This window comes from Helianthus annuus, chromosome 5 (genome assembly GCF_002127325.2).
Source record: "Helianthus annuus cultivar XRQ/B chromosome 5, HanXRQr2.0-SUNRISE, whole genome shotgun sequence".
NCBI classification, from domain to species: Eukaryota; Viridiplantae; Streptophyta; class Magnoliopsida; order Asterales; family Asteraceae; genus Helianthus; species Helianthus annuus.
Window position 1 is genome coordinate 20,401,676 of NC_035437.2, and position 72,089 is coordinate 20,473,764.

At 35.1% G+C, this 72,089-nt stretch overlaps 3 protein-coding genes and 2 long non-coding RNA genes across 24 annotated transcripts in view; 1 reads left to right on the top strand and 4 right to left on the bottom strand.

Moving 5' to 3' along the window:
• Positions 1–12,233: 12,233 nt before the first annotated feature.
• On the bottom strand, positions 12,234–18,053 carry LOC110940129 (E3 ubiquitin ligase PARAQUAT TOLERANCE 3). Of its 2 annotated transcripts, XM_022181687.2 has the most exons (14): positions 17,693–18,053; positions 17,438–17,522; positions 16,403–16,455; positions 16,237–16,318; positions 16,002–16,132; positions 15,706–15,876; positions 14,794–14,967; positions 14,650–14,694; positions 14,308–14,352; positions 14,176–14,216; positions 13,991–14,081; positions 13,725–13,926; positions 13,524–13,637; positions 12,234–13,012 (listed from the first exon to the last, which is right to left on the bottom strand). In XM_022181687.2, exons 1-14 carry the CDS (start codon positions 17,868–17,870, stop codon positions 12,544–12,546), a joined length of 1,881 nt encoding a protein of 626 aa, XP_022037379.1. In that variant the 5' UTR covers positions 17,871–18,053; the 3' UTR covers positions 12,234–12,543. The 2 variants fall into 2 exon arrangements, with proteins under 2 accessions (XP_022037379.1, XP_022037378.1); XM_022181686.2 differs by having other exon boundaries at positions 12,278–13,012; positions 14,650–14,967; positions 17,693–18,049.
• A 2,644-nt stretch (positions 18,054–20,697) lies between these two features.
• LOC110940128 lies at positions 20,698–24,640 on the bottom strand. 2 transcript variants are annotated; one of them, XR_002592857.2, is made up of 6 exons: positions 24,325–24,639; positions 23,649–23,727; positions 23,432–23,573; positions 23,193–23,267; positions 21,056–21,813; positions 20,698–20,881 (listed from the first exon to the last, which is right to left on the bottom strand). It is a non-coding gene; the product is annotated as an uncharacterized LOC110940128 (long non-coding RNA). The 2 variants fall into 2 exon arrangements; XR_002592854.2 differs by lacking the exon at positions 23,432–23,573 and having other exon boundaries at positions 24,325–24,640.
• Positions 24,641–34,273: 9,633 nt separating this feature from the next.
• On the bottom strand, positions 34,274–37,355 carry LOC110940126. Of its 14 annotated transcripts, none has more exons than XM_035990686.1 (6): positions 36,973–37,355; positions 36,710–36,786; positions 35,389–35,463; positions 35,078–35,108; positions 34,861–34,951; positions 34,274–34,554 (listed from the first exon to the last, which is right to left on the bottom strand). In XM_035990686.1, the coding sequence occupies exons 2-6, from the start codon at positions 36,782–36,784 to the stop codon at positions 34,428–34,430; spliced, it is 399 nt and encodes a 132-aa protein (XP_035846579.1). In that variant the 5' UTR covers positions 36,785–36,786; positions 36,973–37,355; the 3' UTR covers positions 34,274–34,427. The 14 variants fall into 14 exon arrangements, 5 of the variants coding, with proteins under 5 accessions (XP_035846579.1, XP_035846578.1, XP_035846582.1 ...); XM_035990685.1 differs by having other exon boundaries at positions 36,905–37,346; XR_004894241.1 differs by having other exon boundaries at positions 34,861–34,998; positions 36,710–37,346.
• A 22,034-nt stretch (positions 37,356–59,389) lies between these two features.
• On the top strand, positions 59,390–63,051 carry LOC110940125. 5 transcript variants are annotated; one of them, XR_002592837.2, is made up of 10 exons: positions 59,390–59,592; positions 60,099–60,253; positions 60,324–60,439; positions 60,715–60,807; positions 60,965–61,154; positions 61,226–61,403; positions 61,994–62,046; positions 62,143–62,194; positions 62,287–62,414; positions 62,758–63,051. XR_002592837.2 is itself a non-coding variant. In XM_022181683.2 (8 exons), the coding sequence occupies exons 5-8, from the start codon at positions 61,125–61,127 to the stop codon at positions 62,885–62,887; spliced, it is 390 nt and encodes a 129-aa protein (XP_022037375.1). In that variant the 5' UTR covers positions 59,390–59,592; positions 60,099–60,253; positions 60,324–60,439; positions 60,715–60,807; positions 60,965–61,124; the 3' UTR covers positions 62,888–63,051. The 5 variants fall into 5 exon arrangements, 2 of the variants coding, with proteins under 2 accessions (XP_022037375.1, XP_035846583.1); XR_002592840.2 differs by having other exon boundaries at positions 61,238–61,403; XR_002592838.2 differs by lacking the exon at positions 62,287–62,414.
• Positions 63,052–64,313: 1,262 nt separating this feature from the next.
• Positions 64,314–72,089, bottom strand: part of LOC110938619 — an 8,384-nt gene continuing 608 nt past the window's right edge. The window contains exon 2 of the long non-coding RNA XR_002591534.1: positions 64,314–64,738. This is a non-coding gene — a long non-coding RNA (uncharacterized LOC110938619). The remainder of the gene's footprint in view (positions 64,739–72,089) is intronic.

Genomic DNA, 72,089 nt, shown 5'->3' on the forward strand with positions numbered 1-72,089 from the left:
AGGATTTCAACAAGCTATGGACATTTTTCATAGATTTTTGCACAACTTCAGGATCATACTGGTGTGTGAGCATTCTAGAGGGTTTTTTTCATTCTTCAGGATCATACCGGAAAATCGGCGGTGCCGGAATAACTCGCGTTCAAGATTTAAAGTCGCCGGAAATTAATTTCGCCGGAAAAGTTCGCCGGAAAGTGTGGTGGTGGGGGTTTTTCTCTAAAAATGTAGAAGATGCCCGGATAGTCCCTGTGGTTTGGCCTTTTAAAGGAAAGGGTATTTTTGTCATTTCACACCCACTTAACAGAGAAAACAAACTGAAGTTAGACCCAGGGACTATCCGGGAACAAAAAATGAAAAGTTGGGGACTATTCAGGTAGTTTTAGAAAGTTGGGGACTATAGGTGAAAAAATGCGAAACCACAGGGACTATCCGGGCATTTTTCTCCATTATTAAACATTTTAAGTACTTTTATATTATGCATCGGTTGAAGAAATTATGAAACGGTGCGATTGTTTGTTGTTCGGTTGACTTGATATAAAGTATAATTTGGCATTTCGTGTTCCACCGATTCAATAAATATCCATCAGTTCATTAAAAGGTTTATGTAATACGTACATTTTAAGTACTTTTGTATTGTTTGGAGGACATCCTCAAACGGGCGGGGATCTTGGTGAAGAAAGAAGCCTCCGAAAAACTTTTTGACAGATCCGAGGGAAGGAAGATCCACATTGCGCCCCGCAGACGTTTTAGTTTTCGGGTGGGATGCAGGTAAACACGCGTGTGTCGATCTTACCGGGGTTTCCCCCCTTGTAGGCTTACGGGATACAGGTTTTGTCCCTGGTCAGGCAATTGCAAAGGCGACAGCGAAGAAAATGGACAAACATGCAAAAGCCTGCGAGGATAATCAACATTCCTTTATCCCTTTTGCCTTTGATACCTTTGGCTCGTTAGCCCCAGAAGCCATCAGATTTCTTGAACGGGTCCAACGGGTTGTTCACAGCAACATTTCGTCTCCTAGAGATCGGGGTTTCGTTTTTACTAGGTTAGGTTTCGCTATTCAAAAGGAGGTAGCGGCGCAGCTTGTTACCCGCTTACCGGCTATCTTAGTGTAATTGTCCTTAAAGTTTTTATATGAAATGGGGACTGATAAAAAAAAATTAAATTATTAAATACCTATTATATATAAATACATGCATATTATTTGATGGTTTAGATAAAGACACATTGATTTAGACAAAGAGACAATGGTTTAGATAAAGACATATTGGTGCGATTGTTATACTCCTTGCGAAAGTCACCTCCTTTCAATTTATTTTGATCCTGTAACCGACAAGCGATCCATCATATCGGTTCATGGAGCATGTTGATTTAGTTAAGCATAATCAGAAATAAGGGAATGTCGGTTCGCATAAAAAGCCATGTCGGTTCATATTTTAGAAGGCATACATGCTTCATTATTATTTAACCTTTATACTTAAACGTTTTCCTTTTCCTTTTTCATGATTCATAAAAAAAACCATATATGTTACCAAATTAAAACATTATACTCAAACTCAGATAAAAATGTGTGTGTGTGGGTGGGTGTTAGCCTTATAGTTATGGGTATAAGTTTGAATAAGAAATGTTTGGAGTCTATTATGTATTTGTATTAGTCTAGGGGTCATTGTTGTAAACATATAAACTTGGTAACTTCCAAGAGACGTAGTTTAGTATGCAAGGCTGTGTCAATTTGATGAATCGACGTGTTGTCGGCTATATATTCCGATCACATAAGGGTTAACACCCCAATTGCAATTCAAGATTGTTATTGATCATATTATTATTCAATCTATCTTTACGTATTATCAATTATAGGAAATATTATTATTCAAATAATAAGACTTTGTAATTTGAGAAAATAGACACATTTTTAATCAGATTTAAGGAAATAAATTTTAAATGTCACATCCCGAAGCCCGTACCAGTTGTTAAAAATGGGTTTCTCTTCATTAAACTTTTTTTTTAAGAAGTAACTCTATTAGTTCCAAAAACCGGGTTTTAACAGCTTAAACAATAACTCGAATATACTGATTAATGGTCAAAGACAATGTCTTCTATAAGGTGAATACAAAACGAATTAAAACAAGAATCACTTTCACCGACGACATCATGGACTTACCTATCATATAACGTGAGAGGTTAATCAACCCCATAGTCTTTTACTTTATTTAATGTATATAACGATTCTCTTCTTTGACCGGGAGATCTTTTGGCAAACAATCCATCGGTGAAGGTGCGGGTACTGAAAGTAATCCGTCATTGATATGACGTAAAGAAAAAAGCGTAATCCAGTTTCAGACGAATATCACCAAATCTCCAAGGAATTATCGAATGATAGGTTAGCGACAACTATTCCAACATTAAACTAATTGGAGCTACGTGACCATCTGTCGGTGGTACGGTGGGTGCGAAATTGCTTTTAAGTATAGAGATTACTCACTTCAAAGACATTCTTAATCAACATTCCGCCGCAACGCGCGGGTTAACACGAACTCGTTTAAATACAAAAACAAACAATTAAACCTTTCTGCTTGATACGACTCCACATTCAGAGGGAGAACATTCCCCCGAATATAACCTTTGGATGGAGAACATTCGGGTTCAGATGGATACAAGCTCAAGAGCTCGTCGGCATTGGTGACCTTCGCGCAGTAGTTGATGATGGCAACATTTAGATCTAGTACGATTTTGAGGATGTTACAGACTCACATGGTTCTTCAAGCAATAAAGTACAGCGATTGGGTAGAAAATGTTCAGTTCCAGATTTGAATATGTTCATATCTGAATATATGGGTTGGGGTCGGGGATAGCGATGATAGAGGGGCGATGGTGGCAGTGGTGGGGGTTGTGCACCGGGTCGGCCGACGGTGGTGGGGTTGTGCAGCGTGGTTGGAGGTGTTTACGGTGGTGTCAGTCTGCCAGAGGTGCAGTAGTGATGGTGGTGCGGTGGTGATGGTGGTGGTGGTGGTGTGGTGGAAAGAAAGAGATAACAAGTAGAGAGCAATTCGAAGGAGAGAGAGAGAAATTAATCAGGTTTTATGTGTATATATATAATTTTTAAAATTTATTTAAAATACTTAAAATAAATGGGTAACAAGACTAGTTTACTCTCAGATGGGTTAAAACTAACTAAGTTAAAGTTAAAAAACAAAACTTGTAAGAGTTTGCAAACATTGAGTACGTTTTTTGTACTTTTTGAAGATAAAGAGCATGGTTTGCAATCTGTATCAACGTAAAGGACGAAATTTGTAATTTACTCTTAAATATATAGTCGTCATTTGTGAAGTTCGAAATACGTATAATATGTTAACAGATATAGTCGTCATGATATGTCTTTAAATAATGAACTTTGACGAGATAACTATGACTTATGCTAGGTTAATTTTTTAAAACATTTTTTTCAACTGGATATTAATTTTTTTATTTAGCTGACAAATGTTAACTCAACAAGATTGTATTTAGTTTGTTAATTATAAATTTAGCATACTTAACTTAAATTCCAATTATAAATGTGTATATATACTAGATTGTGCTCATGCGATGGAGCATAAAAACAGTCATGTAGTATCTCATTTTTTTATTTAAGAAAAAACTATAACAATATTGTACTTAAATTAAAAAATATATATATAATATTGTTTGTATGTTGCAATCACTCATAAAAACAATTATTTGGAGACTGAAACAGAAGCTTTTAGATAAAAACAATGATTATCGTACGAATGGCATGAAAAAGTAAAAAAAGGAGGGGGTGACATTTTCGTGATTATTCTATTAGTAGAGTAATTATTTTGATAAACTAGTAGAATAATTATGATACACTTGTAGAGTAATTTTGAATTTTATGTTTTTTGATACACTTATAAAGTAATTTTGAATTTTATGTTGTTTGATGAACTTTTGAGTAAATGTATGTGTTATATTTTTTTGATGAACTGATAGAGTAATTATGATGCACTTATAGAGTAATTTTGAATTGTATCTTGTTTGATGAACTTGTAAAGTAATTGTGCATGTTATGTTATTTTGATTAACTAGTAGAGTAATTATGATATACTTGTAAAGTAATTTTGAATGACTAGTTGTTTGATACACTTTTACAGTAATTTTAAATAATATCTTGTAGTATTGTATTAATGATAAACTAGTAGAGCAATTATTATGCACTTTTAGAGTAATTTTGAGTGACTAGTTGTTTGATATACTTGTAGAGTAATTTTAAATAATATCTTGTAGTATTGTATTAATAATCAGCTTATAGAGCAATTATGATGCATTTGTAGAGTAATTTTGAATTGTATGTTATTTTATGAACTTGTATAGTAATTGTGTCTGTTATGTTATCTTCATGAATTAGTAAAGTAATTTTGAATTTTATGTTGTTTAATCTATATCTATATCTATCTATACTTTCTATAAAAGGAGAAATGTCAATGACATAAGAACAGCTGATGTGTCAGCTAGAGAGGCTGTCCAACAATGTTTTTCTTATGTCATTACTGCATCATAAAGCCTAATATATAAAATCATTTAAAATTCTATTGAAACCTCTGCCCTTCACCTTACAATCAAACCTCTGTTCCCAAAGTAAACCTCTATCCAAATTCAAAATTCGGGCTCCAGATTCAAAATTTAAAATTCAAACCATATATTCGAATCCTATAAATAAGAAATATGAATCTGGCTCCACATTCAAATTTCAACTCTATCTCTCTAGCTCATATCTGCGAGCGTATCTCTCTTTCTCTCTCTCTCAAATGCATATTTCTCGTGATTCAGCCGGCTAATCTCCGATTATACTTCTTTGTTCGAATGTTTGTTGATTCTGTTTACATATCATTGTTCAAATATCATGTGTTTGAACTTCTGTTTACATGTTATCGTTCCAGTATCATTGTTCCAACATCGTCGTTTCAATGAAGCTTCCCTTCACACATCAACCTTTCAACATCGATGTTGCAGTATCATTGTTACAACATCGTGAAAAGTTGCATGTGCTACCTTCTTTGATGGGAGAGAGGCATTGTTCGATTTTCGTTAAATCGAAAGTCAGCTTTTCGCATGTCAGCGAGATTTTCTTCTTTTATACAGAGTATAGATTGGAAGAAATTAGAGCTGAAGATTCAAATATTCTTCAAAACCCAGTCTATCCTACAACTGCTGCTCTGTCTCTAAAAATCGATACTCCGAAAAACCTTCTCTCATCATCTGATTTGTCTGAACCAATTGCAAATTTAGTTAGCAGACCACAATCACCAAACTCATCTTCAATGATTCTTTGCCCAAGAAAACCAAGTGATCCAAAAATAGTAAAGTGGAAGTCATGCTTAAAAACCCAAGTATTGACTTTGATCAGATCAGATGGTAGTGTTGAAGAGATTAAAATGGATAGTGCATATAATCTGAATGCATACGATCTCCAAGATTTGTTGGACCTTCAACTTGAAAGGGATGATGAAGAAGACATGTTCTCCCTGGACTTTGAACTACAATTCAAAGTACAAATCAGGGAGATATTGATGAGAAATAAAAATTAGTAATAAAGAAGGGTTTTCGTATCATCTGTTGTATAAGGAGATTGTTGGAGCAGCAGCTGTTACATTGGCTCCAGTAGCATACTTAACCAGAACACAACATATAGCAAAGGACATGTTGCTGCGTAATAAATTCTTGAGTGAGGTTTGATGTGTGTTGTTTAGGCAGGTGATCGTATGTTCTTAGTTAATGTTTGTTAAAACTTAAGTTATATTCGAATTTTATTAAGTTTGTTAGACATCTTTTATATGTACTTATGTTTATAACAGTTTACATTGTCAATGGGTGGATACTCTCTTTTTTTAATAAGAGAATGAAATAATCATATATAACTGATGAATTTTATTAAGTTTGTTAGACATCTTTTATTAAGTTTGTTAGACATCTTTTATATGTACTTATAGTTGTCTTTTAGCTATAATAGATAACACATTTTGGTACAATATCTATACATGTATCTATATGTTTTATTAATATGTGTTATGCATGGTTTTCTAAGAAACCACCCGTGTTTGCACACGAGTCTTACTGCTAGTACTATATAATAAAAGAAACCAATGGGAGGACACATGTCAATCATTGAAGCCATCTATTTTTTATAGATAATTAATATCAATTAAAAGATAATTATAAAATTAAATTTAATATAAATTTAAACAATTCGTATAGGAGATAATATAATATTTTAAAAAATTTATCAGATTAAATATAAATGATTTATTTATTTTATTAAACTAAAGTAGTTAAGGGTAAAACCTATTTGAAAAATGCTTATAAAGGGTAAACAAAAATATTAATCAAGGTTTATTGGTTCTATACTTTTATTTTCGTATGCAACTCTCAACTCAAATACGGTAATTACTATGTTTATGTGACATTTATAAGAACCATCACCCCATCCATCGTATATCGAGTATATCCGTTAGTTTTTTTTTTAAAGATATAAATTTTTATTAGATTCATTCAACCCGTGTAATAAAGGAGGTTTTTTAAAGATATAACATTTTTATTTTTTACTATACAAAATTACATTTATGTAACTCGTGTAATAAACGGGGTTTTTAAAAATATGATTTTTTATTATGTACTATATAAAATTAGATTTATTCAATCCATATAATACATAGGGTTTATAAAGATATAACTTTTTCATTGCTTGGTATATAAAATTACATGTGCTCAACCCGTGTAACACATGAGGTTCTTAAAAATGTAACTTTTTCAGTATTTAATATATAAAATTAAATTTACTCAAGCCGTACAATACACGGTGTTCTTAAAAATATAACTTTTTAATTATTTAATATATAAAATTATATTTATTCAACCCATGTAATAAACGAGATTTTTAAATATATATTATTATATTATTTGGTATATAAAATTACATTTATTCAACCCGTCTAATAAAGGAGATTTTTAAAGATATATCTTTTTATTATTTGGCATATGAAATTACATTTATTTAACTCGTGTAATACACATGGTTCTAACCTAGTGCATTTGTAGAGTAATTTGATAATTACTCTACTAATAAAATAATTACGAAAATGCCACTACCCTTTATGGCTTTTCCAAGCCATTCGTATGTTTTGTACGTTAAGTATATTTGTATGGAATCCTTACTCTATTATTATATAATATCTAAACGTTAGATTGTGTTGATTAAAAAATATTAGTATACTAGTATTAATTTGAAATGTTAAACTATTTAACTGTTACGCTAATGTGTCAAATTAAACTTTTAAATAATAAATATTAGGGTTATTGGATTTTGTCACCCAAAACTATTGGCTATTGACCGCTGCCACCCTCAACTATCACTTTGACGCCCGTCACCCCCAACTTAACACTTAGTATGTTCTGTCACCATGTCGTTAACTAATCACTAACTTTTGATCATGTTACTATACTTTTGGGGGTATCCTAAGATCCCTATAACACCCCCAAAAGTATAATAAAAGGATCAAAAGTTAGTGATCAGTTAACATCGTGGTGACAGAACATACTAAGTGTTAAGTTAGGGGTGACGGACGTCAAAGTGATAGTTGGGGGTGGCAGCGACCAATAGCCAATAGTTGAGAGTGATAAAATCCAATAACCCTAAATATTACGCCATTAACTCATTAAGGCTATTAGGCGCGCATCACTTTTCACGTGTGGACTTCAACACCACGTCAAGTATCACACTGAATCACATAGTGACGGTAATGGTTTCACACTCGAGAAGAAGGGTTAACCCCTCTATCTCACACATATCACATGGGGCGTGAGAAAAGGGAGCGATGGTAATGGTGTATGAGTATGACACGTGACCAGCTCAAGCTCCACGCGTGAGAAAGCATGGTGGGCCGAATAGTCTAAAAAAATTCCATCTCACATGCAAGTTATGTTTAGCACATAGAGAGTACGTTTAAACACACAAGTCATAAATTTTGAATCGCATAGAAGTTTTTAAAAAGGCGGTTTATATAAACCCTTGAATCAAGCCATTCAAACCGAAATAAATCAGTCAATTCTCCTTTGGAGAACCATGCGACTTAAAGATCCGTGCAAGGGTTTCACATTGAAATTCTTATCTTTATCCATATAATTTAACAAAAAGCACATTTGTCCTTAATTTATTTATCTTTTAAAAACCCCAACATATGATTCTTCGTATCTATATAGGGACCGGTACCGAAAATCGCCAAAAGTGGGTACCGGTACCGAATATACCCGGTACGGTACGGTTCGGTACCAGTACGGTACCAGTATTTTAGTGTAAAAACTGGTAAATACCGGTACCGTATCAGACCGGTACCGAAAATGTCAAAAGTCGGTACCAAATCTGTACCGAAAATGTCAAAAGTCGATACCGAATCGGTACCGAAAATATACCCCGTTCGGTAAATTCGGTACTGGTACCAGTACCTGGTACCATTTACTCATCTCTATATCTATATATATTCAATTAAATAATATTGCTTTATACTTTTTCTATAATATTTTCTGTCTTCGAACTCAAAAAAAATATTATATGGAATGGATATAAGGTGTGAATAGTAATTCCCTACATATATATATACAGAATCACTATTTAATCCAGATTTTAGGAAAATCGGATGGAGTTAAAAAAATTGATGAAAACTTTGAACTGTTTCTTAAATTATAGGGTTTGAGATTGTATAGGTATTCCAATGAACCAGAAAAAGAAAGAAATAAAACATTGATTATTTGTTTGTTTAACTTTTTTTAAATAGACAATTAACAATCTATAATAGATAATGGCTGGTCCCTATGGTTAAATTCTCATAATATTGATGGTCCTAACCACGAATGGCCGTTAAATTTCTCTGTTAAGTGATTATTATAAAATTTCTAATTTACCCCTACTCGAAGGCAACAATTAAAAAACAAATCTAAGTTATTTATATTAACTAGGTGAGCCCCTCTAATCTTTACCAACAACTACCACCTTTGTTGACTACACCCGCCCCCACCATCATTGCGTCCTGCGATCATCAAAGACCGCCTATAGTGGTATCAAGCGACACTAGCCGGCTAGTATGCAAAACGTCGAAAGTGGAGACGCGATGAAACTATAGTTATAATTTTAGCAACCCGTTCAATATCTTGAGCATTCGAGCTCCTAAATAACTCACAAGTCACAAGCCAACTCCGCGGACGTTTTTGCATGGTTAAAGCTTTCAAGGTAAATTTAGGAACAAATTAACAACCAAGTCGGTCAACAACAGCAAAATTCATATCCGAGACTACTCATGCGAAACCAACATCAATCGTATCCAAAAACCCGACTTTATGGACTTTGCCCTAAACTCACTTCCAACATAACGCCCTCATCTATGCATATAATATCGGGTTCAGGAGTGACTAGCAACTTTATAGGTTGTTCAAGAACTGGTCAGATGATGGTTACAATCGAACCACCAACTATGGACATCAAAGTTTACCCAATCACAAGTCAACACGTCTTCAGCTTCACCATCAATTGAGCACGAGTCATCGAGCTTGGATGCACAAAATCATGGTTTATTTATCAATGATGGCGTGAGGATGGTGATGGAGCGATGCTGGTTCGTGACGGTGGTGGTGGCGATGCCCAAAGGTGGGGTCAAGTGGTGACGGTGTGGATTCCCATCTCCACAAACTTTCCAAGCTGAGGTTTTGATTTGAAAGGAATCCACGGTGGTGGTAACATGGTGGAAAATGAAGATAGGGTTGGGTTGGGTGAAGAAGATGAGTAGATTGGTGGGGCCATCTATTGTAAATTATAATAGTTATTTAATATATAATACTTTATTTTATTTACTATTATTTTTTAAACAAGGGCAAATTATACATTTTACATAGACTCCACTTAAAAAATATTAACATCAATTGAAAGCACGAGCAAGTTTCTTGCAATATTTGCAAACCAAAGGGACCATATGTGTCACCAACTCTATATGATAGTAATAAACCATCTTTTCATCTTGAAAGTTTTAATGCAAACTAATGACTCAATGAAATGTTTCCATCAACGTTGCATATCTTCATTCTATTTAATAAAAACTGTCATTTTTTCCCCACGACAGCGTCGACAGGAGTTTGATTGTTATTAGTTTGTTTTGTTGAAAAACATATAAGCGAACACCGATAACGTACTAACAACGATGTTGCTCGCTCATAAGCATTGGGTTCGTCACGGTACCGCAACGGTAATGTCACTAGCTATAGCCTACGATACCAAATAAAATACCCGATTTTGAAGTGGTAACTTTTGTAGAATAGTAACCAAGTTTTAAAAGTGTTCAAATTAGGTCGCTCAAGTTTCAAAAGTGTTCCAATCAGGTCAGACCGTGGGGTATGGTGGGGCGTGGGTTGAGGGCATGGTGCGACACGTGGACTCTGGGGCACCCAATACCAAAAGCCAATTTCAAAGGGGTATGGTGGGGCGTGGGGCACCCAAGACCAAAAGCCAATTTCAAAGGGGTATGGTGAGGCGTGGAAAAAAACCAATTTCAAAGGGGTAGTGTTCTTGGCCAATGAGGTTCCGCCATGTCATGTGGGTAGCCCCGCCCAACGCCGGGCTGAAACCCCCACCCAAGGGGCCACACCCAAACCCAAGCCCACCCGGGGTGGTGACGTGGGCGTTTGTACCCAACCCCCGCCCCATACCCCATAGTCTCACTCAACATTCATTTTTCATTAATGAGGAGTTTTCATCCATTTCATAGGTAACCATGGTTTATGTGGATTTTTGATTATTTTGTCCCTTTTATTTGATGCTAACGTCTAGTGATGACATGGATTTTAACTTGTTTTTTTTTATTTTTAATGTAATTAAAGTGTTTTTAATTTTAATAAATATAATTTCATATATAAAAATAATCCGACCCAAGCATCTTATGCTCCATTTTTTTCTTGACACATGGAAAAAAGGACATGACTCGATTTGAATGTTAAGTTATTTAATTGGGACAAAAACGATACGAATGACCTAATTAGAACACTTTTAAAACATGGTTACGATACGGCTATGTTCTAAAAAAATTCTACACCAAAACGTTCAAAAAAAAAAACGATTGCGCATTCCATTTTTTAAATTAAAGAGTGAAAAAAAGAAAAAAAAACTTGAACCAACTCATTGCAATCAAAAGGCAACTTTTTTTTTGTGATGAAAGTGTGAAAACCAAAAAGGTGGGAGAAAGTGTAAAAACTAAAAACTTTCGTGTAGCACTTGAGTTGTATTTTAATACTAATAAAAAAAATAAAATTATAATTAATTAATAATTAATAAAATAATAATAATTTGACCATTTAGAAACGAAAACAAAAGGTGAGTCTGCAGCTTCACAAAAAGATATGGTTTTCATTTGACATCCACAAAAAGGACCATGCATTGTTTAGAAAATAAAGAAGAAAAAATCAGGATTTTGTAGCTTACTAGTAGGGGCGTGAAAGTCAAACACGAGGCATAATGCACAATTCACGGGTTTGGGTTTAGTTTAAATAAGTCCGACAAACATGTGAGCAAGCTTTGCTAAACAAATCTGTTCAGATCAACCTAGCAAGTTTGCGTTTTATTACTTAAAAAACGTGTCTTACATCATATCTTAAACACGTTGGCTATTATATACCAAATTTAAAAGTTAACAGAAAATGAGTGTCATGTTTTAGTTTAAACTTAATTTCTTTACACACATGTGTATATTTGGTTGTAAATTCATAATATTAGAGAATGCAAAACAAAAATGAAAAAATCAAGTTAAACGAATCATGTTCGTCAACCCGTGAATACATGTAATGTTCGGATCATGTGTTTGACACGGTTTTGTGTCGGATTCGACTTGACCCCTACTTGCCACAAGTAGCCAGTTTAACTGTTCACAATGGTTAAAGACTACAATCTGATGCCCTTTTCTGTTCTTGATATAAAAGCTAATTCAAAATTTGAGGATTAAAAAACTGGTTGACTCATGTTTGAAACAAGGATTATGACGATAGGAAAGAAAGTATTAAGACGTTTAAGTTAAAACATACCTCATTCGGGATTTCAATAAGTCTTCAGAATGTTTGACCAGCAAGTATAAGTATCCCATATGAAAGAATTTGCTCATCCGCACTTCATAGTCAAGAATACGAAGATTACTTGGATCAACTTCAATCTGTCATTAAAGTTTTTTTTTTTTTTTTTTTTTGGTGAAGACATCAAGAGCATTAGTTAACAAAAAGTTAAAAAAAGCCAGTGATGACTTTAATATCCAACAGCTGACATCACTATCTGTACCAACAAAGAAAAGCAAACCAAAACAAAACAAGATTAAAGCTAAATGTGCCTCCTCTGTCTAGATAGTTATATTGGTCGACACAACTAACCGTTTATATAGTTGTATAAACTATAATATAAGATTATAGACTATAATAACTACTTACCAAAACCAAGTTGATACAAAACATATTTACCAGTTTGTTGTTCTACCGCCTTCTTTACCTCCTTTTGTGATGATCATACAACTCATCATCAACGGGCTTCTTTTTGTCCCTATCATCCATCCGTCTCCTTTTAGCAAGTTTCCCTTCTTTTGTTTGATGACGGCTACAACTAGAATCACTGTCTGACTGTTCCCTGCTGCTGGTATGACGCCTTCTAGAACTTTCATGATACTTTTTATGCCTCCCTTCGTCATACCTATAGTCGCCGCTATGCACGTCCTCTACTCCCGAAGTGGATCTATCTGTATGACTATGATACGATCCGTGAGACCGTTTTTCGTATCTTGTGTGACCAGATCTCAAACTTTGATGGTTCTTTTGCAGCCGCCGCTCATGGCTATCCTCTGATGTACTCAGAGCCTTTCCCCTATCTCTATGAGATTTATGTTTAGACGATCTTTCTGGCTCATAGTAGTCATGGCGGTTATGGAGGCCGTTATCTTCATAATCAGAAGACCGTTGTCTAGCAGAAAAGAACCCTTATTAGTCTAAAAAAATCTCTTATTTGACCCGAATAACACTATTACATCATTATAAAAGAGTAAAATGCCATTTTTGTCCCTGAGGTTTGGCCAGTTTTGCGACTTTCGTCCAAAGGTTTGTTTTTCCGCATCTAAAAGGTTTGAAATCTTGCTATTTTCATCTGGCTCGTTAACTCCATCCATTTTTCTCTGTTAAGTCAGGGGTTTTTTCGTCTTTTTTGCTAACTTACAGGGCAATTCGGGCTTCTTCCCTTTATGTGAAACAACCGAATACCCCTGGAAAAGACCGAATTGCCCTTTAAGTTGACAAAAAAGGCGGAAATACCCCAGCCAGGCTTAACAGAGAAAATGGATGGAGTTAACATGCCGGATGAAAATAGCAAGATTTCAAACCTTTTGGATCAAGATGTGGAAAAACAAACCTTTAGACAAAACTTGCAAAACTGGCCAAACCTCAGGGACGAAAATGGCATTTCTCTTAAAAGAATATACCTCTTTTCATGGGAATATTTTACACGGTTATCACTGTTTTCATGCTCAAAATTCTCCCAATGTCTAAGGGGTTGTTCCGCTCTCGGTGCCAGGCCTCCCATCCTTGTAATTCCACTGCAAGATTGTTCATAGTGCAGATTTAGATACTTCAATATTGAAAATAATAATACAAGAAACAGAAATTGCATATAATAACGTCACCTAGGAACAGGTAAGCTGCCATAAGTAGATGGGGCATAAGGTGGAACCCCGTAAGGTGTGGAGGGGACCATAGTGGCTGCATTAAACGGCACCATCCCCGGGTTTCCATACATATTCATGTAAGGATTGACGTGATGGAAGGCAGCGGGGTTCCAGTAAGGCATTGCATAACCAGGCATGCCTCCTTGAAACATATGATCTCCTGAAATTCACACAAATTGATCACAAAATGATCTAAAGAATTTATCAGAAAGCATAACTTTTACCTGTGTTAAACATTGGGCATTGAGCAGAAGCCATAGGGCAGTCTCTTATAAAATGGCCTGGAGAGTCACACATGAAACAAGTACGGACCGCCTGATCTCAACAAAATAAGGTGTTCACATCAGATAAACGAGTAGTTTTTAGGAATGTGGATTTCTCCACCTGTTAAATATATGAAAGAATATACCTTCTTGTTTCGATTATCCACTGCATAACTTCGATCTCCACCTGAAAATTTAAAAAAAAAAATTAAAAACAGGTTTGAGATTAAAAAACAGTACACAGTGTGAGGTAGTGATATCCTTGAGCGGATTTTTACCTCCGGAATTAACCCACGGTCCCTTTTTCCTGCTGGTGGAGTCAGCTGGATGGGAAAAGCAACCAAAGATATATCAAATTTGATAATAGATAGCAAATGAATTTAAAACAATATAATTCTCTATGTGGAAAGATAAGATTACACGTCTGACTCCTGAGTCATGTAGGTTACTTTTGGAAACTTAAAAAAAGAATTAAAATTGTGTTGGTTGTAAATTGAAAAGACGGTCACCGGATCAAACTGTAACATATTATATTTATACGATATTTTGATACCAAAAGTATGCTAATAAGTCATTGTTTTGAAATTGCAGGCATACAAGGATTGAGGAACGAAAAGTACCTTCATCAGGCATGCAAACTTGAGGCATAACAGGCTGGTTTTCACCTTGAGAATCCACAGAACGTGTCAAATCGTTATCTCTACCTCCATTACTATCTTTAAGTAAACGACTAGAGTTCAGGAGGTCAATTGCACATGATTTACCAGTATCAAATCTTGTACCCTCCAAGAAAACGTTTTTCCTATTTAGCGATTCATAAACAGAATCTGCCATATTCTGATTCGATCCTTTATCCATTGCGGATGTAGAATAAATCATGTCCAGTTTCCTTTTAGTGACAGTGGAAACCTCTTTCCCCTGAATACCAGATTCTCCATCTGAAACAACGGATCAAATAATAAGGAAACTAAATCAATCTGTGATCTACTTTGGCTAGAATATATCAAAAGTAGAGGTGAGCAGAAAACCAAAAAAAAAAAACCGATTTAACCGAACCAAAAAAAACCGAACTGCACAAAAAACCGAAAAAAAACAAACAAACCAAAATTTACGGTTTGGTTACGCTTTTACATTTTTTGAAAACCGAAAAAAATCCGAACTGAACCGAATCATCTAAAAAATCATTTTTTAATGTTTGTTATATATTGATTTAGGAATTATTAGTTTTATTCTTGAATGTTAAGTATTTATAATAAAAACATTAACACATTTATCTATCTTTGAAATGATTTATCCATTGCCTACAAGAAATAACAAAATTTAACATATGAATTAAATGAATTTCAAAGTATTATAAAGAAACATGTATTAATAAAAACTTTGGAGAAACATAAAAGTAGAGTAGAAGGTTAGATTTATGTGAACAATATTAATTAAAAAGGTTAAATATAATACCTTAAATGTAAACGTCTAAGAAAGATTCTTGGATCATGGATTATACTTTCTATTTTTGAATCCTATGTAATTTTGTTACAAAAACGGAAAAACCGAACCCAACCGTTGCTAAAACCGAAACCGAACAGATTTCAATAGCCGAAAACCAAACATTTCGGTTACGGTTTTACCATAAAACCAAACAAAACCAAACCGTGCACACCCTAATCAAAAGGTCTCACCTGGGACATATTTCTGCAGATTGGTTTCGGGAGCAGCGTCAAGAATCTGAGATTCAAGAAAATGCTCAATGGCATGCCTAAGGGATAAGTTCGGTAGCAAGTGCTCAACCCTGTACTTGGTAGAAGAACATTTAGGGCACCTAGCCGTCTGTGGAAGTACTTCACAGATGCCTGCGCACACACAAAAATAAATGTCAAATATGTATGCACATACATGTCAGTGTGAATATATATACAGAGAGAGAAAGAGAGTGGACTTCGCTTATTAGTTATTAACATCAAACTTAAGGGCTTACATTTTTTACAAAAGCTGTGCTGACAACAGGGTATCATAACAGCCTCCTTGAAATATGTGATGCAAATCGGACATCTTAGTTCCGATGGTAAGTCAACTTTTTGCAAATCAATGCCCTTCGCACTAGCCACTCTATATGTCAGGTCAAAATATGGAAAAGAAACAACCAAAAGGTTTAGATAGCATGGAAAAATCAACTATGAGAAGCTAAAAAGATCATCAGACACAAAATTTACTTTTCCAATTTTATGTGTTCACGGTCTTCGGTTGTGAGATTCTTCTCTATAACTATTTCTTCTGGTTTATTGTGATCCATAGCTGCAATTCGAAATAGTTAGAACTGTAGAACCACCCATCAGAAAAATAATGATTAGTGGGGTAGTAGCTTTAAATGTTATTCACCTTTTGGAACATCCTCACTAAGCTCACTCGCTTCAAGCTTATGATGTATTAACCTGGACAAAACAAAATATCAAATGCCCAGTTCAAGGCCAGAACCAAAGATAGATGAACTATAAGTTATTCAACATTGCTGGAAAATAAAAGCTGTTGGCCCCTCTGAAATAAAAGCCCTATAAAAGTAAACAATTCGACTAAAAGATGGAAAATTGCTAAAATCTTAAGAGTTTAAAAGAGCACCTTAATGTTATTATACTAACTGATAGGTGTGTCTGGTCTATTAACCTATTACTCTCTTATTCTACGTTTAAAAGATATTCTAACAGAATAATATATGGAGTATACGTATATCAATAGGAAATGAGGATGGACAGGGGTAAGAACACAACCTACATTAACTGAACGGGCAACCTAGAGATCATCCATCTATTTCTTCCTTAAATAACCTATTCCACACATCTTGATACCATAAACTACTTGTAACGTTCCATTTATAGAAAAGAAAACTCTGTAAAATACTGTTAATTGCAATGCAGTGCTTGAAAAAAACATTTATTACCTCCGTCTACAGTGCAAAATGTGTATATAATTAATAAAAAACACTATATGACCACAGAATTCATTAGTGTTATTTACGTTCTTCAGGGTGATTGGAGCGTAATGTGTACATGAGAACTGACATGAAATCCTTCAGTCATACATATATTACAATAGCATGCATGTGCGTGTAACTAAAAGACTGCGCAGTGTACATAATAGTAGTTGCCATCCTTCTATCAAATGTATCCACCATCCTTCTACACTGCAAGACGGGAAGCTATCTATGTTGTCCGCTAAGACTAGTTAAATACGGTGACAATCCCACAGCTTTCCATAATTAACTAAAAGCATCACAAAAACCACTCCTAACACACCAAATATTTTAAAAAAAATCCTTATGCAATAACTCATCAATATATCATATTTCATAAACCTAACAGATACATTAAAATAACTCATAAAACATATCCTATTCAATTAAAATCAAATAACACTTACATAGCTGAAGGCACAGGCTCTGCTGGAACCCGCTTTATGATCACACTGGAGCCGCTAGGTATCCTGAACTCTTCATCATCATACTCTAATAACACACAACAACAATAACAATCAAAAAACAAATCAGATTCATTGACACATAAACACAAACACCTTGTAAGCATGAAAAGATTACAAAATACAACTTAAAGTTCATTCAATTGTAAACACAAAGCATATAATAACCGAATACAATTAGAAATTATTGAAATTAACCTTGACCGGTGAGATTATCGAAGAATACGAGATCGAAATCTTTGTGACATACGCCTTTTAGCTTATTTTGGCTTAGAATTTTAGATCTGAGTTCTCGCACCGATATGTAGGGTTTACCACCGTCGATTTCGATTGTATCGAAGTTGACGGAGCTTCTGAATTTGAATCTGATAGACATGATTCGATTTTATGGTTCCGATTGTATCGATTTCGATTGGATTTGGTGAAATTTTTGTGTAGGTTTTGAGCTGAGATTGTAGAAAAGGGGAACGAGAGAGATGAATTTACACAGTCGAAACTTCAAACCATGCGTGAGGAGAGAGGAGATGAGAGAGTGTGCAAGTCACGTGACATGTGCAACATTTGGCACGCCAAACACATAGGGCCTTAAATGTTTTTTTTTTTTGGGTGCATGTTAGGGTAAGAATTGAAAAAATCCTAAGGAATTATACTTTAAGTGTTTGGTTTAGTTCGGTTCGATTTTACTTGGTTTGGCTTGGTTTGATTCGGTTTAAGTGGAAAGTAGAAATTGAGTATATATATATAGGGAGCCGCTAGAATGAGAACCACCTCGAGTTGTAAGAACCGCGAGAACTACACCCCACGGAGCGCCGTTCGCCATGATTTTTTTTTACAAGTAGATGTGTATATTATAAACACAGCCGTAAAAAATCATGGCAAACGGCGCTCCGTGGGGTGTAGTTTTTTACACCACAAGTTTGGTGAAAAAAAAAAGAAAAAAGAAAAAAATTAAAAAACACCAAACTTGTGGTGTAAAAAACTACACCCCACGGAGCGCCGTTCGCCATGATTTTTTACGACTGTGTTTATAATACACACATCTACTTGTAAAAAAAAAAATCATGGCGAACGGCGCTCCGTGGGGTGTAGTTCTCGCGGTTCTTACAACTCGGGGTGGTTCTCATTCTAGCAGCCCCCTATATATATATATATATATATATATATATATATATATATATATATATATATATATATATATATATATATATATATATATATATATATAGAGAGAGAGAGAGAGAGAGAGAGAGAAAGTATAATGTACTTCAGGGCTTAACCTACATTAACATACATGACAAAAAATATAACGTGCGTTATTATCATAGAACGTGCGTGATTATAGTCCCATGCGTGATTATGTGGTCCCATGCGTGATTATGTGGTCCCATGTGGTCCCATGCGTGATTATACCCCTGATCCAACGGTTACCATTGTCTCCTACGTGATGTATGATAAGATTTTTTGTATGTTAACCTTACTATATATATATATGTCAATTTTTGTAATAATATAACAATGATATGATATGATACTTTTCACTCGAGTGAAAAGTGAAACTATATCTTATGGTTTGATCATCATGTAATGGCAAGATAAGGAAGGAGTAAATAGAAAAAAAAAAAAAAGTTGTGGTAAACAAGAAGGTGTTACCAAAATAAAACTGAAGTCATTCTACGAATGAAACAATGTACTAGCGGTATGCAAAAAAAATCTGAATCCGAACCTGAATTTCCCGAAACAGCCGAAAATCGGATGTTTGAATTTTTCGAATTCAGATTTGTAATGTTATAAACCAGACATTTTAGGCCCAACCCAATACTTATGGGTTTTAGGGTTTACACTTGTGTTTATCTATATATTGTAATGTTGAATAGAATGAATGATAATAATTCAGTTTTATCTTTATTTCTCTTGGGTTTTTTCTCACGTTATTAGGACATTGCTCTAACCATTTCCATTACTTCTTCTCTAAACATATCGAATCAAACATTTTTCACGTCTTCATCTATCTATTCGTACAAGATGATAAAAATACATTAAAAAATTAACATGTAGATCCTTGAACAGCCTGTTGTGTTTTCTCCACCAATGACGAAAACCGTCACCACTGCAAAGCACGCGTTCAAGAATCCTAGGGTGCCAGAAATCATGGAATGAATTCATATATCCCATTGGATTATATTCATGAATAAATGGATTCATGTAGGAGTTTATCTTAGACCATGTGTAGTGGGGCGTGATTTTTAAAAAAAATTGAAAAATAACGCCCTAAAACGCCCCCACTACCATTACATGGGGCGTTATTTTGCAAAAATTTTGAAAAAAAAGGGTTCCGGCGTTTTGAAGAAAACGCCCAAACTTTTGCATGGGCTGACACTCCAACTTTGATGGACCAATAGAAAGGGACCAAGTGGGCTGACACTCCAACTTTTGCATATGATTGTGTACGCCACTTTTGATTTCCTTTTTTTTTTTTTTAATGATTGAATGGGGGTTATGGCATAATGCCCCACTACACCACTTTTGCTATAATGCCCCCTTGCTGACTAGGACGCCACGTGTCGTATAATGCCCCATGATGTAGGCATTATAAGGTTCTACCACTACACATGGTCTTAGAAGGGCATAAAGATAGATTTTCCGAGAAAACCCACTACACGTGATTGAGGGTGTACTTTTAATTAATCTTTTCATCATTATGCTATTATGATGATTTATTTCGTCATTTCATATGGTGAAACTGTATTGGACTAGTAACTTCTGGTTACTCACCATATCTGACTTCATGTGATTTATTTTGTGTAATATATTAGTTTGAAAAACCATTGAATTTTGAATACGGTCTTCAAGCCATATTGTCATATGCAATTTCGAGAAATTCAATATCCTCTTTCTTTGTCATCATTCCAATGTGATGAGTGTTTATCCAAATAGACTTGAGCCTTAGTAACTCTCCTGAGGATATACTAAAATATGAGGCCTTATTGGTTATAAAGTTTGATATCAACGGGTATGATGCCGATGCTCTTCCAAAACATTTAGTATGTTAACCAAACTAGTGGGAATGTCCGCGCGTTGCCACGGGAAGTTATGTTGTTTGACGCATAATGGTGGATTTCATGTAATTTATTTACAAGACCAATTTGCTAAGGCAATTGATACATCAATTCACAAACAATTGAGTATAAACCAAAGAAGTAAGATAAGAAAAACAACAATATAAGAGATAGGAGACTAACTACATTATGGATACGTAAATCATTAGAAGACTACATATCATGTTCTAAAAACGAACACCCCAAAATGTAAAATGATGATCTTTACCAGCATCGGATACAAGTTATAAAATAGAGAGAACTGCGATCCTTATCAAATTGCTAAGATGATCTGTATTTTGATTAGAAAGAAAAAGGTATTATTTATTCCAAGATTGTACATGTAGATATTACTGGTGATCAATATCACATTATCAAAGAGAAGATTCCAAACAGTTATCTCTATAGATTTAAAATGAAGACAATAAATAAATGATAACTTAAAGATGAGTTAGTTAATGTTCACCCGAATTGCTATAATCATTTTGTTTGTATGATGTCATTCATCATCAAAGTGCTGTCCACCACATAAGCAGTTTCATACTGCAACAAAATAAAAGATAAATCATGAAGTGGGAGTTTGAGAGAATAAAAAAAAAAGCATGGTAGGAAATAGAGATAGTATCCTATCACAATATGTGGGTACAAGGTTTGGCCTTTACGGTTACGGATAGGAGGATCCGGAGTAACAACAACCAATGTATGAGGTTGGTTAGACTGCATAAACAAAGAGAGATTAAAACTTAGAGATATTTTTTCAGAATATATATTATTACCGGAAGAAACGTGGTACAGGGAGATCCATGATATAACCGTAGGTAAGACAAAAACATGGCCTTTTTTACCAGTAACAGTTATTTTAGGGATAATATATGTGGAGGCTAAACAAGTACTCAACTTTTTTCATTCAGGCAATCCATATATTGAAGCTCCTCGATAGATCACCAACCTAAGGAAGAACATGAACCTTAGTTGAAGGTCGATCCTGCACATAACCAGAACGTGTAAATGATCATAAAAAACATAAAATAAAGTCATATTTTAAGTATCTAAAAATGATAAATCACAGCGTGAAGTTGCCAATGTTCTGTCATCAGCTCGGAAATAGGTGTTAGCCTGGGTACCATGGATCCCAGCAGTAACCTGTCTTCAACCTTGGTCACCCGCTAGGTGAGGGTCTAGTGTGTCAGATGCTTTGCCCATCTTTTTTGTTAAGGTGCCATCCTTTTTGTTTCGACAAATGAAAAAATGTATGTTGTTAGTGGGAGTAAAGGGTGGATATACAAAAGTATGCTGCTACTATTTGAAATGATCCATAGTTACATAGCAGTTGCCAGCACTGAGTCAACAAGATGATTAAAAGACACCCAACGTATAAGATGATTAGAACCGCTAGATTGTTTTCGTTAAAAAAACGCTTGACTATTGTTCTTGAAATGGTTTCTATAATCTTATTAAACAGTAGTTAGATGGTACAGTTAAAAAACGGCACAGAAGAGTGTTGACACTATAATCTTATTTTGTACATGTTTGTGTTATTTGGGTATCCGGGGATTAAGGGTTGGGGCAGGTGGTTTTGGTGGTATTTTCATCTCAAACAGCATCTTGGAATAGAAGTCATCAAACGATCAATTGAGGAATACACCGTGATGTTGCTGGTTCTTAATTGTGCTAAGAGAGTTGAGACCTGGTTACATCACTTGGTTAATTTGATATGGTCCAGGCTGAATATTATGATCATGATTCATAAGGGGAAGGATCGAAAGACTGCTGCAGTTATATTTCAAACAATGAGGCTGCTGCTGTTCAAGACCCCCGTTCGGAATGTTCGGGGCTGCCTACCAGCCGTTAAAGATTGGTATGTATCCGCTTTATATGGGACGTGGCTTTCAAATGAGCAGGTTGCCGGGTCAAAATTGTTGCAGTATCTGTTGATGACCCACAGCCTGCGTTTGGCTGATGTTGATGAAGCCCAAACCTGGCTGATGTTTGTAAATCCCGGGCCCAGTCTCGTCTATTTGGGCTATGGAGTTCAAGTTGATCTCGGTATCAAGGCCTAGTGCTGGGGTTTATACAAGGAAGCATGGCAAAGTGAAGACTAAAGCCCATTACTTCGTTATGGGTCTGACAAACAAATGCTCGTGGACGGCCCATCTAGGGGTTAACTTGATCTCAGGTGCCATTATGTTTTTTTGGCGTTTAGTTGCTGGTATGATGATAAAGAAAGTGGTTTTCGACAGATTTTTCGCTGAGAAAAAAACATGTAAGGAAATATAAATACCAATTAGCTTATGTAGACAACAGTCAAAACAGAAACAAGTTTCATCAATTTTATATCATTTTCATCCCTAAGGTTTGGCCACTTTTGCGATTTTTCGCATATGGGTCCTCGTGGTTTCAAAATCTTGTCATTTTCATCCCTGAGGGCCAAACCTCGAGGGTCGAAAGTCGCAATAAATTGCCAAACCTCATAGATGAAAATGGTATGATTTTGAAACGACGAGGACCCAGATGCAAAAAACAAACCTTTGGATGAAAGTCGCAAAGTGGCCAAACTTCAGGGATGGAAATGATAATTTACTCATTTGAAAAAGAAAAATTACCTTCCTGAAGCAATAACCACCCGATCTACAGAAAGTAGGAATTCACGAGCAAGAGCTTTACCAAGCCCTCTAGTACTGCAAAAAACAATTATGAAGTTGCGATAAACACTTTGCTATGATCAAATAATCAGATTTGAACATTTCCAATCAATTAACATGACACTTGATCTCAAACCAACTATCATTCTTGTATTATAAACTAAAATTTTATGGTTTAGAACATAATGAAAGACGGGTACTTTCCGGGAATTACAACATTTCGAGGATCGGCTCGGCTAACTTCGTCTAAAACCATGTTTGAACCAATCATGATTCCAATGATAATACCACCAACCCAACTATACCAAATCATTCATTTGACCATCTCCACCTTCAGTCAACCTTTTGGGGGCTAATTAGTTAATATTGGTTAAAAATAGAATCTTTAGCAACTAAAAGTTTTGATCATTTGCTTACCTGACAGACTGAATCCAATCAACAAGATCACTCCAGTGCTCATCATGGTCACAATATATCTCCCAACATGAAGAACAATCTACACATTATCAAATAGAAACATAACTAAAAGGGTACTCCATAACAACATCAGATCATATAAAAAATATAAATACAACAGTATTATAAAGAATATTTGCAAAACACCTAATTATAACACATTCTATGCAACTATTTCATCAAAGATTTTTGTATTTTACCAAGAAACCAAATTCTAAATTTGGGTTTTAAGCACAACTTCAGGATATATAATAAATGAAAATAAAGATTCAAACTTTGGCCATTAATGAAGTTTACAAAATCCCTAATTACATATTACACATAAATGAACAACATTTTAAAAAATATTTGCAAAATCCCTGATCATAAACACAATCTATCCTACTAACTCAACAAAAAAAATATATATATATATACTTTAACACGAAACCTAATTCTAAAAATTGGGTTTTAAACACAAACTTTAACCATTAATAAAGTTTTGCAAAATCCCTGATTATGATAGAATATTAGCAAAATCCCTAATTATAACACATTTTATTGTGGAGTATATTGTGAGAAATGATTCTAATCTATCCACATACTTGATCAGCAAACCACAAAAAATTTGATACGATCTAACAATAATCAAATTCACCTGACCAAATCGCCTGCTAGGGCATCTGATGCAGTGATTCTCTGCCGCAATATCCGAACCCTGTGACAGTTGGCGCGACAACTATGATGCCGGAGTGAATAAATTCCTCCTTCCATCAAGAAAAGGATCGACTCGATGAAGGTTGTGATTTAGAAACGGCACTGCTCTCTCTGTCTTCTCTGGTTCTTTCTGTCTTCTCTGAATATGCAAATGGATGGCAAGAGGACGAACTTTGGAATTCCTAACTCCTCTTCCGTTTGATTGTGAGGGACGACTATTAAGTTTCTTTGAGGGCAAAGAAGTAATGGATTTGGGGTTGTGAGTATGGGGTGTAGCTAGAATTTACTATTATACCCCGTCTTAAACTTTTATATTCTTTATAATTATAATTTTATCCTTACAAAACAAGCATTCAGTTATTGTACATATTGCATAAAATGATGGACGCCATGTAAAATTACATGTATGTACATCACTTTTCCTTTTTATAATAGTATAGATATAGATATAGATAGACTTGATATTTATCGTTCTCTAAGAACTACTAAATTATAATACTAAATATGACTCTAGGTTTCATTCGTACTTTATTATTTGTATAAACAAAATTTAATTAATTTGTTAAGCCTATATCAAAATGTTACAGCAACATGCAATAGTAATAGGGCAATCAGAATTAATTATAGCCTCAACATAGATTAAAACTTAAAAAAATTAATTAATGAAGCAATCAAAATTAATTATTAATTTCCCAATAAATTAAAATCTATCATGTAAGACTAGGTCAAAATTAAATCCACATATGCAAGAATTCTTAACGGTTCCTCTGGCGGTTTCATCAAAGCCTCTTATTCCAAAATCAAGAAACTTCTTTTATTTTTATTTTTTTTAATTAAAAGATCAGTATAGTTTTATTATTGGGATGCATATCTTATTCAAGATTTATTTCACATGGTAATTCTGGATGTATTAGATTTGTATTCATCTTCTTCACTTTTTGTTTCTAGTTTCTAATTTACATAATCTTTATGGCCGGAAACCCAAAGTTAAATCCCAGTCTTAGGGGGAGACAAGATAATGAAAGACTGGTAACACAAGAAATTATGGAATGCATCATCATTATTGAATATAGACCCTTGAAGTGGTCAATATAGAAGTCCAAAAGAGCGTGAATTTGTAAATAACAGCAAATGAAATACGATATGCATTCACAAACACAGACAGAGTGACAAATTCACATATACCAGCACTTAACTCTGCTGCTTGAATTCAAGTAATCAAAGTGCCATATTAGAAAAAGTGGGAAGTAAACTCGGTTCCAATATATAAAACCCACAAATACGAAGAGAGCAGAGTAACGATGTTGGTGTAATCCTAGAAGAGGTTGCATATAAAAACCTCAAGAGAGGTTGCTGATAAAATCCTCGAATAGATTAACAAAATCCTGGAAGATATTAATGAAGCCCCAGAAGAGGATAATAGAGTTCTAGAATGAAACAAATATGAGATCTCCATGAATTATGTACAAAATGAGTACAATATGGAACCATAATGAAACACATGTAAAATAATATATTTCGATATGCTATAGCAACAAATGTAATCAATGAAAAAGATTACGTACAGAAAACTGTGTAAGAGCGTATGCACAGAAATAGCCAAAATGGCTAGATGACTTAATGGTTAAATAAATTTCGCTCGACAAACTAAATGTTTTCGAACCTGCACTTCGAACACCCATAGACGTCAAACCAGTAGGTTATAAATGGGTGTCTTAAAATAAAAAGAAACGTAAAGAATGAGATTTTGTGATAAAAGGCATGACTTTTAACGTGAAAGATTTTTTCCTAAATCCCTGCAGTTGATTATGAGGAAACGTATATCCCTGTAGTGGATGCGATAATCTTTAAACGTTTAAGTGGCCTCACAATCTCAGAATAACTTCAGATAAAACTTTGTTTTCATTACCGCATACTTATATGTGACAATTGAAATGACATATATGAAAATCCCTGAAGGAATAGAATAAAAAATGCTCGAAGCATTATAATACAACTATCCCATGTGTGTGTTATAAATCTCAGAGAGTTTTATACAGTTTCGAGAAAATTGGTCGTATGTGGTACTATTGACTCAGTTAATACTATGAAACCAAGGGATATAGGTTTGATAAAGTGAGCCACATTTATTTATTAAAATGTCTCTCTTAAAGTTTATATAATCGCAGTTTACAGTAATAATGTAAACATCATCGAGTGGAGCTGTAGAACTAGAGATAAAATTTTGAAAGACCTTAACGCAACGTAGTTATTCTCAATCTATAGTTCGAGTATATGATTAATATTTGCTCATAAATCAAACTACATCAAAAAGATGTTGATGAAACTAAACGTGGATAGAGCTTGTCAATTAAGTGCACTAATGATTGGCCCATCGATTAACATAGAAAACTATTCTTGCAATCCCCAAGAAGAGGATGAAGAAGTATTTGGTCTAGAAGTACCATACTTAATTGTGATCGGACATTGATGTTTCTTGCAAACATGAGAACGTCTAATATTACATTCTAGTTAAATGTATTAGCAAGATAAAGTTTTAATCTAATATGTTGCACTCTTTTTCCCTTCACTAAGTTTTTCCCATTGGGTTTTCTTAGTAAGGTTTTTAACGAGGCAACATAACTGATCAAGTAGTATCAGCTTATCATATAAGTCCCCGAAGTACCAATTAGCATCATCCTGAAGCATGTTGTTAATTATGTAAAATGCGCGATTCACTCTTTTTCCCTTAGCTATGGTTTTGTCCCACTGGGTTTTTCCTAGCAAGGTTTTTAATGAGCCATAATCACAAAGCGCATCATAGATATGGGATTCAAGATATGATATTATTCTATGAAATATATGGAGTCCCAACTATAAGGTTATGATGATGAAGGATATCTATAAGACCCCCACAAAGCTCTCTAAATACGATTTTACTTTAGGTAAATTAACAGCTTCAACATGTTCAAGATGGATGCAGACTGAAGTCAGTTCAAAAGAAGACCAATTATATGATTTGAAGACAATGCAACCTGAATCAGTCAAAGCAAAGAAGACTACACCAAAAATCAACTAAAGAAGCTTTCAATAAAGATTGGATCCTACAGACTAAAAGATACATGTTAAATTGAGGAGGAGTACTATACACCTTGTACACTTTTTCCTTAACTAAGTTTTGTCCCACTGGGTTTTCTTAGTTTGGTTTTAACAAGACAACATAACATAACTGATCATGCAGTATCAGTTAATATTGATCCTGAAGAATCAATAGAACATTATCCAGTAGTATAATGTTGATAGTGTATAATTTTAAATGTCTGAGGGGGAGTGTTATAAACCAGACATTTTAGGCCCAACCCAATACTTATGGGTTTTAGGGTTTACACTTGTGTTTATCTATATATTGTAATATTGAATAGAATGAATGATAATAATTCAGTTTTATCTTTATTTCTCTTTGGTTTTTCTTAGTATAGTGATTTTAGATAGTGTTTTTACAAGACTTATTAAATGATAAATATTAGTTAAACATTTCAGGTTTTTCGAATATGTCAGATATTTTGAAAAAAAAAATCAAATATTTTGAATATCTAAATTATTTTTTAATGAAAATATTAACTACAGTATTGAAACTTATAGAAAGAATATCGGACCAAAAATTCGGATTCGGATATTAAAATCCACTATATAAAAATTTTAGATATTTAATTTTGGACACCCTTACGTCGTAAAAAAAACTTTTGAATATAATTCACAAATATAATAAATACAGTGAGTAGATATAAAATATGGTGATAAATCTTTTACAAATAATAACATAACATATTTAGTAAAATATGGTTAGGCAAGCGATTATTGAATGGAGGAAAAAGGTCAAAATTGAAGACGCGGAGGAGGAGTTAAACTTGAAACAAGATATCATTGAGTTGGACGCCTTGGTTGAAGATAGAGACTTGACGGAAGCCGAGCAATGGTTACATGTAGAATCGAATAAGAAATTGAAAGAGTTGGCAGTGTGTAAAGCCAAAGACCTTCGACAAAAAGCGCGGGTGAAATGGGCTAAGGATGGTGACGAGAATACGAGTTTTTTCCATGGCATGGTGAATAAAAGGAAGGTGTCTAACAATATTCCGGGGTTGATGGTTAACGACACTTGGGTTTTTAAACCTTCGGAGGTGAAAAAAGAAGTTTTTCGTTTTTTCAAAGATCGATTTTTAGAAGACCTTCAACAGCGGCCGAAGTTAATGGGATATGGGCTTCAAAAGCTGTCCGAGGATGAGGCAAAGGAACTTATAAAGTCGTTTCAATAAAAAGAGATTAAAGAGGCAGTTTTCGAGTGCGGAGGCGATAAAGCACCGGGGCCGGATGGATTTAATTTCCGGTTCATCAAGCATTTTTGGTCTTTGTTTGCAGCTGATTTTGTCGATATAATGCATTCTTTTGCTGAAAATGGTGTTATTAATAGAGGCACGGGTTCATCTTTCATCACATTGATACCTAAAGTCAACGACCCGGTTCATCTTGGTGAATATCGGCCGATTAATCTCGTTGGTGTCGTTAGTAAGGTTGTTTCAAAGATTCTTGCTAACCAACTTAAATTAGTAATGGGTAAAATAACACATGAAACACAGTCCGCTTTTCTATCTAGAAGGTATATTCTAGACGACCCTTTGATTATTAGTGAGATTCTTTCATGGGCGAATAGGGTGGGTAAGGAGTTGTTCTTGTTCAAAATTGATTTCGAGAAAGCTTATGACAATGTCAATTGGGAGTTCTTGATATCGATTATGCGTCAAATGAATTTTCCTGAAGTGTGGTGTAAATGGATCTTTGGTATTTTATCGTCGGCCCGGTCGTCTATACTTGTTAATAGGTCGCCAACTTTCAAATTCAGTTGTGGGAAAGGTATAAGGCAAGGGGATCCGATTTCACCTTTTTTTATTTATTATTGTGATGGAGGCATTGTCAAGTATGATCCCCAAGGCGTGTGACAGTGGGGCTTTTGAGGGGGTTCGTCTTCCTAATGGAGGGCCGTTGGTATCTCATCTCCTTTATGCAGACGACGCGATGGTCATGGGGGAATGGTCTCAATTTAATTTCAAGGCGCTGAAGAGAATTTTGCGTATATTCCATCTATGTTCCGGTCTTCGAATAAACCTCCAAAAATCAAGTTTATTTGGTGTGGGCAAAAGTACAGAAGAGGTTGCTTTAAGGCGAGTGGTTTGGGATGTAGACCGGGTGCGGTTCCGTTTAAATATTTGGGAATCCTAGTGGGTGCTAATATGAACCGGATCAAGAATTGGGAAACCATCATCGACGTTTTTAATAGAAGATTATCACGGTGGAAGGCTAGTATCTTGTCTATGGCCGGAAGGATTACTCTCATTTCTTTGGTTCTAGAAAGTCTTCCATCTTATTATTTTTCTTTATATAAAGCCCCGGTTACGGTGATTAACAAACTCGAAGCGATAATAAGAAGATTTCTTTGGGGAGGAAGTGAAGAAAAAAGTAAGGTTCATTGGGTAGCGTGGGACATTGTCACGAAGCCTAAAAAAGATGGAGGGTTGGGTCTTAATAAGCTTCTTGATCTAAACAATGCGTTAATCTTAAAATGGTTATGGCGATATCGGATAGAACAAGAAGCGTTATGGAAAAAGGTGATTGATGCTATTCATGGTTCGATAAGGTATTGGGAAGCTTTTCCTAGTAGCAAAAGATACTCGGGAACGTGGACAAAAATTGTGAAGTTTGGCTCGCATTTGAAGATTCAAGGATTTTCTTTCATTGAGATGATCCGAGGCATAGTGGGCAATGGCAAGATGGTCCGGTTTTGGTCGACCCTTGGTTAGAAGCCGCGCCGCTAAAATCTTTGTATCCAACTCTTTTTAGGCTCGAGAAAGACAAGTTATGTACGGTAGACGAAAGAATTGAAACAGACGATCAAAGGAGCATAGTTAGATGGAATTGAAGGTCATACCCGGCCTCACACGAGGAGGTTACTGAATTGATTGATTCGCATAGAAAGATTTCCAATGTCAAGTTGAACCGAAACAATGATGGTTGGTCGTGGAACAATGGTGCAAACAAAGATTTTTCGGTACGAGCGATTCGAGAATGGCTTAAGGGAGATGCTACGACGAATGATAATTTTATTTATAAGTGGTGTAAATGGATTCCGAACAAATGTAACGTATTTATGTGGTGGATGTCAATGGATAGAATTCCGACAATGAATGCCTTACGTAAGAGAAACGTTTGCGTGGGGGATGGCTTGTGTGTTTTCTGTAGTGATGTGGACGAAACATCGGATCATTTGTTTACAGCATGCAGATTGGCGACAGGAGTTTGGATTGGTATATCATCATGGTGCAAAATATCACCTTTTTTCGCATTCTCTGTCACTGATGCTTTAAGTATACCCGATTATACGATGGCCGCGGATTCAAAAAAAGAGGTAGTGTATGGCATTATTGTTTTGACATGTTGGCGAACATGGAAGGCAAGGAACGAGAAGGTTTTCTCTAATGTAGAAACGGACGTGGTTACTATAGTGTCAGATATCAAATCATTGGGATATCTTTGGTACAAGAGTCGATTTAAGAAGGATACGGTAGATTGGAAACGTTGGTGTAATTTTTGTTTTCCTTTGATGTAACTTGTTTCCTGGTGGTTTTTCTCTAGCTTGGAGATGCCGCCTTTTCTTTGGTGTTAATGAAATTTGCCTTCCAAAAAAAAAAACTTGTTAACCCAAATAGAATGATTATGTCATGCATATCAGTTGTTAATGCTCCGGTTGAGATTTTGTTAGGTCAAGTTTGTAATATAGTTTTGATTTATAGGGTTTTGAAATTTTTTCCATGCTCATCGATTTTCTCTGTTTGATGCTTTACATTATAATTATAACTATTAAATAGCACCCGCACGTTGTGGCGGGACCATTAAACTTAAAATAAAGTTGGCGAAAGAATGTTGAATCACAAAATTTAGACTAAAACCTAAAACGTTATCGTAAAAGGTAATTACTAAGTTGAATATTTAAAAATTACCTAACATAAGCGCATTGCGGCGGGGATCCAACATATTCAAAACGCGTGTGGATAACGACAGTTCAAGGAGTTTAATTTAAATTAATTAGAGTTTAGAGGTAGCACACTAAATTAGTAGTGGATAATCTTTGATGAAATATGTTGCTTTCCCAGTTTCGGAGTTCAGTTTGTCTATGATACAGGTTTTTTAGATTCAAACTATTATGGATTTTTGTAAACTTGGTTTTGGGTTATATGATGTAGAGAATTTATCTTACTAGTTGGTTCTAAAAGAAAAAATATACGAAAAGTAACGTGGACCTGTAGGAAATTGACACATAGATTTTAACCAATTAAAACCAACAAAAAATGAGTAGTAACATGTGAGGAGGATAGAAATTTGGTAATTTATAGTGAGGAAATTAGAGTGTTCATGTTGTTCTCGTCATGCTAAGGTTCGACCTCCTTTTGGGTTATATGATGTAGAGAGTTTATCTTACTAGTTGGTTCTAAAAGAAAAAATATACGAAAGTGATGTGGACCTCTAGGAAATTGACACATAGATCTTAACCAATCAAAACCAACAAAAAATGAATAGTAACATATGAGGAGGATAGGAATTTAGTAATTTATAGTGAGGAAATTAGAGTGTTCATGTTGTTCTTGTCATGCTAAGGTTCGACCTCCTCTTGACACACAAACACATGGCATCTTCAATAACATAGCCACTCTTAGTTAGAAAGAAGTCATGTCTATAGTTAGTAACTTGTTATTTATCGATTAAATTGCTATTAAGGACGCTTAATGAAAATCATTATTTTATTAATGAGGTTAAATGATTTGATTGTTTTGTTTTTTTGTTAATAAGACGATGATGTGATAGTTTCGACGAGGTTAAATGATTTGGAGTAAACTGTCAAAATGGTCCTTGAGGTTTGGTCATTTTTGCCACTTTAGTCCAAAACTCAAACCTTTGGAATATGAGTCCATGTGGTTTCAATTTTGTTGCCATTTTCATCCAAAAGCAAAACCTGCTCAGATTTTTCAATTAACATCTAGCTTTTTTGTTTTTTTCCTCTCTTTTAATAAAGGGAAAAATGGTCAGATTTTTTTTAATTTGTTATAATAAAACGTTAAAAGACCATTTTGCCCTTTGTTAAAAGGGAGAAAAAAGACAGAAAAAACTGGTTGTTAACTGAAAAATCTGATCAGATTTAGATTTTGGATGAAAATGGCAACAAAATTAAAACCACAGGGACCCAGATTTAAAAGGTTTAAGTTTTGGACTAAAGTGACAAAAATGACTAAACCTCATGAACCATTTTGGCAACCACTATAAATGGCAAGACATGGAAGGGGTAAATATAACAAAATTGTGGAAAGCATAAAGGTGTTACCAAAATTTAAATGAAGTCATTGTATGAGTGAAAATTGGATATTTGATTTTTTCAAGTTCGGATTCAGATAGTGATTTTCAAATTTTTGAGATATTTCGGATATCTTAAATACTTTTCCAAAAATTATTAAATAAAAAATATTAGTTAAAACTTTGGGGTTTTTCGATTATGTTGAATATTTTTATATATTAGGATATTTGGAATATCTATATCTAGATTAATTTTTATACAAACTAGAATTACTACCTGTCGCAATGCGACGGGGGATTAGTTACATATAGCGTAAGCCGGATGTTTGTTATATAAAGATGGTTTGTTTCAATTGCGGTGGGGGATTAGTTACATATAGCGTAAGCCGGATGTTTGTTACATAAAGCTGGTTTGTTTCAATTACTCACCTAATCTACCTAGATAACTTGTACAAAAGACAAGCAAAAATACAAAGAAAAAAAGCCCTTCCGCATATCTCTTATCGCACTTCCTGAGTCCAGCTTCTCGCAGTCATGTACTTGTTCTTGTCATTTTGTACATATGGGTCATTTGGGTTTGGATCCGTCAACAGGGAGCATATTGACAACAACATCTAGTTAATTATGTACCCAAAAACAAATAATCACTACATGTAAACCAAATAAGGTACATAAAGCTTTCCTCCGTTTGTAATGCAAAATTTTATAACCTTAACTTTATAAATGTTAAAGAGGATGACACCTTTATATATAAAAACGAAGAGGTTTTTTTCTGACATTAATAGCGTCTTCAATGAAGATGATTTGTCGCAGAAATCGTCTTCATTGAAGACGCTATTAATGTGGCAAAATCTACATAATGAAACAAACTTTAATAAACATAACTGAAAGTAATTTTACCTACACCTTGGACATATGTGGTAGTTGTAGAACTCACGCCTTCGCTTCTACCGACACCTTACACAAATCATCTTCATTGAAGACACTGATAATGTGACGACATGTAAAAAAGAGTTAAGTCTAAATTGTAACCTAAACTACTATTACTTAAAAGTGCACAAATAAATCAATCTCCACTAAAAGCGTGTTATGCAAATGAACTAATAATTGGGAGGATTTTAGCACTTTTCATTTAACAATGCATGCTTTAACTCATAAATAGTTGGACTTTGTCTTATACAAATTATTTTTATTAAGCCACCACACGTTTATATATATTTTGCAAACTGAGCGAGTTGCTAGGATGCATATGAGTTGTACACCTTTAAGGAAGTGAAAAGGGTCATGAACATGTTAGCATTGGTAAGCAACTTGATCAAACTACTGGATAGTTTCTAGGTAACACGTGTTGCTAATTGAATAACCAAATGCAACTGCTATCTTTCATCACGCCTTACAACATAACATGTGGCGGTGGCCTTTGCCTAACCCACACACAAGCGCTAAACATCGACGAGCGCATAAGAAGATCTTTGAGATTTCAATGGTTCATGGTTCATATTGGTTTGACATATATAAAAGATAATAAAAACACATACAATTAATATACACTTTTGTACATAATGACTAATTGCAAGAGCTACAACAGAAAAGAGCAACATAGTTATCACTACTTGGAGAATCAGACTCAGATCATCAAGTGGTTCTAACTGAGATTAAAATGTTCGAGACTCATCGGTTGGAATAGAAGAAGCTGACTAAGACCTCCACAGCATCACACGAAACGTCGGGGTTCAGAATCGCCTCCTCAAACTCCACATACATGTTCACAACACCACTCTCTTGAATCAATGGAGTTCTAAAAAAATGAAAGAATTTTTCAGTACCCAAATCATCCACATAATCTAACTGTTGTGCCTCTACTGACAGCACAACGGGAACTATCTCAGACGCATTTCGTTGAACACCTTGACTGCATACCCTAACACAACTCCTGGTGCGAGTCAAACCAAACAACAAATGGGAATTTCTACTATTTGGTAAAGGTTTAGGCAACAAAAGTTTACAATTATTTGAACCCTAAAATCAAATATTAAATTGTTTACACCTAAACTAATAAACTTTAAATAGTTTTAAGACTATTAAAAAATAAAAAAGCACATACTTGTATGTGAAGTTTACTGGTGAGAGATTGATCGCCAACAGTTGAACGGAGGGACAACCACCGTTAACAACCACCTCCAATGCACACCCACCTTCATGACACCATCACGTGAGATCTTAACAGCAGTCACTAAAACATCTATAATCGAAACCACTGTCATAACCCTACAAACCAAAAATTACAACCCAAAATCCAAGAAAATCAAATTAAAACTTACCACTGTCACAAATCGCATACACCAACCAGAACTGTGTAAGAACCGTTCGCGTAATTAAATAAAATAAAACAAATTTTATTCAATGATTACAATACAAAGAAAAAAAGAAAGCTGGAAAAATTAAAGGACTTTTACAACTGAAATAAACAAATACAAGAAATGAAGAAGAAGCAGAATGACTGAGTCACGTGTTCAACATGCTTCTCTTAAAACAAATTCCGAGTCTCCCAGGAGCACTCGTTTTGTTTCCCATGGTACAACAGCCGAAGCAGTGTGTACTATCGGAGCTGGCACAGGAACTCAAAGTCTACCTTGAAGCAAGTAAGAAGATGATGAAAATTGGGAAGAGAGTTGTATGCATAAGCTGTTGTGTTGCTGGTGTCCTTCTGCAATGGAAACAAATGTTGTATTTATACAGCCTCTGATTCGAAACAGCCAAAACGAATTAAAGGAGAGAATTAAATTGCATTAAACGTAGTCAATGCAAGTTAATTCGTCATTTAATTCTCAGTCAAAACCGTTGACTCGTCAGTTTCAAATGCTGAACTCTAACTGCACCGTCATTAAATGCTGAAAGCTTCTGTGCGCGCGCAAGACACACTGATGCGCGCACGCCCTTTTGGCTCAAGCTCATGCGCGCGCGCAGGTTTGCACGCTAATGCGTGCGTGCGCCATTTTGGCTCACTTCTGTGCGCCAGCTGATTGCACAACTCATGTGTGCGTGCGCAGGTCTGTACCAGCCTTCGCGCGCGTGCGCCAGCCACCAGTTAACCTCTACGAGCACGCCACACAGTCGCGCCGTATTGGCTCACTTTGGTGCGCCCGCGCGCCACTGATGTGCCCAATGCGCCAGTGCGCGCCAACCTGCTAAGTGTACTCGCGCGCCGCTGCCACGTCACATTCCAAGGTCTACCCGTCCATGTGCTTCACCACGCTTGCGTGGTCAAAAATACGAAGTGCGTGCGAAGTGCAAAGTGCGCCATCAAAGAGCCACACATCACTCACGCCACGCATGCGTGCGCGCGCTTGCGTGCGAGTGCGAGTTAGGGTGCTGCTCCACAGGAGCACCCTTCGCGAGTACACTTAGTGTGTGCTTCCATGAAACATTAAGGATGGAGAGTTCCCACTAAATACCCATTTAAGTTTCATCTCTCCTCCTATGTGGGACAAGGTGCCACTTTCCCATTATTTCAGCATTCAATGTTTCAAACACCAAACTTTGAGCGTCGATATCTCATTCATCTTAGCTCCGTTTTGGACGTGATTTACTTCGTTGCGAAGCTCTTCAAACATAGAACACAAACCCACAAATAAATATATAAAGAAACCTCAGTTTCTTATATTTATTTCTAGTCCAAAATAGGAAAAAAAACATTTTCCTATATTTGTGAGAAATGGTATTTTCACAAAATTTCCAACAAACTGCACCCTACAAAGAAACAAAGTAGCAAAGGGAAACAAACAAAACGGATAAACACTCCAAAATTAAGGATGAAAATAGTTTGGAAACAAACTGAACGAAGTAAATGGTAGATGAAACTTACCGAACACACTAAGTGGGGTTCAAGGGTTCACAACAACAAAGGGAAATCAATGAATCAGCATTTAGAAACTGGATTTCTATAGACTTACAGTGTTTTGGTCTTTTTTCCCATCCTCTGGCCACATACACCTCCCACCGGCTATATATATCTTCCATAATATCATAACTAAAAAACAAAGAATTAGCAACTAAAACAACAATACTACAATAAAATATAGCCATGATAAATATGAAGAAGCCTAATATCCTCTTTTGTGACTTAAGCAAAAACACAAAACAAATACATTAATCGTCGGGAATCGAACTTGCACTTGAAAAGAAATGGAGCCCAAAAACGTCAGATGTAACCTACTCGTCAAAATGATCAGATTTGGCCAAATGTGAGCTTTCTTCGCTGGAAACCACCAACTTTCAAGCAGAGTTGGGGTTCTCTCCCATCATGATCGGCACTAAATCTAGGAATTCCAGACAATCGAAGCAATAGAGCAGCAGAAAACTGCGAAATTCACATACTTACAAAGCAGCAATTCAAGATTGAGAAGAATGAAAACAAGCGCGAACGCAGTCATGAATCTAGAAGGCTATCTTTCTTCATGGGCGATCAATATAGGACTGGAGTTATGGCTTTGGTGTACAGATCATTGACAGATTTGAAGGTAAAAGCTTTTAGAGAGAGAAATAAAAGGATGACAAACCTGGATTTTGTTTTTGCGTGGTGTACCTGGTTATGACACCTAGCAAAAAAGAAAACGTATAGGTGACTAAATGGGTGGACGTGTGAAACTTTCATATCAATGTACAATCACTTAAATCAACCATACAAACAACTAAAGCATTAAACACCATTTAAGCTACATGTACAACAACTAATGCACGTATGTGTTACAAATTAATAATATACAAATGCCAAGTATATTCTAGAAACATATTTAAAAAAATGCCTATTTTTTTATAATTCGGATGCCTGTTTGGATATCGGACCGAAAATTCAGATTCGAATATTAAAATCCACTATCTGAAATTTTCAAATATTTGAATTTAGGCACCCTTACGTCGTAAAAAAAAAAAAACCTTTCGAAAACAATCCACAAATAATAAATACAATGAATAGATTTGAAATATGATTGATAAATCTTTTACAAATAATAACATATAACATATTATAAGTCTCTAACCTGTTTTCATGAATATTTTAAACAATCGGGTATTTTAGACATGGATTTTTTTTTCATATAATTAAAAACATAGAACTTATACGTCTGACAACCCAAACAAACAGACATAACGGATTATAATACTTAATTTACAGTTTATAAATAATAGAGATTTTATCTCTAAAACTTTGTCCCGCATGATCATGCTTCATCCTTTCCATAAATGTTTCAAAAAAGATAGCGAATTAGTCGTGTTCAGTTCTTCGCGCTCTTGGTCATTCGTCCATCCGTTCTCGCCATTGCAAAAGCCTATCATACACACTAAAAATAATTAGCGTTTAAATCAAATGGTCAAATGTATACAAAACAATAAATAAAACCATCTCGTTAAAACAAGGTACCCTCGCGCGTCGTGGAGGGGCGGCCCAGCCCCCTCGCATGGTGCGGGGAGCAATTTTTGACCTGACGTTTGACCAGGCTCCCCCACGCATCGCGGAGTGGCCTGGTATCTCTCCCGTGTGGTGCGGGCGGGACAGTTTTCCCGAAAGTTTACATAGCTGGTGTAACACCCCGACCGCGTAAAACAACAAACCGCGGCGGAAACGTCGGGGAGTCACGTTACAGGAAATTGTTTCACAACACATGGTACATAAAGTTTTGTAGCGCCTCAGGCCCTCTGAAGCGCACATACAATATAAACTCCCTGAGGCGGGCCTTAGAATCGTTTTTTGGGCGTTTCGCCTCGAGGCGCATGCCTCAACCGTTTTTAAAACTATGTATATTCAAACTCAAATGGAGCATTATTTTAGCCTCCCAGTTCTGTCTTTGTTGACTAATGCTATTGGGGATTCTTTTCGTGTGGTGATGTATAAGTGACTGAATTTTAAGGAGGTGTTTAGTTTACATTTCTTAAAGGATTGGAATCTGTAGAAAGGCATATGAGTCAAAGTTAGTCAACCTGAGTCAAAGCTGGTTAAAGCTTGGTCAAACTCAGTTACCAACCTATTTGGATCAAATATGGTTAATAATAGAAGTGGAGTATTCAGTAAGGTATGCATGCACACCCAAGTAATCTAATTAGTTATGTATATTATTACAGTTTATGAATGTATGAATTAAAAGATAACTTGCTTAATGTTTCGATACATATTCATTCTCAATTTTAACCAACACTTTTCTTTGCTTAGATTGTGCTCTACCTATGTGTGTTCATGGACATAATCGTGCTCAACATTTGCGTGTTCTTGGACATAATCGTGCTCATCTGATTCAAGTGTGTACCATGGTGCATGTTCATACACTTGGATTTTTGTCAAAAAGATGGACAGTGCCAGCTTGTCGGCTTGGGTGGTTTGTCACCATTGATCCTGAAGCTATTTTTAAAACTGCAAAGGTAAATCAATGTTACAATTATGGTCATATTTTAAGCTATATCTAAATCAATACTGAGTCATAATATCTCTATTTATGTGCTTTCGGACGGTCGAGCGCCTTAAGAAGTATTTTGACATACGTGGTGGTCCATGTCACACCCCAACCGATGGCGGAAACGTCGGAGTGAGACGAAAACGAGATTGCAAGAGACTTCATAACACTATTTGTGACAATATTTAAATAAATCGTTTTCATTTCATAAATCGAATTGTCAAACATTATAAGGAAATTCAAATAACAACAAGTTCAATGAAAATACATAGCAACTTAAACAAAATTGATACAACATGTTAAATCTAAAGCGTCTATACGTGTATCTAAGCATCAACGCTACTTCATTTCATAGCATCGTCATCCTCAACCTGTAACATGTTTAAAATAAAGTTCAATGCAAAAGCAAAGGCGAGTTGTCACACCCCTAATTTCCACGTGTCACCGGTGGGCCCGGTGAGGGATTATCGTGACGTAGTTGATATCATCATTGTCAAACAACACAAATTATCACAAATAGATTTACTTCAACCATCAAATGTAATATCTAAGTATCACAAATAGTCGAAATAGATCCACAGGCGGATCGAAATAAAAAGGAGAAAATTGTTCAACAGATAATTGCATCCCAAAGTTTGCGAGACTCTATGATGCTAAGGAGAAACCAGCCTATTCCGTGTAGATCCTACACTTAATCTTTTTGGGGAAAATACGTCAGTTTGCACTGGTAAATACAATTTAACCGACTCATTTTGAAAAGGGTTAAAAAATTGATTTGAATGCACAAGGCACAAAACATTTTATAACTTGGGAATAATTAATCAAAGTTAAACTTGTAAAAGAATTACATTTTCGTTATGCGTTTAGTCGCCCGGGTCGTGCCGGGTTTAAGGTTAATTGACACACCACTCAGTATAAGTCCGCGGCGGGAAGCCAACGTTTATACCTTAATAAATGGACACATTACCGGGTGTACGCCTACACCCGGGTGTCAAGGTCGTGGCCATTTCTTAAAATGATGCCAAGGATATCCGGGACATGGTCATTAAGCTCCCAAAGGCGTAAAACAAACAAAACTAGTTTTCAAACGGGTCACATTGATAATACCCAACTACTAATGAGTTAGGGTCAATTGCCCGACCAAGCGGTATTTTATATACCGTACCCCCAAGCCCGTATAACGGAAAATAAGTTAAAAGTATTTACCTGAGCAAGTATAAACCACAAAAGCAAAATGCAAGTGTCTTTTACTGGGCTCCTATTCTGGAACGAAGGTTTATAATAACCTATTAGAATCCTAACGGGTCTTTTAACATAGCCTAAGCTTAGATCGGTTAGTTTCGAAGGATAAACATGGTTTAATCGCGAGGAAAGCGAAAACCGAAAAGGAATGTGACTTATACCCGACAAGTTTGGAGACTTGTATATTATGGGTAAACTAAATACATTCTGAATTTAGAGACTAAGATGATACGGTTGGCCCGTTTCGGCTAATGTGCGTAAACTAGTTACATAAGCCGATCCGAACGCGAAAGTGCGTAACGGGTAACCATATAAATCATATACAAGTTTCCTGAGATTATATGCACCAAATATGTTGTAATATCAGTAAGTTATGTCCTATTATGCCCCAAATGATTTTCAACTCACTTTACGCCTCATAAGGGCATTTTGGTAATTTCACATAAACTTAAAAGGTCAAAAATGGAAACCTGAGTTCTCAACCTTAATTTACTGTTATGATATAAAATTTTACTAATTATATCAGTAGGTATTAAACCTTATGTATATAAACTAGTTTTAACATATACTATGTCGTAAAAATGCCTAAAAAGGCGATTCGGAGCCATTTCCGGGTTTTAAAAGAAAAGCTGATATTTTATAACTCCAGAAGGCTCAAAATAATATATTTAAAATAACAAATCAGTAGAGAAAGGTTTGTGGTCAAAAGGTTTTGTAAAACTCATTTTATGGTCTAAAAGGGCAAAACCGACATAAGCCGAATTAAGCTTAAAACCTTATGTTATGCTCAACCTAAAAATAAATAAAAATCTCTAAAATTCCCAAAATATTATTATATAACAGTGAGTATAAGGTTTTGATATAAAATTTGGGTTTAGGTAGGTTACATGCTAATTACGCTAACTATTTACTAAGAAAGCTTCTTATTACGCTAATGAGCATAACTCTTAATCTAGACCTCAAACTGATGTCAAATTTTGGGGACAAGTCTATAATTCAGTAACTAAGACGTCTACCCTTTTTATTCTCAAAAATCATGATTTATGGACATTTGGGCATAATGGTCAACATATGGGCATTTAACGGAAACATGCATACGATCAAGATATCTAATGAACCAAGTTGTATAATCACAGGAGGATATACTAACATGTTATTAGGTCCAAAAGAAGCTCTAAGGCAATCTTAATCTAGACTAAAACGGGTCAGAACTGAAAGTCAAAGCGAAAGTCAAACTATGCGACTTTCGGTTCCAAACCGGGTCTAAGCAGAAAATTGTCGAGTGGAACATGTTCTTACATTACTTACCAAGTGACATTAATGTTAAAACAGGTTGCATGCATCCTACATTGCTAATTATAAGTTAATTCGGATTTAAGCATTCTGTTGACTTTTTATAGTTAGCTTTGACTCGACAATTAACATGCTTAAAGTGGGAATCTGGAAATACCCTTTTAAGGGTTTGTTACCCACATAATTACCTACTTAAAGGTATCTTTAATTCGTGATTTGACAGAGCACATATTAATTAATCACGAAGTCAAACCTTAACTACGACGGTTTGACTTTTACTTAATTAACTAAGCTAAAATGGATTAAGGGAGGTTAAGGTCACTTACAAGGATCCTAATTAGGATTAGAGACTTAATGAGCACTTGTTGCTGTCCAAGGAAGTTCCAGAGAAAAGCTCCAAGTGAGTGACACAATGAATGATCAAAGTTCACCACTTCACTTCCTTATATAGGGACCAAGATGCTCTAGGATCAAGACATGGAAGTCTAGGATAGTTACAAGATTACCCCAGGTGTCCCTAATAGGCTAAATACTGCCTAGAGAGTCCCTTGTTTCGAAAACCACTTCAATAAGGCGGTGCAACAGGCTGAACAGGCAGCTGTCCATTTTCTGCTGCTAGCGACAGTCTTACGGACCGTAAGCTTAAGGCCTTGCGGTCCGTAAGCACCTCTTGCGGACCGTATGCTGAAATGGCTACGGTCCGTAACCGACCCTTGCTGAAAACGCCCAGGTACCCTCCTTACGGACCGTAAGCCTAGGGCCTTGCGATCCGTAACCGTTGGTCAGAGGACAAAAATTTGTAAACTTTTAAGTCTTGACCATGCAATCAAACCATTTCCGAATTCAGTCCATCTTTTTCAGTAGTGGGGCCATTGGCTCAGCCATTGCATGCTTAGATAGGTCTTACATGTTTCCTCCTTTATGTGACCTTTTATGGAACTTGTAAAGTGACGGAAACACCAAGAACAAGTCTTGGATTCCCATTATAGTTAACAAGCTTCATAATTATTCTTGATTCTTTCTTACAAGAATTTTATTCAGCATTATTAGTAGTAACAATCCTGCCAAATCCCGAGTTCACATAAAAGATGGAACTTTATTTATTTGAAACAACCGGTTATCATATAGGATGATTTTCAAAAGATTTAAGGATCTTGGGATTTATAAAAATTCGGGTCGCTCAGAGGTGTTTTAATAACATGCCGCCCTTGGGTCGTTCAGAGGTATTTTAAATAACATGACGCCCTTAAAATCCTACCAAACATCTTTTATTTAATCCGGCTTTTCTGACACGTCTGTCTCTCGTGACACGTGTCTTTATTTTTATGGATAGGAATTTTCGAGGTGTTACACGAGTATACATGTTTGATACATACATAGCATAAGAAGATAAGTTTAAACGATTCCTCATGGCAAGCTAATGATACAAGATAAACATTAAAATTGGTATGTGTCTAACATATCAAACCAATAATGAAACGCAATAAGCTCATGACATAACCTCAAGTCTACGGGTGGTATGTTAATCCTATAGCGCTATATATGTCAAGGATAGGCTCGATCGAAGCTAATAATAAGTTTAACACAAAACGAATAACCCCAAGTTCAATGTATCAAGTAATCAAGTAAGCAAGCATGTAATAGGAACGTTTGTGCATTTACGAATAAAGTTCATGTGTAAGTTTAATAAGTAACACGTTACACCCCAAAAGTGGTAAACGTAAAGAGGGGATTCGAGTATACTCACGGTTTTGCAAGCTTTCCTACTTGATAATCCCGCGAGTGTTGTTTGGTTGATTAGTTTGGAGCACCTTGTCCTTCTACACGAAGAAACGTAGGAGTGTGAGTTTTGGGAGTTAACGGAAGATTATAGATTCGGAATTTAAATAACATGAAAATAACATATGAAATTAATCATCTATTACATATGACACTTGTTCTTGACACTAGGAAACTCTAAGGAGTTTAAATGTTTTCATGGAACAAGGTTCCATTAGAATCGTGACAAGTTATCAAAGTCTAAGATGATATAATCTAGTACCTTGACATATGAACACTAATTCATCATTAAAGATTCGATTATTTGGATAATATAATAGTATCATATAATGTTCATATAGTCATATAGATCAAGCATGAGGTAGGAGGATGAATCCCCCATTTAGGAACCTCTTTGTTTATCATGGAAGTCATGTAGGAGGTAGGAAGAACAAGTCTTCCATTTAGGTACCTCTTGGTGTTCACCACTACACTTGATGTTATAAACATTCAAGGAGGGTTATGAACTTACAAGTATGAAATGAATAAGAACAACTAATCTATGGAAAAACATAAAAAATGTGTGGATTTTCATGTAACAACCCTCAAAAACACCCTAGAACGAACCCTAACCGGAACCCTAAACGCGTACGACGAAAACCGAAATGAGAAATCAAAAATTTTGATTTTTGGTGTTCTCGCGGGCCGCGACAAATGAAGAGAGATCTCTCGCGGGGCGTGAGAGACTCATCTTAATCCAGACACGTGTTACGCCACGTGTCCCTACACGTGTCGACCTGACGCTATGACTCAGCAACCCTAAACCGCCCTATGCTTCCTCGCGGGCCACGAAGCCCTGTCTTATCTCTCTCGCGGGGCGCGATTGCCCCATTTCCAGCCATATAAATGAGGTGTTCGAGCTTTAGTTGAAATCGTTTAATTCTTTTCTTTCTCTTAGCTTCTATTATAGCAAAATAGTAGCTCGGTGTTATACCCTAAACCCTGATACTCTGCTCGTCATTAGGGTAATAACTCTAATCACTGGTACGATACTTTATCCGATCGATTGAAGCCGATCCAATGGATGTTTAAGTGCTGCCGATGCCTGGCTATACTTTGTCATTCGTTGTGGGTTTTGATCTCGTGATTATCGTTAAAGTTGAATTGAGTTAATACACTAATACGAGTTCCATTGTAGTTAGAAATTAGAACTCATAACCAGGGGCTGCTAAACCAGAATACTTAGCGATTAAGTAAACTTAGTGATTAAGATTACTTAACAGTTAAGAAAACTTAGTGGCTAAGAAAGCTTAATGATTAAGTAAACTTAGTAATTAAGTAAACTTAATGGTTAAGTAAACTTAGCAATTAAGTAAACTTAATGGTTATGTAAAACTTAGCAATTAAGAAAATTTAGCAGTTAAGAAAACTTAATAGCTAAGGAAACTTAACAGGAAAGGAAACTTAGCAGTTAAGCAAGCTGCGTAAGTTAATTAATCTGCTAAATTAAGTTAATTAATTAATCGGCTAAGTAAATTACTTAACTAAACAGTTAAGGTAGATTAATCAGATAAACAACTACGTAAAATAATCAGTTAAAAGCTAAGTAAACTGGACAGCTTAAACAATTAAGTAAACTTAATAGGTAAGAAAACTTAATCTGTAAGAAAAACCTAATAAATAAAGGAAACTTAATAAGTAAGAAAAATTCATAGCTAAGAAAGGAATCTGCCTTACCTATAAATAGGAAGCTTATGATTCATTTTTTTTTGCTCATTCCTTCTATTCTTCTCTCTATACGTTGGTGTTGTAACCAATAATCGCCGATACGATATGCTGTCTGATCGATTCGGGAACCATCTAACGAATGCCAAAGTGCTGTCTAAATAAGACTATACTTTGTGAATTTCGTTAAGGTTCTGATCTTATGACCATCGTTAGGTTTGATATGGTTTTACACTAATACGTATTCCACTCTGTTAAACTAAATGTTTAACTATCAGAAAACTCTAAACTATACACTTATAATCAAACAAGATGTCAATCATCAGAATACATAGAATCAAGAGGCTTGTTAAATCAAGACTGCATGCTAACAAGGTGAGTCATTCTCTTTTTATCAAAAGTGTTTTACAATACCTAAATGTTTTCCAGTTATATGTTACATGGATTAAGTCTTTGTTATCTTAAATTACTGGCAGTAAGTGGGGTATTGTGCACAATTACTATTGTTTTATCACTTTTAGGTGAAAGGACCTAAATAGTGATACACGTCACTTTTGGGTGAAAGGACCCAATAGTGATATGACCACAGTCATAGATCCGGTCGAGTGATAACTGAACCAGCTAATTATAAGATAGGGGCAATTGTAATCGCTCTTAATACTGTAACTTATAACACTGTTTTCCAGTTATACTTTGCAGTGATTAAGTCTTTGCAATCCTATTATAAGATAGGGGCAAATGTAAAAACTCTTAATGCTGTGAATTACAACAAATGTGTTTTTGTACAAAACGAATGAGCTCACCAGTATTTCCTGCTAACTAAATCTTTTTAAAACGCGTTTCAGGTGATTACAGTAGATTGGAATAAGATTGATGATACGGCACCGAAAGGATTAAAGAAGTGGCTTATTTTATCATTAAATTGAATTAAGAAGAGTTGTTTATGTATTCGGATTATCCAATATAAAAGCTACCTTTGTAAAACCTGGGTTTATTCCCATCTGTTTAATAAATAAAATCCGGTGTTTCTAAACTCTGATATTTTTCCTAACTCACGGTCCTGATGAAATTTTCCGCTGCAATATTTTCAAAATAACCACCGGTACCACTTGACTGCTCACGGCTCCCGTCCAGGGTGTGGTCGGGGGTCATGACATTTCAATTGGAATAGCCCAAGCTTGTTCCATAATCACACAATCATCAAGCTTCAAGCTTGAACACTACTTGTGGGTTAAACCCTAACCAAAACAGAAAGTTTATGAGGTTTTACCTCTGATTTTACATGTCTCAACCTTGTTTTTAAGCCCAACTAACCATTCATTTGATTATGAGCATAATGACATAGGAATGAGATGAGATAACTCAAGTTTAACTAAGTTTAACAAAGTTTAGATCAAAAACAGAAAAATCAGTCAACTTTGGAGCCTTTTTGGTGACATTCCAAACCTTGGTTTTCCATAGAAAATCTGTGGAAATGTTCCTAAGGTCAATCCAAGTAAGTAGGAAAAAGAATCAAGTGAAACGGTTAAGAAATGAGTGAGTTATGCTCACTTTTGTAAGATGTGTTGAATCTGCTCAAACTCTTGATATCAGCCGCGATTTGGAGTGTTTGAGGGTGAATGGGGAGTGTTTAGAAAGTGAAAAATGCTTGGAGGAGGCTTGGGTTATATAGGGGATGGATTAGGGTTTCATTGGGTTGGGCTTTGGGAGTGTTTAGAAGGGTTAATCATTGAAACAAGTCCACCAACATCAGCCCAAAGCTGGTTGCTGATTCTACCAGCCATAATCTTTTTATTTTTTATTTTTTTAACATTATAATGTGTATAATTGCTGATTACATTAAGTAGTAATTATGTGTTAATGTGTATGGAACATGTAATAAGCCCTATGATGCATATAAGACATGAAAATCAATTGTTTTCTAACATATAAACCTAGGTTCTTTTGTGTTAGAAAAAAGAAAAAAAAACCTATGTGATGTATTGTAAAGTATTTCATTAAGTATCAAATAAGTATAAGAATTAGAGTTAAGCCTCGAAATCGAATAACCTAGTGTCTTGCATGTAATGGAACGTTTAAGACTTACGAATACACGTTAGTTGTTTACAAGTTAAATTCACGTTTATGAAAGTTATGAATCGCGTATCAAACGAATGGATGTATCAATGTATAAACGATGTATAAAAGCTTCATTTCATTATGATCAAAGTCTCGGATTTACAATGGCTTGAAAAGGAAACGATTACAAAGGAAAGAGTTTCCGAAAATATAATTACGATACAATCTTACTAAAAAATGGAAAGCTGCGAAAAGCGAGGCGTTACAGTCCAACAACCTTTATACATGTAGGTTTGTTAAGAGTTAATTTAAATTACATGTATTACATGAAGGTCAAAAAGTCACATGCTTGTACTGAAGCTCACAGCGGTTACTAGAATGTGAAGCAACTCAAATTGTTGAATAAATAATATTGAATTTAATAAGAAAGATTTCATCATATGTTTGAAACTATTGAAGAAAGCTTCATTGAAGCAATTCATTGAGCAGTTAGACAATAGAATTGGAGCCTAGGTGTAGGTCCAACGACAAGAATACACTAAAACCCAAGAGTACATACAAGGGTTTATATATAAACTTTCCGGAAGCTAAAATACGCACTAAAAAGCACCCGAAAACACACTTTAAATGCTGAAATTCATACAATTCAGCAAAATTCAGCATTTTAACAAGATTGTATCATGCAAAAATATGACAAATTGATCCGGAATATTTTCTTGAGTGTCGGGAATTGAAAGTATCACAAAAGGGCACTTGAAAGACACTAAACGGTGCAATTTAGCACTTTAACGGAACGTTATTTAACCGAACAACCGGACATAACCCGGAACATCAAAATATTACTAGAAGCATTGTTTTAATATTTCTGAACTAGTTATGGTCCCCGAACACCATAACACCTCTTATAACATAATAACACACTAAATCCCTAAAATTTATACTTGAAAGCTTGCTTATTTATGTAATTAAGGAATGGAACTTACACTTTGCCCCACCCCCCCCCCCCCCCGTCCCCTACACCATGTGGACGGTCACATGGAGGGTGACCCCCACCACAATCTTGCCAAGATCTCTCTTAATTCTCCATAATCTCCAAGATATGTTGTAAGGATTTGCATGTACTATTAAGAACACATTACACCTTGGGTAATAACATTGAATGGTTATAAATGGATATGGAGGTTCACTCTCACACCACACTTCTTCTTCTTCCCCTTGCCCCCACCTACGGCCGTAAATCACACCACCACCGTCACCATATTTCGTTCACCATTCAAGCATTTCAAGTCCACTTAGAGGTGTAACAAGGTGATTAACGAAGCTTGGAACTCTCGGATCTTGAAGGGCCTCACCCGTTTGCTTTTATCCACTCCATAAATTTTTAAACCTACACTATTTTTAGTGGAAAGACAAGTAAATAAACACTAGAGAAACAAGAAGATGTTATGGATAAACATTTTTGTAAATTATGCTTACAAGTTGTAAACACCAAATCTTTTCAAGAATGAGATTTACAAACAAATAACCATGTTTTTAAGGGTAACTAAACCTATTAAATAACATGGTAAGTTACTACAAGTTTTTACAAGAACTTCAAGTTCATGATGTAGTATGATTTACATGATCTAGACTTATGGTAAGACTTGATTGTGTTGTTGATGTTTGATGATGATTTAAAAGAAAATAAACACATGTTTTGAAAACATGGGAAACCTCCATTTTTAGGGGAAACTATGTCAAAATTTTTATAAATTTTGACACTTAGAAAAATATAAGTTTTTAAGAAACTTATTCCCTAAAAATGTATCTAAAAATATTTACCAAGGTTTCCCTAATTTTTTGTGTTAAGAAATGATGATTTCTTCAAGATTAAAATTGATATTAAGTATGTATATTTTAGGAGAAAATATATATATTTATTGACCACCAAATTTTGTGCTAAGTGTATGTAGTATGTATTATACGTGATAGTGTATTAGGATTAAAATATATTTATGAAAATATATTACTTGATAGAATAAATAACTTGGACAAGTTATGAACATGAAATGAAGTATTGAACAAAGATACATAACTAGGGTGAAAAATACAAGACACTTATATTTATTTTTGAGAAAATAATATAAGTAAGATACACAGTTAAAAATATAAATTATTTTTAACACAAGAACACATATACAAAAGATAGTGACTTGTACTTGTGCGATACAAGTCTAGTGACTAACGTTAATAAAACACGTTTAGGTCACGACGCTAAATAAGCAAATCCGGTGAAGTTTACGGCGCAAGGAACACAAAGTTGTGAGTTCATGCTCCCCCTTTTCTTTTAACTGTTTTCAGTTTTATAACTTCGGGGGTGAAATACATGTTACAAATATTACAATGTTTACAAATGGTATGATGATACAAAAACAAGAAGCACTCTTGGTGATAACTAGTACCAAGTATGATGCGTTTTAAGGAATGATACGAGAAATCGTGTCACGAATAGGGTACCATAAGCACCATTAATCGTGTACATACTAAGACCGCAGAACAAAAGGTTAGATCTAATGGGTTTTCGGGAAGCCACACTCTTGGTGAAAACTAGTACCAAGTAGTGCTTTTGTGTCTCAGTCGTGAATCTACAACTAGAAAAATGCCTATGGTTTGGTTGCTTCCTATGTCGTGTCACATGTTAATGGCCTTGCAACCCATTAACAACATGATACATACATAAATACTTGATACATACAAGAATACTTGAATTATACAAGATACATACCATGTTTTTCATACAAAGTATACAAACGTTCAATACAAGAACTGCATGAATTCACACCAACATTATGTTGACGTTTTTTCCAAAACTCACATGTATTTCAGGTAACTAAAAGTGGATGTGCGCGCGGTCTTACTCATGCTCCAGGATGTTGTTTACATTTATCCTTAAATAAAGTTGTAAACTTTCAGACGATATGTGTGGTCTCGTGATGTAAACACTTAATCTATGTTTTCGTTAATGTAATGTTTTGGGTATTTGAAGTTATTTTTACGAGCATGTAGTATGTTTACCTTTCGTATGCAATGAGAACCTTTCATGATCACACCTCGTGCTTCCGCCTAAGAAAGGGGTGTGACATTGTCAGCAGCTAACAACATCTCATTCTTCATTAACCCCTGTTTCTTGATTGAAATCAAGTTCTGCAAAAATTCTCAGAAATTTATAAGCAAACATTTCTATGCAATAGAGGAAAGTACCATATGAACACTTAGTACATCCAAGTACTTGTACTCAGATTTCACAATTCAAATTTCTTTCAACTTTTATGATCAATCAAATCTTCAAGAACGGTTAATGTTTTTAATAAAACTAATAAAACACTCTATTTTTGAATTTTCTATTTTTTAAATTTTAATAAATGAGAACATAAATACGAACCAAGAAACTAACTCAGACAGTTACAATATACAATTGCAATTGCAATAGGATCAAAATCGTTTTCAGGCAGACCAAGGAACATTTTTCGGTTTGAACTTACTCAGACTGGTCTAAGTGATTGCCAATATGTTTATCCTCTTAAACCTAACACTCAACTTTCAATTTTCAACCTCGTGATATGATTAAGGTAATATTATACTATGACATCCGTGTATCCCATTCCATGACATACCCCTGCGATCAAGGTAAGCACAACGATTCATCATAGCGGGTGAGTATACTGAGTCCATCCTTTCATTTTTACAACGTCAGACTATTGGTGAACAGGTCAGTACTTTCGTAAAGCAGAGTGACCAATATTTGTGTCCGACGAGGGTTAGGCAAATACCTTTTGGTACAAATTTTGCTTTAAAAGCACACGAAATTCTCTCATTTTGAGATTTTCTTCTTTTAAGGTTTTTGGCATCTTTGGCTCTTTTAAGATATCCTGACTGTGCCTAGGTCTGCATATAGCCTGGATGCAACAGAAGGACAGCCATGATATCCTCGGATGACTCAACAGCATAAAGACCCGAAACCTCAGACGTTGGCTATCTTTCAACGCAAGATTTAAGACCATAAAATCATACGCCGATGGTACGTTACCCACATTGTGCATAGTTCATTATGTTTATATCACTTGGTATCTTTTATCTATTTGAGCGTTAGACCTATCAGCACATCACAGTATATCCTAATCTTTTTAGCCTTGACACCTTACATGTGTTAGTCAAACCCTTTAACACGAACATTATTTCATTTCCCAATGATGCAATAAACTCTTTTTTGGATTTTTCTGTTTTTCAAATGTTTTTGGATTTTTTCGCAATTTTCTCCCCCTAAAACAATGCATATATACATATATTACCCTCTTCCCCCTAAATTTGTGCATCACACTTTATGCACAAATTTACCTAATAATGAGAACGTATGTACAAAGATATAAATGAAAGAAAATGAAAATCTTTTTTGTTGTTTTTGCTTAACCGTTCCGTCATCATATTGAAGAATAATTAATATCAAAATTAAAGCATGAAATTTAAATTGTACCTTTTCGCTGATCTATTTTACCTTTCCTATCTCCTTCAAAGGAAACATATCATCTATAAAAAAAATTGAACTTTTTGCAACAGTGAAATGTTACCCGTTATATCTCTGGAACAACCGCTACCAATATTCCAGAGATTGTCAGCAGCTCCTCCTTGGTTGTCCCTGAAAAATAAGGATATTAGTAAGACATTGGTACCCAGGCCATCGTGGTCCTGGGATTACCTGAAGCATCAAAATAAGACACTTCCTTTAAACACATGTCCTATTTCGTTTCAAAGATTGGTGATATTACTGCTTTGCATTTGGTTTCTAAATTTGTTTCGGCTTAACAAATGTGTTTGTTGCCTTCGGTTGAGCAACTTTAGCTGTTTCAGGTTTATTCATTTTAGAAACAGATTTTTGTTCCTGAACAACCTTGCATTTGTTTTTAGCAGCGTTCCAATCCCCATCAGATAGTTTAACCTTGGGATTCACATTCTTCATTGCCTTAGGTGAAGATACCTTCATTGGCTTAGAATGGTAGTTATCATTTGGTGTAACCCTCTGATTTTGCACATAATATGGTACGTAGGGACAATGTGTGAAGTTTCTAGCAATGTGACTAGGAATGCCGCAATTGAAGCATGTTTGTCTCTTCATGTAGAAGGCATTCTTATCAGCTTGATTTGCTCTTGCAGGCCTGAAGGATGAACCGATCCTTTCTATGCTTGATTTTCTTGCACATTTCTTGAAAACGAGGATGAATTTGGATGCCTATACTTGTCGTTTGCAAAGGCCTTTTGCTGTGGAGATTTCTTTTGATTTTTCTTGTATTGCTTTGACTGCATGTCTTGTTCAGAAATTTCATCTGTCTTTCCAAAGGCTTTGTTAGCACAGTCAAATGCATATTTCTCACATTTTCCACTACTAACTAGCTTAATAAAAGCATTTTCACATCACGAGCCTTTTGAGGACTATTGCTGCCCGTTGAAGACCTTGGAGAGCATGAGTGCCTTTGATGTTTAGACTTCTCCTTTCCTTGTCCCTGACATGCTCGTTTCGGCTCCTTTTGCTTGCTCTGAACCTTTACAGCACTAACTGAAGGCTCAGATTGTTCAGTTTGTGTACTAGGAGCCTTGTTCACGTCAATCTTCACTTCATCAACTTTTATAGAATCAGAGAGTTCTGGTTTATAGGATGAAACACCAGAAACTTCAGCTGAATCATTAGAAGAGTCATCAGCACTAGATGGTTCACCATCTTCTTCAGTCCACTCTACAATTATCACTTTTTCTGCACATGAAGTAGAAGCATTAGTATTGTTCACACATTTTTGCTTCATTTTAACATTTACAGGTTTAACAGATCCCCGTGTGTCGGATGTATAATCACTAGGTTTGCCATACACCATATGTTGTTCATTCTCAAGCTCTTCCTCCGTGTCAGGCATAGGCATTCTGGTGTAATTGTGATTATATGGTGGGGCAACCTGCTTGTATCCCAAACCCTTCCCTTTGTTCTCTTTATATGCCAGTTGCACATTGCATACATCTTGAACTACCTTGCTGAATGTATCAAACTTCTTTATATTTACTTCATTTTGTTGACACTTGCCAGTCAGGAGCTCTAGCTCAGCTCTCACAGACTTAAGCTCCATGCTTTTCACACTGAGTTTGTTTTGTAATCATAAATCCAACACTGTTGTTGGTTAAGATCTCTATGAAGTTGAGCTATGTCTTGCTTTTGTGCTTCAACCTTTTTAGTAAGCAACTTGTTGCTTTGTCTAAGGCTGATGCACTGAGTCATTGCACTGTTATAATCATTAACCATATTAGAGTTGAGTGCCCTAAGTTGTGCAACCTTATTCCTGCAATGACAAGAACATAAAAGATAGTTGACCATGTCGATGAGTGATTTTGGTTTGTCAGTCTGAGTTTGGGCTTGGGGTGCTAGGCTATTGGCTGCAGCTTGCTGGGCTTGAGGCTTCTATTTGCCCACTTCATCGGAATGAGATTCTTTGATTGTGCGTATAGATCCAGGTTTGATTGTAAATGATCCCACAACCAAGATACAAAGAGCCTCTGTGATCACCCAAAAAAGTATTTGGCTCATTCCTTCTTCTTTTCGCCTCCCTTTTTTCAAGCAATCTCATCACATATTTCATAACATGGTCAACATTGTAGTTTCCTATAAACTCATCCAGGTCCTTCACTCGATCCTGAAACCTTCCAGCTCCATCTCCAGAAAAAATAATTTCAAAACGCAAATCATCAGCACTATCCATCAATCCCACAACGGAAATTCCCTTTTTACCGTAAACGTACCGTTAAAACCGTTCAAAAAAATTCCGAAAACTGTCTTTACCAAACTATACCGTTAGACTCCTCTCGAAATTACGAATCTAATAGTATATAATGTCTAAAACTTTTTTTGGGATTTTCGTGTCTTTTTTGTGTGTGTCCCAAAAATAAGGCGGTTCAAACTGCACTGTCCGTTTTCAGAGTTCATTTACGGATAATTTTCCATGCATGAAAACGTTTATGACCAAATACGTCAGCTGATTAAAATTCCACCTTTTGAAATCAGTCCGAAATCAGTCCAATTCGAAATAGTAGCCTAGTTCGAAAACCTCAGCAACAATTCGGAACAGTGTATCCGAAATGACTATCCGAAATGTTATCCGAAATGATATCCGAAATCCTATCGCAAAGGCTATCCGAAATACAGAAACTTTATCCAAAATGCATAAGGATGATCCGAAATCAGTAAAGATTATCCGAAATGCATAAGGATGATCTGAAATCAGTAAAGATTATCCGAAATGCATAAGGATGATCTGAAATTAGAAAAGACACAGGCAATCTTCAAACAACTTCTATCCGAAATCCTTAAATATGATCCGAAATCAACAGAAGATGATCTGAAATTGCAAAAAAATGATCCGAAACTGATTATTCTTCATAGTAGTCTTCAAACACAACAACCCAGCACTTCCGAAAACAACTTTCTTGAATCTTTGATATCAAACCGAGCCTAGAATAGGTTCTGAAAGCTCTGATACCACTTGTAAGTCCCAAATACTTGGATCTTTCAATGATACTTGGTTCTGAAAGCTCTGATACCACTTGGAATCCAAACTTGGTGAGACTAAAAAAACAAAAATCAAGAACACAAGAACACTGAAAATACTTTAACACATTGCACACGATTCTATTACTTTGATAAGCAAAACCATCTGGTACAAGATGAACACCAATTCGCAGCCTCTCTCTAATCTAGGGTTTCTCTCTAAAGTGTTCAACCTGATTTATGAGACATAAATCAGTTTATATACCCTAGACAAGCCCACTTCCCTACATGGGCTCCCCTTGGGCTTTCCTAGCCCACATGGCCTTAGGCAAGGCCCACTGACCTATTAAAGGTCCAAAACCTAATATAAACTAACCCGGTAAAGCCCAGTTCGCTACCATAGCCCGTTGGGTATATTTGATGCGTCAGTCTCACACTTCTAGGGCCTAACATGGCTACAATGACATCTCTCCATGCTATGCTTTTAACAAGATGAATTCTTAGTGCGGTTTGAGATTGAGACACGTATCTTCATCCTCACTCTAAATTATTTTACTTCATTACCGTATGGGTCAAACCGTGTGCATTAATTTTCTTCTCACTTAGGTCAGTTTGGGACTCTCTATGCTATTTTTCTTTTTCTTTTAAATTTTTTTAACAGTGAGTAATAAAAATTTATAGAAAAGAGTGCTTAAACTTTATATTAAGTTTTTATATAAAAAATACCTTAATTACGAATAAGTAATTAATTATTAATTAATAGTTAATATAAAACCTACACTTAAAGTTAACATGTTTATTGTGTAACATTATAAGGTATTTGTTTTTTCTTTAGAGTATATCAATCTATAAAAAATAAGCATATCTAAACCATAAAAATTGATACATACATATATATGTATATACACGGATGATAAAAATAATTTTACATAATTTAAAGTTTAAGTAATTAGAACTTTTAAAAAATTGTTGACTTTTAAACCAACATCCCGTCCATAATTTTTAAACGCTACAAATTTTTCATAGTTAAATATTTAAAAAAAATGATCAGTGTATTCTCTTTAATTAGAATATGGTATTTTATATTTTTTTTTAAAAAAGACAGATTACATGATTATTTATTCCATGACGCATTGCACCAACACTACACTAGTGTATTAGTGTATACATATAGATATATAAAATCAAGAAATTCAAGTTAGCTAATATGAACACATATTTAAATTTAGGAATCTCAAACCGAATACCGACTTGAAAAATCCGAATTTGAATAATATATTTTTTTCTATATAATACACTTATTTTTAAAAATAATTTGATTATTTTTTTATAATTCTCTTCATTCGAATGAAGTGAATTTAAATATCCTTAATCAAAACGGTTTCTCGAATCTTATTTGAATTCAAATACAATATTAAAATTATCAAATCCAAATAACACGAAAACGTACCTAGCAAACACTCATATCTCAAGCGGGTCGAGGTTCTTTTGACATTTTTTTAATGTGAATTTGATATTAAAACCCTAGCAGATGGCATAGCAGGTAATATATTTAAAAAAGGGTTTGAAATGAAGACAAATCTATATTAACAATCGTAGACGTGATATACATAAAAAAACAATATCAATTTTTTCAGCTCATTTAAGAGAGGGCTAATAAGTCATAAGTTATTCAAATTTTTTTTATTTTTACAATTAAACAAACATAAAAATAAAGGAATACAATTTTAATTAATATTAAAACAAACAGATACAAAGTGATTTTAGTAGCTTAAACACTCTTTATCATCTCATAAATTTTGGCATTTATATACCACAAGTGATTTGGAATATAAAAAAAATCATGCATGTCGAATGTTTTGTGAAACCCTAAGGTAGTTTTGTTTCATAGAATGTAAGTGAATTGTAATTTACATAGGAATTAGAATTGAAAGAAATTGGATTTGGAATTTAAACATTCCAATAGGAATTGGAATCTCAATCCCATTCTTAATGTGTTCTTTTAGAAAATGAATTAAAATCTACCGATCTTTTCCCGCTGATCGGGTCGTTAACGGGCCGATTCGGTCGTTAACAGGTCAAGTCGATATGTTTTGGGCTGAATCGATGCGTTTTGGCCGTTAACGGGTCAGTTCGGGACATTTTGGGTCGTTAACGGGTCGGTTCGGGACATTTCAGGTTGTTAACGCGCCGATTTGATACATTTTTGGTCGTTAACGGGTTGGCTCGAGACATTTTAGACCGTTAAGGGGTCGACTCTAGACGTGTCCGGTCGATACTAGGTCGAGTCGCGGTGGGACGTTACGGGTCGGCGCATGCTGATCCCATACCTATACCCGGGGTTTTATGTGGGAGATGATTAAATGGTAAATCAGGGTTTTTATGTGGGTGTGAATCAATTATTTTTAAGGATGACAATGAGTCGGGTATGGGTTAGGTATGGCTAATCCCATACATATACCTGGTTGTAAAATCTTGTCCTATACCTGACCCATTGGCCATTCCGACCACTTACCGACAAACTTCCGACTAGAATAAAAGTCAAATATTAGCAACCAATTTCCGACTGCTTACCGACAAAGAAAAATGTCGTCGGAAATTTGAAGGAAAGTTCCGACTAAATTCCGACAAAAAAAACTATAAAAAATAGAAAAAGAAATTGGTTGGAAAGTTGTCGGAAATTTCCAACAATTTTCCGACCAAAACCTTTATTTTTTTGTTCAATTATATTGAGCTATATATGTACATGTGCATGTGCATGTATTTGCTTGTGTCTATATGTATGTGTATGTGTATGTATATATAAAAATGTATTTCTTGTCTCTATATGTATGTGTATGTGTGTATTAGTATATAGTTGTCTCGGCATATATATACATATACATATATACACATTTATACAATAGTAAAAGCCTAGTTTAAGTAATGGGTCCCGATAGCGTACATGCACGTATGACTGGGTATAATTATACGTATAAATTGGTAAGTAAAACATTTAATGTATAACTAAGGTGTACAAAATACGTAATGAAAAAAACCATGTTAGAAGGTTGAAAAACCGAAAAAACGGATATGTATGTTAGAAAATGGACGGGAATTTCCGACCACTTACCGACGAAACATAACATTTGGTCGGAAAGTTTTTGGAAATTTCCGACCAGTTTCCGACTAAAACATTTATTCTTTTCATATTTAATTATGCTCAGGTGTTTATCTATATATATATAAATGTATTTCTTGTCTCTATATATATGTGTATGTGTGTATTAGTATGTAGTTGTCTCGACATATATATATATATACATATAGATATACATATATACACATTTATACAATAGTAAAAGGCTCGTTTAAGTAATGGGTCCTGATAGCGTACACGCACGTATGACTAGGTATAACTATAGGTATAACTTGGTAAAGTAAAAGCATTTCATGTATAATTAAGGTGTACAGAATATGCAATGAAAAAAACATGTTAGGAGGTTGAAAAACCGAAAAACGGATATGGGTGTCGGAAAATGGTCGGAAATTTCTGACCACTTACCGACAAAACATAACATTTGGTCGGAAAGTTATCGGAAATTTCCGACCAATTTCCGACTAAAACATTTATTCTTTTCATATATAATTATGCCGAGGTATATATCTATATATATAAATGTATTTCTTGTCTCTATATGTATGTGTATGTGTGTACTAGTATGTAGTTATCTCGACATATATATACATATATAAATATTTATACAATAGTAAAAGCCTAGTTTAAGTAATGGGTCCTGATAGCGTACACGCACGTATGACTGGGTATAACTATAGGTATAAGTTGGTAAAGTAAAAGCATTTCATGTATAATTAAGGTGTACAGAATATGTAATGAAAAAAACATGTTAGGAGGTTGAAAAACCGAAAAAAAACGGATATGGGTGTCAGAAAATGGTAGGAAATTTCCAACAACTTACAGACGAAACATAACATTTGGTCGGAAACTTGTCGGAAATTTCCGACCAATTTCCGACTAAAACATTTATTTTTTTCATATTTAATTATGCTGAGGTGTATATCTACATATATAAATATATTTCTTGTCTCTATATGTATGTGTATGTGTGTATTAGTATGTAGTTGTCTCGGCATATATATACATGTACATATATACGCACTTATACAATAGTAAAAGCCTAGTTTAAGTAATAGGTCCCGATAGCGTACACACACGTATGACTGGGTATAATTATACGTATAAGTTGGTAAGTAAAAGAATTTCATGCATAACTAAGGTGTACAAAATACGTAATGAAAAAACTATGTTAGAAGGTTGAAAAACTAAAAAAAACGGATATGGGTGTCGGAAAATTGTCGCAAATCTCCGACCACTTACCGACAAAACATAACATTTGGTCGGAAAGTTGTCGGAATTTTCCGACCAGTTTCCGACTAAAACATTTATTCTTTTCATATTTAATTATGCGGAGGTGTTTATCTATATATATAAATGTATTTCTTGTCTCTATATGTATGTGTATGTGTATATTAGTATGTAGTTGGTTATACTTTGCTCGACTAAAACCCTTGCTCCCCTTCCCCTCCCCATCCCCTTCTACGCAGCCGCTCCCCTTCCCCTTCTACGCAGCCGCTCCCCTTCCCCTCGACGCAGTTGCTCCCCTTCCGGTTCGACGCAGCCTCCTCCAGTTTGCACAGGATTTCCTTTCGATTTGCTAGATGACGGAAGCATTCCCCTTCAATTCTCCCTTTGAGACTGGTTAGTTTTTCGAGCCCCCCTTCGATGCGGTTTGTATGTATATATATTAAGTGATTAAAGTGAACAGAACAGTCTTTAACCCCTTGTCTCGTTTAGTCTCAACCATGTTTTTAGTCGTCGAATGAATTTTAAAAGTACATTAATGGATGATTTTGATTTTGAACGTCATCCACATTTGCGTTCCTTTTCACCTTTAGTGATCTGGTATTTATCATTAATCCATCTAGTATTCTCTAATAACTGATTGAACAAGTAGTTTACATAAGTGTCCGATCAAATAATTAACAAATGGAAAAATGATAAGAAATTGCATGAAGTATCATGGTTTTCTTTCAATATTCAGCAAGTTGGATCCCTAATTATCCACTTGTCATGTAGATGGACTTATAAGCAACATTTTCGTCGACTATTATTTTCTTCAATCTAGTTTATTAGAGTAAAGTATTGTTTATTTGTATGAACTAGAATTTAATGAAATAAATATAATGTATTGTTTATTTTTAAAGAAATCTTCCCAGCTTGTACCAGTGAGACGCCTTTTCCTCTGGTTCTTGGTGAAGTCAAAGAAGTACCCAAATCTTGTGAGATTAGCTATAGAGATGATGGGTTGTTCTTCTAATGGCCTTAGCAAAGGACTTGAGAAAATGTGATCTCTAATTGGGTATGCCACTTGTGAAATTATGATTTACTTATATGTATACTGGATTGAAAAAGTCTGTTATTTTTTATAGAAAGACAAACAAGTTGTTCGACCAAGGCGCAGTGGTTTGTAGAAGAGGTAACTAGGGTTGTGGGAACTATCATATCATTGACTCAAGTTCTTCAGAAGATGAGGGTGAATCCTCAGGTAAAACAGTTCTTTGTTATCTCTTTCATGTAGATTCTGAACATTCAAATATTCAATGCTGTAGTTTATGCACTTTAAAAACATTTACTAAGCTATATACAAACATCTTACATTTTCTTGGTCAATTTGTTATTTATGTCGATTGTTTGCACCAAAACCACGTTGTAATCGTCTTTAAAGATGATAATTACTTCTATTACTTAGTGTTACTTGTGCGTTAAAGTTTTCTTGGCGTTTTCAAATAATAGGTTTTAATTTTTTGGTTGTGATGACAGATACAAGGATGTTCGGATTGGAAGGCCTTCTGAAATTATCGATGGCGTGACCGAGCCATTAACTCCTTATAAGTGTCGGCAAAGTGACAAGACGTAAGCAAGTCTCTTTTCAGTTCATGTGTGTCATCAAATAGATGTGATAGTTGTCTAAACGTCATGTAATGTTTCAACAAGCAATGTATTTTGGAGTTGTTACACTTGTAGTTGAATAAAATGTTTTGCTTTGTGCCTTATGTCTCACTAATTGTAGGTATGCCGCTCCAATATTTGTGGACATCGAGTATTGGTTTTCCAAGAATTTGATTTGAGGCATTTCCAAGAATAATGGTAAAATGAAAACATGTATATGAGGCACAAGAGGCTGAGAAGTATTGGTTTTCTTATAATTGAAAGAAGGATGAAGGGCAGTGATGAACTGGGTTTTGATAGGAGCTTCAAGGGTAAGTTTTTTAGTGTTCTTTTGCTTATTGGCTCGAATGAAGCTCTAATTCGAGGCCAGCGTTTGCTACAGGAGACGGAGGAGGAGGATGCTGACGTGTCGAAATCGTTGCCGAATTCGGCGATTTTGAACCGAAGTCGCCGCATCGAGTGCCGCAGCACTGGTCGTCATCTGCCGTACCGCAACCGTTGCCGCTTCCTAATGAAGAGTTATGGTTTCCGGCTGAAGGATATGACAGAGGAAATGCGCGGTAAGTATCTATAATGAACAATAACTGGAATGTATACGGTTGATTCGGTTCATTTTTGCGGATAATTTGGTTTTGGTTCGGTTATTTTGGTTTGGTTAATCAGGTTAATTTGGTTTCAGTTCGGTAATTTTTGTTTCGGTTTTGTCAAATAGGTTATTTTGGTTAAGCTGCTAATCTGGTTTTGCTTCGGTCATCTTAGTTTCAGTTTCGTCAGTTTGGTTATTTTGGTTTCAGTTCGATTAAGGCTTAAGCAGCTAATTTGGTTTTGCTTCGGTTAATTCGGGTTATTTTCGTTTTGGTTCAGTCAATTAGGTCAGATTGGTTTCAGTTATGTTAATTCAATTATTTTAGGTTTCGGTTTGGTCAGTCCAGTTTGGTTTCAGTTCGGTCAAGGTCTAAGCTGCTGATTTTGGTTTTGGTTCGGTTAATATGGTTTGTTTCAGCTCGGTTAATTTGATTCTTTTTTGTTTCGGTTTAATCATTCCAGTTATTTTGGTTTCTGTTTGGTCAGTTAGGTTATTTTGGTTTCAGTTTAGTTAATTCGATTATTTGCTCATACCTGAAATCTGAATGTGTGTGTATGCAAGCAGTTGTAGATCCGATCGAACGGGATGAATTCCAAGAGTCATGCTGCACGTATACTGTATGGTGCACGTATTTTTGTTCATAATGTTAATTTGCTATATGTTAAATTAGACCAAATGTAACTTGAATTTACGTTGTTGTTTATGGTTTCTAGAACTGCTGGACTTCCACAGTATGGTCAACTTGGACATGGATCTGACATGGAGGTAACATTTTTGTCATAGTTTTCTTCTTTTTAGTTATTTTCTTTTAAAATTATAATGATTATGAGATCATAACTTTTTAATTTTATTTTCAGTATTATACTAAAGATAGCTCTGCTAAGCTTGCTTACGAGGCGTAACCTCGTCTTACTGCAATAGCTTCTTTTCCGACAAAACCATTGTAAACGTGGTGTGTGGATCAAATCATACAGGAATAAAAAAGGTTGTTTTTTCATAAATGGAATAAAAAAAAATCCAAATTTTCGTAATGAATTTAAAGTTTAAAGCACAAATCCTGATCAAATTCATATGGTAAAGGGTCAGAACGGGTCAGGTCAAAACGGGTCAATTAAAAAAGGGGTTGTTTTGGTTGGGTCAAAACAGGTTCGGGTCAGAACTTTTTAATATTTTTTTTGATAAAATATATGTGTAAAAAATGATACTTTGATAACAAATTCTTTTTTTTGTACCGAATAAAGATTATGGTCTCTCATCCATTTTGATTATAAACTTCTATATATATTGTTTTTTTTCTAATATTATGTTTGTTGTTAATAATTATATAGGTGCGGAACTTGCAATCTCAAGTGGAAAAGGTTAAATAAACGATTCGAAGAGGCGCAACAATCCCATGTTGAAATGTTACAAAACCGAGTCGAAGAGATGGAACGACAAATGGCCGAGTTTATGAAATAATTTGGTAATCCTAGCAATCCTCCACCATAGTTTAGTTTCTGTTTGTTGTCTTTTGCGGTTGAACTTGTAATTTGACAACGATGTCATATTTTGTGGGGTTGAACTTGTAGTTGGAAAACCATATTGTATTTTGTGGACGAACTTTAGTTTATAATGGTATCGTATTTAGGATTTTTATTGGATTTTTTTTTTTTTTTTGCATTTTTGAATACGAAAAAAAACTGGATTTTTTTAGTGTTTTTTATATTTTTTTTATTAAAAAGTTTTTGGACAGAAATTGGTAGGAAGAGAAATTTGAAAATCTGGTCGGAAAACTGTGGAAATGTTATGGTCGGAAAACAGTAGGAACATGGTTGTCGGAAAACGATAGGTACGCGGTGGTCGGAAAGCTGTAGGAACCTTTTGGTCGGAAAATAGTAGGAAAACGATGGTCGGAAAATAGTAGGAAAACGGTGGTCGGAAAGCTGTAGGAAAATTGTGGTCGGGACTTTGTCGGAAATAGTAACTTCTTTTTTTGTCTGAAATTTGTCGCCAATTTAGTCGGATATTTGTCGGAAATATTTTCCTGCAAGGGTTTTTCCGACAAACGTATTTCTGTCGGAAGTTGGTCGGAAACACCGTTTTCCGACAGTTTTCCGACAAAAACCTTGGTCGGAAACAAGACAGTTTTTTAGTAGTGATAGTTTGTTTTAAGATATCCATTTTAAACACGACTAGTAGACCAATTTAATAATGTTACTATATTCATCTATGAATTTGATGATTAGTTGGACAAAATGTTAATTATTTAATGCTTATTTTGATTCAAAAAGTAATGTATAAAGTGGGAGTTCCGGGGCTTTGCGACGGGTCATCGGTCGACATCGATTTGATTTGTTATGGTACTAGTATGATACCAACACTCGATATAGCAACCGAAAGAGACATGCCGAATATGATATTGACACGTGTTTTATATCGATAAAAAACCATAAAAACGAATACCGGTATCAATGTTCGGCCGGTATGGATTTGATTCGTCACGGTACCAATACTCTATAGTGAATACAATTCCTTTTAAACGAACTTTATACCGGCATGTTGAGACCATAGAAACGAATATTGTACTGGTACCGGATGTTCTGACGGTATCATTTCAGTTCGTAATGTAAAAACAAAATACAAACAATTAAGTTTCAGTTCACTAACTAAACAGTCACTTTCAGTGTCATATCACATGTTATAAGTGTTTCATAGTCAACAAGTGTTTTCCGCATGAAGTAACAAATTTACAACCCCACCCCTTCAAAGCTAGAATATGGCCCTCTCACCTTTAATTAAATATAATTAGGTTTATCATCATTCGTCGCGTTGAAGTTATTTTGTTATTTAGTCTGTGTTTAGATGTGTTTTGTAATCACTACGAGCGCGTTACACACGGAACCACTAACAAGAACAAAAAGAAAATGTATAAACAGACACTAAAAGATGACCGAAAAAAATCAATCAAAAAGTTGTATGTTAATGATATTGTTCGTGTGAAACTCATGGTCAGAGATGAGGAAATGGTACTGGGTACCGGCACCGAATTTCCGAAACCGAAAGATTTTAGGTACCAATTCGATACCGACTTTTGGCGTTCCTGGTACCGGTTTGCTACCGGTTTTTACCTTCATATACAGGTACCGTAACCGTTATTTTCAGTACCAGTACCGATTCGGTATCGGTTGGCACTGAGCTCATCCCTACCTCTGAAACTAAAAAAAATCATTAAAAGTTGAAGAAAATCAACAATTTTGCGATACCGTTGTTGTTCGTACGGTACCCGTGACCAGGGATGAGCAAACGGTACCGGTTAGCATTTATCCAAACCTGTGATAATAAAAATCATTAAAGTTAACAAAAATAATAAAAGTGTTAATATATATATATATATATATATTTATTACAATAATAAAAAGGTTATAACGAAAAACATGTCCGATATTTTTGGTAAATATAATCGTCTAGTGTTGGGTACGTACACATCCTAATTATTATTTTTTTAATATTTTAATTTCTATTCTCAAGTATATTTTTACCCCTAGGCTTGTAACTAATTAGTAATTGAGTTTTCTAGTAATAAAAAATGAAATTTTAAATTTTTTCTTAGATCGTAAGTGTCACTTACTTAATATTTATATTAAAAAACTATTAATTTTAGTATCTATGAACCCTAATTTAGATGTATTTTCGGATGAACTGTAATATATTAGACTTCTTTGTTTGTGTTCAATAATGTTAAATTGTGTTTATTTATATTTGTCCAATTACGTTCATTTATGTTCGTTTATGTTTGTTCAATCATGTTGTTTATGTATGTTTATGTTATATTCAAAAAATATATTCAATTAATTTTTTTTGTTTATGTTCGTGTGTGCTCATTTATGTTCGTTTAGGCTTTTAACGAATGAACATAAATGAATCGAACATGTCCGATTTTTTAATAAATGAACACGAACAAAAAAATGTGTTCGATTAGATTATATGTTCATGTTCGGTTAAAATTAAAAGAACGCGTGTTCGTTCGGTTCGTTTATAGGCCTATTTACACCTAGATTACCTACGAAAATTTAAACCCACACTATTATGAAGGGGGTGTTTGGCTTAGCTTTTTGAAACAACTTATTGACTCATTGGCTTTTTCAAGCCAATAAGTCAAAATAATGTTTGGACAAGTGAAAAGGTCTTTTTGAAACAATTTTGTATAAGATGGAAAAGTCATTTTGATTTTGGCTTTTCAAAATGACTTTTCCACCTTATACAAAAAGTTGTTTCAAAAAGTTCTTTTCACTTGTCCAAACATTATTTTGATTTATTGGGTCGAAAAAGCCAATAAGTTAATAAGTTGTTTCAAAAAGCTAAGCCAAACACCCCCGAAGTAACCATTGTTACACCAGTGGATAGGGGTGTTCAAAACTATCCGCATTCGAAGATCCGATCCGAATTATCCGAATCCGAAATATCCACAAATTCGGATATCGATTTGGATTCGGATAGTGATTTTAAAAATTTTCGGGTATTTTGAATATCCAAAAATTTAATTTTTATTTTTTCGGATATCCGAAAATATCCGAAAAGTATCTGAAAATATCTTAAATATCCGAAAACTTATATTCGGATATCTTAAACTATCCGAAATATCCGGTTCTAAATATAAAAATAATAATAAAAATAAAAATTAAATAAAAATCGGATATTCGGATATTTGATTCACTATCCGATCGGATATCCGAAATTTCGGATATCCGAAACTTTCGGATACAGATTCGGATAGTGAAATTTCGGATATCCGAAAACTTATATTCGGATATCCGAAATTTCAGATATCCTCCATAAATATTACTTGAAGGTTACTCTTCCACACCAAAGTTCCTTCTCTCCAGCGACTCCTGCAGAAAAAATCCAAAAACCACCGGCCACATACTTCTCTCCATAGAAAAAAAATCCAAAAACCACTGGCCACATACTTTACTTCATAATCCGGCAATATGGATCGGACACTCCGTCGAAGAAACTCATCAATCACCATAATAAACCAACATTTAATTTCTATCACTTCATTTTCAAGTTTTTGATTTAATCATCACTATATTTTCTGATTTGATAAATGAATTCTCTTTTGTTTTTTGTTGCAAGTCTTAGTAATCACCTGGTCTTAGAGATTACGACAAAAAGCGAAGAAGAATACCATGATGCACATGATTTCATGTCGAACCCATCAGAAGACGAAGACACAGAAGAAGAAATAAAACAAGTTGATGAACAAGTGGAAACTGACCAAGAGTACTTTTTCAACCCTAAACACACACACGATGCTATCAACTAAAGCAAAACCTAAACTTCTTCTTTTCAACAATTTGGTCTAATCAGTTTTTTTAGGTATATATCCAAAATTTCGGATACGGATTCGGAGAGTGAAATCTGGTATCCGAAATATCCGAATTTCGGATATCCGGTTTTGAACACCCCTACCAGTGGACCACATGGATGCTTATTGTAATCATTGCGGGTCACAATAAAATGGAAGAAAGAAAATAGAAGTACCATGATATGATATGGTGACGATTTTATCCTCGATAAATATCACTTGAAGGTTACTCTTCCACACCAAAGTTCCTTCTCTCCAATGACTCCTGCAGAGAAAATCCAAAAACCACCGGCCGCATACTTCTCTCCATAGAAAAAAATCCAAAAACCACTGGCCACATACTTCTCTCCATAATCCGGCAATATGGATCGGACACTCCGTCGAAGAAACTCATCAACTACGAGCAACATCAATTCACCACGGTAAACCAACATTTAATCTCTATCACTTCATTTTCAAGTTTCTGATTTAATCATCGCTATATTTTCTGATTTGATAAATGAATTCTCTTCTATTTTTTGTTGCAAGTCTTAGTAACCACCTGGTCTTAGAGATTACGACAAAAAGCGAAGGAGAATACCATGATGCACATGATTACATGTCGAACCCATTAGAAGACGAAGACACAGACGAAGAAATAAAACAAGTTGGTGAACAAGTGGAAACCGACCAAGAGTACTTTTTTATGAAAAAAAATGTTTTTTTCATCAACCCTAAACACACACGATGCTATCAACTAAAGCAAAACCTAAACTTCTTCTTTTCAACAATTTGGTCTAATCAGTTTTTTTAGGTATATATCCGAAATTTCGGATACGGATTCGGATAGTGAAATCTGGTATCCGAAATTTTCGGATATCCGAAATTCGGATATCCGATATCCGAGAATTTCGGATATCCGGTTTTAAACACCTCTACCAGTGGACCACATGGATGCTTATTGTAATCATTGCGGGCCACAATAAAATGGAAGAAAGTTAATAGAAGTACCATGATATGGTGAAGATTTTATCCTCCATAAATATCACTTGAAGGTTACTCTTCCACACCAAAGTTCCTTCTCTCCAGCGACTCCTGCAGAAAAAATCCAAAAACCACCGACTGCGTACTTCTCTCCATAGAAAAAAAATCCAAAAACCACTGGCCACATACTTCTCTCCATAATCCGGCAATATGGATTGGACACTCCGTCGAAGAAACTCATCAACTACGAGCAACATCAAATCACCACGGTCAACCAACATTTAATGTCTATCACTTCATTTTCAAGTTTCTGATTTAATCACCGCTATATTTTCTGATTTGATAAATGAATTCTCTTCTGTTTTTTGTTGCAAGTCTTAGTAACCACCTGGTCTTAGAGATTACGACAGAAAGCGAAGAAGAATACCATGATGCACATGATTACATGTCGAACCCATCAGAAGAAGAAGACACAGAAGAGGAAATAAAACAAGTTGATGAACAGGTGGAAACTGACCAAGAGTACTTTTTTTATGAAAAAAAATGTTTTTTCATCAACCCTAAACACACACACGATGCTATCAACTAAAGCAAAACCTAAACTTCTTCTTTTCAATAATTTGGTCTAATCAGTTTTTTTAGGTATGTAATAAAAGCATTATATTGTTTTTCTATTTATTTAGAAGTTTTAGATGTATCGGATGTTCATATTCCTCTTTCATTTAAAAGCTTATCAAAAATTTGAAACATTCTTAGATTCTAATTCAACTTAATGAATCAACTAAACATTTCAAAATTTTAAATTCAAACACTCTTATCCAAACCATCAGTTCGTCATGTTTAGCCTTGGAATTTTGAAAATCAGCTTTTCATCATCAGTTGTCGAAAATCTTTTTGGATTTTTTCAAAATATGAAACATAAATGCAAGAACAGAATTTAAATGCAGAAATGAAATATATACAAACACTATTTTTTATGAGTTTGTGAAAGAGGATCATATAGTTTTTGAGACATATCACTAGCACCGTTAAGCTTTTAATCATTTTAAGTTTTAAACGATTCACATAGATTGACGATATATTTGACCACTTAAGCTCAATCTAAAAACATTCGAAATGCTTACTGATACGTTAAGATATATTAATTATGCACTAAGTTCTTATGGACCCCATGATCTCAGCATATCCCCTCATCATGCAATACACTAACTCAAGTAATGCCTTTAAACTTTGATCAACTGTGATTTATGCAAAAACAACACATAATGTTTAAACATTAACAATCAGGTCGATACTTACGTATACGCAGAGAAAGTCCAATGTTTAAACAAAATAAAGAAACTAAAAATAAGTTGAAATTGTTTAGGCTTTAACCACCAGTTCGATACTCACGTATACGTAGAGGTGATCCAAAGCTTAAACGAAACACCAAAGAAAATAAAGCAGAACGTTTAGGCACTAACATACAGGTCGATACTCACGTATACGCAGAGGATGTCCAATGCTTAAACAAAATAAAGAAATAAAACAAGTTTAAATCTTTGCAAAAGAAATACACAATCACAGTGTCATTTTTAGCAAAGTTGTGAAAGCTCACAAACTTAACCAGTTTTTATGCTTTTTGGCATTCAGCGATTACTGAGCAGGCACACAATCAAGAAGGACAAAACTAAGTACTATGCTTTCAATCATGTTTCCCACTAGAACTAGGCTTTTTCATTTATGTTTGTATCGTTATCGCAAATCTACTAGTCTAGCTGAGCCTATCGTCACATCTTTAGTGAGACCGTTTATCACATTTTATCTTTCCATTTCTTTAGCATGCCGTGACAGTCCACTGATTTACTATCATTTCCTCTTGTTATCAACAAAACTCATTTTTGAATTTTTCAGTGTTTTTGACTTTTTCAAATTTTCAATTTTTTTCAAATTTTTACTCCCCCTAAAATCAAAATATGTTTCAATTTCGATTTTCTGGGAAAATTTGAAACAAACTGTACAAACTTGACAACTTGATGAGAATCACTTCAATTCTCCATCCTCATGGCGTAAACAATTAGAACTCCCCCTTACAACAAACTATTCTCCCATTGTGATTTCAAAACACTTAAGTTTGTTTTAATCAAAATGGTTTTTCCGAAAAAATTATTTGTTTACCAACCACTTGTAGGTTCGGGGTCACTTCATCACATTGTTTTCTTCATTCACAAGTAAAGATTTATCATTTTTCAGGTTTTAAACTTCAACATCACTTGTAGAAAATCAAGTACAATTTAATGTCCTTGATTAACCACTTGTCGATCGAAATATCAATGATTGAATTATCATCCACTTCGGTGATATTTCTCAAGAAAGATGCCGATTCATGTTCCACACTTACCAACCTGGGAACTCCGGCAAGTTAGGTTTTTCATTTAAACAAATTCACCCAAGCCTGGCGGTCCTTGGGTGTTTTTGAATTCTTGTTCAACAATGGTGGGAAATTTGCATCATCCATTGTTAAACCTGAATTCTCAATTTTTACCTCAACAAATGGCTCTTCTGGTTTTGATGGACCAGATTCATCGCCTGAACATGGCTCCTCTAACTTTGACGAGTCAAGATCATTGCCAACAACTGGCTCCTTTGTTTCTGGAAAAACAAATTCATCACCAGGAAGTGAAAATTTCACTTTCTTTGTTTTGTTAATCTTTTGATTAACTACTTTCTCTTTCTTCAATTTCCCTTTATCTTCTGTCCTCAGATTTGTATCTGATGAATTCGTTTTGCAAGACTTGTCATTCTTTGGAAAACAAGACGATTTATCAGAACTGCTGTTTGGTTTTTCTGACTCTGGGTACAGGACCACTGTAACCTCCCATTTCACGCTTGATACTTGGACGATGGGATGATTGTCGACAACGCGACTGAGGTTTCTAGGGCTTTAGACATCATTAACGAGGAGGGGCCATCTCTAGGGCTTTACCTCAACATTAAGACAACAGAGGTTTTTTGGCCGACATGTGATGGGCGGAAAGTTTAGGACAGGCTTTTCTCAAGAGGATTGGCATACCAGAGAGGGGGGTTAAGCTCCTTGGTGGAGCTGTTAGCCGTGACCCTAGCTTTATTGGGGAGTTGGCAGAGCGGCGGGCCTCGGGGGCGGTTGATCTTATGAAACTCTTGCGCTGCCTTACGGGCCCCCAATGTGAACTCCTTCTGCTAAGGTCATGCATGGGGTTACTAAGTTACTTTTTGGGCTACGAACTTGTCAAACCCATTTGATGGTAGATGCGGCATCTCGGTTCGATGATGGCCTCCGGGAGGCTATAGAAAACACAGTCGTGGGTGGTGGCCCCTTCTTTGGTGACCTCCAATGGAGTCTGGCATCTCTGCCAATGCGTCTAGGTGGTTTGGGTCTCCTCTCAGCTCGAGATGTTGGGGTTTATGCCTTTGTGGTGTCCAGAGCTCAGTCTTGGGAACTACAGGATCATGTCCTTCGAAACATTGGGGTTGTCGGGCTCGACCAAGACTATCTGCAGGCGCTCGAACGCTTATATGTCTCTGTCCCATACTTTGATATCGGCGGTTTCTTTAACAAGGACACCGCCCCCTCGAAGTCACAAAAAAATTTGGCGAATGCTCTTTTTAGCAAAATCGCTCAAAGTCTAGGAGAAATTTTTGATTTGTCATCTCGCCAGAAGGCGGTGTTGTGAAGAGAACCAACATGTTTTTGTCCCTTTTGTCTTTAACACATTTGGCTCCCTAGCGCCAGAAGCTATCCAATTCCTAACCAGAGTCCAACGGGTCATCCACAACAGTTGTTCAGCCCCGGGGGGCTGGGTTTTGTCTTTAGTAGATTAGGGTTTGCAATTCAGAAATGGGTGGCGGCGTAGTTTATTACCCGTCTACCTTCTGTTTTGATATAACTTGCCAAGTATGAATGAAAATGCTTAATTGTTAAAAAAAATACCAAACATTTGATATTTTATGTTTAAGTTTAGGTTTTATTTATTATACATTTGATATTTAAGTTTTTTTTTTTCTTGATAAGTTGATATCAAATAAGTACTTTTTTAAAAGAGTAAATTGCCAAAATCGTATGAGGTTCAGGCCTGTTTGCCAGTTTCATCCAAAATGACTTTTTGGTGCCAAACAGCCCTTCACCTTTGGCATTTTTTGCCATTTTCATCAAAACCGCTAACTTAGTTTACTTTTTATGTTAAGTTGAAGGATATTTGGATGAAACTGCCAAATATAAAACATCCGAAACGATTTTGACAATTTACTCAAACTTTTATTTAATTAATTTTGTCACATATATAAAAAACAGAAATCAAATTAATAGTTTTATCACATATTTTTTATAAATTT

What these genes read in the sequence shown, in the direction of transcription:
- LOC110940129 (XM_022181686.2), bottom strand. Translation starts at nt 17,870, where the DNA reads ATGTCTATCAGATTCAAATTCAGAAGCTCCGTCAACTTCGATACAATC. An exon ending in GCACAGCTTTTGTAAAAAAT is followed by an intron (nt 15,877 to 16,001) that starts GTAAGCCCTTAA and finishes GTGTGTGCGCAG; the next exon opens with GCATCTGTGAAGTACTTCCA. An exon ending in AGTTTGCATGCCTGATGAAG is followed by an intron (nt 14,353 to 14,649) that starts GTACTTTTCGTT and finishes TTTCCCATCCAG; the next exon opens with CTGACTCCACCAGCAGGAAA.
- LOC110940125 (XM_022181683.2), top strand. Translation starts at nt 61,125, where the DNA reads ATGAACTGGGTTTTGATAGGAGCTTCAAGG. An exon ending in TTTTGATAGGAGCTTCAAGG is followed by an intron (nt 61,155 to 61,225) that starts GTAAGTTTTTTA and finishes CGTTTGCTACAG; the next exon opens with GAGACGGAGGAGGAGGATGC. An exon ending in TATGACAGAGGAAATGCGCG is followed by an intron (nt 61,404 to 62,142) that starts GTAAGTATCTAT and finishes TATGGTTTCTAG; the next exon opens with AACTGCTGGACTTCCACAGT.
- LOC110940126 (XM_035990686.1), bottom strand. Translation starts at nt 36,784, where the DNA reads ATGATATTATGGAAGATATATATAGCCGGTGGGAGGTGTATGTGGCCA. An exon ending in GTATGCGATTTGTGACAGTG is followed by an intron (nt 34,952 to 35,077) that starts GTAAGTTTTAAT and finishes GGTGTCATGAAG; the next exon opens with GTGGGTGTGCATTGGAGGTG. An exon ending in CCAGTAAACTTCACATACAA is followed by an intron (nt 34,555 to 34,860) that starts GTATGTGCTTTT and finishes TCATTTTTTTAG; the next exon opens with AACTCCATTGATTCAAGAGA.